At 39.4% G+C, this 72,089-nt stretch overlaps 2 protein-coding genes, 2 non-coding genes and 1 pseudogene across 5 annotated transcripts in view; 4 read left to right on the forward strand and 1 right to left on the reverse strand.

Annotated features, from left to right (window-relative positions):
- Positions 1–3,112, reverse strand: part of LOC147862980 (uncharacterized) — a 3,946-nt gene extending 834 nt beyond the window's left edge. The window contains exons 1-2 of the mRNA XM_087321167.1: positions 1,967–3,112; positions 1–118 (exon numbers count right to left, since the gene is read on the reverse strand). The exon at positions 1–118 is cut by the window's left edge and continues 243 nt beyond it. Of these exons, the coding sequence (XP_087177293.1) occupies positions 1–118; positions 1,967–3,112 (1,264 nt within the window). The remainder of the gene's footprint in view (positions 119–1,966) is intronic.
- A 17,527-nt stretch (positions 3,113–20,639) lies between these two features.
- On the forward strand, positions 20,640–27,027 carry LOC147862981 (signal peptide peptidase-like 5). 2 transcript variants are annotated; one of them, XM_087320866.1, is made up of 14 exons: positions 20,640–20,898; positions 22,030–22,188; positions 22,280–22,391; positions 22,724–22,849; positions 22,994–23,145; positions 23,537–23,719; positions 24,180–24,214; positions 24,326–24,482; positions 24,807–24,860; positions 24,979–25,071; positions 26,013–26,155; positions 26,301–26,371; positions 26,523–26,606; positions 26,778–27,027. In XM_087320866.1, exons 1-14 carry the CDS (start codon positions 20,749–20,751, stop codon positions 26,873–26,875), a joined length of 1,617 nt encoding a protein of 538 aa, XP_087176992.1. In that variant the 5' UTR covers positions 20,640–20,748; the 3' UTR covers positions 26,876–27,027. The 2 variants fall into 2 exon arrangements, with proteins under 2 accessions (XP_087176992.1, XP_087176993.1); XM_087320867.1 differs by having other exon boundaries at positions 20,648–20,898; positions 22,023–22,188.
- A 5,781-nt stretch (positions 27,028–32,808) lies between these two features.
- LOC147862982 (3-ketoacyl-CoA synthase 13 pseudogene) lies at positions 32,809–34,794 on the forward strand (annotated as a pseudogene).
- A 6,722-nt stretch (positions 34,795–41,516) lies between these two features.
- Positions 41,517–41,597, forward strand: TRNAL-AAG (transfer RNA leucine (anticodon AAG)). The gene has a single exon. It is a non-coding gene; the product is annotated as a tRNA-Leu (tRNA).
- Positions 41,598–41,778: 181 nt separating this feature from the next.
- On the forward strand, positions 41,779–41,859 carry TRNAL-AAG (transfer RNA leucine (anticodon AAG)). Its single transcript has one exon. It is a non-coding gene; the product is annotated as a tRNA-Leu (tRNA).
- The last annotated feature ends 30,230 nt before the right edge of the window (positions 41,860–72,089 follow it).

Raw genomic sequence — 72,089 nt, forward strand, 5'->3', positions numbered from 1 at the left:
CACCTTCCCTATCAGTCAAACGAAGAAGCTTTAAAATTGGTTTGCATACCTTCACAATCATCTTTACATTTGCCCAAAAGTTAGCATCCAATACAATTGAAACCATCTCTTCTACTTTCTTTGTTTTGGCACCATTCCAATTGCACCATTTGTCATGGACACACCAAGTGCGGACTAAGACGGAGCATGGATGATGAGGCTACGACGGAGCGATGACGGAATGACACAATAGCATAAATATAGAGATGAAGATTAAGGAGAGAAGATGGGCGAAACGAGAATACTAGATTGATATGTCCATGACTGGTGTTGTTCACCTTGAATTCCTTCAAGATGAACTCAACTATTTATACTAAGTGGCATGCATACCTGTTGCACGCATGTGATACAATAGAGCATGTAGGCAGTAGGTACGCATGCATGTGCCAAGTGTTAATAATACAAGGGAGAAATTATGCACATGATGCTAGCTAAAACCTACAATGAGGAAGTATATACATGATTATATGCTAGATGCTTGGTTAACACATAACACTCAATTATAACATGGCTATGTCAAGAGTTCGAATCTTGACATTCCGTCATCACTCCGTCGTAGCCTCATCATCCATGCTCCGTCTTAGTCCGCACTTGGTGTGTCCTTGACAGTTTGTTCACCTTCCAACTAGAAGCATCACCCGTCTCCGCATCGCCTTTGCTTCTAGAGTTACCATCGTCACCATACCATCATCCGTCGTTTCTATCTCCTAGTTTCTTCTCATAATTTTCATTGGCTTTTAGTTCTCCTCATCATTGTCTCTATTTTTTAGTTTCTTTCCCGTTCGTGTTCGTGTTCTAGTTCCTGGTGAGGGCCGCACAAGGCCGCTCACTCCCATTGGTGTTCGTGTTCCAGTTCCCGGTGAGGGCCGCATGGTCTCTCACGCCCGTTCGTGTTCGAGTTCCTGGTGAGGGCCGCATGGTTGCTCACACCCATTCGTGTTCCAGTCTCCGGTGAGGGCCGCATGGTCGCTCACTCCCGTTCGTGTTCCAGTCTCCGGTGAGGACCACACATGGTCGCTCACTCTAGTTATTTTTCATGTTCCACATCCCGGCGAGGACCGACATGGTCGCTCATGCCCATTGCGGCTCATGTTCCAGTTCTCGGTGAGGACCACACATGGTCGCTCATGCCAGTTATTGTTCATGTTCCAGTTCCCAATGAGGACCACACATGGTCGATTACTCCAACTCTCAGCGAGGACCGTTGGTTCACGCCCGTTGGTGTTCGTGTTCCAACTCTCAGCGAGGACCGTTCCAGTTCCCGGCAAGGACCCCACATGGTTACTCATGCCCCTTGGTGTTCATGCTCCCCGTGAGGACCGCACATGGTCGCTCATGCCCATTGGTGTTAAATACGTCATCTTGTGGAAGGGTTACTCCTTGTCTAGGATTTACAAAATACTTTGGAGGTGATCTAAGATTTTCATCAACAATATCCCCTTAAGTTGGCAAACGATTTGGGAAGGCATCGTTGGAGGGGGGATAATGTCAAGATTCGAACTCTTGACATAGCCATGTTATAATTGAGTGTTATGTGTTAACCAAACATCTAGCATATAATCATGTATATACTTCCTCATTGTAGGTTTTAGCTAGCATCATGTGCATAATTTCTCCCTTGTATTATTAACACTTGGCACATGCATGCGTACCTACTGCCTACATGCTCTATTGTATCACATGCGTGCAACAGGTATGCATGCCACTTAGTATAAATAGTTGAGTTCATCTTGAAGGAATTCAAGGTGAACAACACCAGTCATGGACATATCAATCTAGTATTCTCGTTTCGCCCATCTTCTCTCCTTAATCTTCATCTCTATCTTTATGCTATTGTGTCATTCCGTCATCGCTCCGTCGTAGCCTCATCATCCATGCTCCGTCTTAGTCCGCACTTGGTGTGTCCATGACACCATTGTTCACTAACCACCATTCTTCTCAAACCACCATAAACTTTATCATCCAAAAAATTGGATAACACAATAAAACTATAAGAAAACCTAGTCGTAGAAGGTTTAAGCAAGTCTTTTCCACTAAACTTGTGAAACATAACCAAAGCATATTGTTTTCTAGTTATGAAACCACTAATCTTCATAGCTGATCGCAAAATGGCATCAATCCAAGCAAATTTGGCAATCTCCTCCAACAACAAATCAACACAATGGCAAGTGCATCTAGTGTAAATTATAGATGGCCACTCCTTTTCTATCATATGTCCCGCAACCACACAATTTGCAGCATTATCCATACAAACTTGAACTACATTTGATGGTCCAACTTCAAGAATAGCATCCTTCAAAATTTTAAATATGTATTCACCTGTCTTGACATGACCACTTTTATCTATTGATTTCAAAAACATTGTGCCATGTAGTGAAGAAGCTAAAACATTAATAATTGGTCTATTTCTAGTGTCTGACCAGCCATCATTAACAATAGTGCATCCATATGTCTTCCAACTCTCTTTCAACAATATAAGATCATGCTCAACATTTACAACTTCTCCATTAAGATATTTCTTACGCAATTGATAAGCAGAAGGTGCTTTAAACGAAGGACCCACTTTTGAAACAGCCATAAGCATATCATGGAAAAATGAGTTTTCCACTTTCCAATGTGCAATATCTTCCGCATAAAAAAATCTTGCAATAGCCTTTTCTGCCTGTTTCCTCAATGCCAATTCAAAAGCCATTGGGAGCGAACCACTCGTCTCTATCTTTTGCTTTTTAGTAGCCATTTTATTCATTGAAATGGAACTAGAAATAGAGGCATCTGTAGACGCATCTGCATTAGCATTAACAATAGTATTACTATTTGCATATGTTTGTACATCTGAATTCAAGTGATCATTTCCATGAACCATTGCATTTTTTAATTGACTCCTCACGATATCGCTTGCTTTTGTGCATTTTTCTACACCTTGTCCTCTTATTCCCAATATATGGGCCCTAATTCGATGAGGGCCACCAACAAAGACATGATTACAATATTTGCATTTCATCAAATGCGTTCCTTTTGCATTCTTTACTTGAATTAGAACATGTTCCCACTCCAGACCTTTTTGTCTACCCATTAGTTCCTAAATTAATGTAAAACATAAATATCAAAATCTATTTATTGTAATTTTTGTGCGTATAAATTTTGTACTACATAGCTTAGTATGTGTGTATAGACATTACACGAATTACTTCAAAATGATAGAAATTATAGACAAATTAAAGCAATTACAGACATTATAGAATAATTTCATTATAGAAATTTCAGAAATTTCATTACAGAACTTTAAACCCTATTATTAACCCTAAATATACCTGAAGGCTGAATCTCGTTGGTATGCAGATCGTTCGAGGCTAGGTGGGAGAGGAGAGGAGAGCGTAACGTTACGTTGATGTGCAAAGGAAAAGGGGGGGGAAAGGGGGAAAAAGAGGGAAAAAACAAAAAAAAGGAAAAAAAAACACGTGAATATTTGAATATTATTCGTGTTCGTTTTCCAACGTAGGAAAACGAATGATATGGCAGACGAACACGAATTTTACGTACTATGAGTGAAGGGTATTTTCACTAATGTTAAAAAAGGGGCTAATGTGATTGGATAGAAGGAATGATAGGTGCATGCACTATCATGATTTGGGCAACCAATGAATGGAGACCCTTTTAGAAATGCACATCTATTCAAGGGGCCTAGGAAAAGGTATAAGTATGAGGCTTAGCTACCCTCATAAGCACATTACGTCGGAAGGCTGTTGTCTTAGAGACCGGTGGTGCAGGCTTGGTTTTCATCTTGATGATCATGTTTATCTCTTCCAAGGTATTAGTCATCCTAATATCCAGCTGTATGGGACGTTGGTGGTAGGTTGGTTATGTCTAGATCATAGCTCGGGGGTGGTTGGGTGGAACGGGTTCTTCTATCCAATCTATTTTCCTTCTTTTACTTTACTTTGGTCTATTGATTAGTAATAGTCTCTTAACAGTGGTATCAGAGCATTTAATAACTTCTCTTTTTTTTTTATGTTTTTTGTGTGTGATCGATGGGGATCTAACAAGGCTCGTCATGCTCTTCATAGGATCAAAACAACATTCTTAACCTAGTATTCTTCTTTCTCGATCTCTCTTTTCTTTTCTATGATGCATTCTTCTTGGTCAAATCAAATTTGTATTACGTTTTATTTTCTTTTCTTTCTACTTTCTACCATTCTACGATTTTAATTATTATTGTGCATTGGGCTGAGCATGTTTTCCCTAATCGCACACGCTCACCTCATGGCCCTTTTGCATATGATGTTGAGTATGCCACTCTTCCCTTTATTGAGCCATCACTTGGCCGATTCTATGGGATGGTGTGGCCTTGACGAGGTGTATGTCGCCTACCTATACCACTCTACTCTCTATTGAGCCATCACTTGACCGATTCTATGGGATGTGGTGGTCTTGAGGAGGTGCATGTCGACTACCCTAGGGTTTCTTGCCTTATGGCATGCTTAATGTTCATACACCTAATTGATTATTATTCCACCTATTTTTTAATTACACGAGTTATCTTCTCCCTTTCTTATGATTTTCTTATGATTTTCATCTATCCACCCACACTTCACTATTTTTTTAACCTTAATTTTTATGTTCATCTACACTATTGACATGTGTTTCTCTATTGGGCAACGATTTTGTGTAGTCTAATTTTTTCGTATTAAGTGGGCATCACGCCGCTTTTTAAATCTTTTTTTCAAAGTGTCCTCTAGGTTTAAGTCATTGAGCCTTAGAACTCGATTAAAAACACATGAGTTCCCCTATTGATGTTTTGCTCATAAATTTGAGTACTACATCTTTGCGCACAACACCACCACCATTTGTATCAAGTTGTGGCTTATGTCACAATTGTGCACATTACAATCGCCATATTGGGATGGATATGTGCATACCTCGCACCATCCATTTATTGGTGGTATTTTTTTTTGTAGACAACGCATGGTTTTTGAAGCTTGTTTTCGTCACTTCTTGACTCTTATAGAGGTAGTGACTTCTTTTTCTCTTTTTTTCATAACATTTTCTTGCTACTCGCAAGACTAGAATATTACTTGCGAGTGCACTTGTTTTTTCACGTAATACACTTTCTTGACCATATCAATACATGTTGGGTTGGCATTCTAATATAAGGCTAACTAGGAAACTACATTGATGTTAGAACCCTTGATTATTCAAGATAGAGATCCAAGAAAGACATATTAGCTATGTTTTCCCCCATGGTTTTTTAAACACCATAGTGTTACCATAGTTATCGGATCCCGAATCACATCTCATATGTCTAGAGGGGTAAAGACGTGAGATGCTTTCTTGGTAAAGTTCTTACAATCAAAATTTCAAGCATTCATTTTGCTTGTGTATTTTCTGAACCTCCTTATTTATATTGCATACCCACAGCTTGCATCATGGAACAAGTTTTGAACGTTGTTGGAGCGATCTCTCCAACCGAGTGGACTCTCAACTCCAATCTGAATCTCGCACACAAGCTGAGATCACTATTGAGCACTTGCTCACTACTACCTTGAATCAATTGGTCGAAATGAGGCAAGCCAATATGGCATTGGAAAAGAAATTCCAAGAATTGACTATTGGGTCCAAGAAAGAAGGTGAACCTTCTTTCATAGTAACGCCATTCAAGGGAGATAAGAAAGAAAGAACTTAGGAGGCCATTAGCACTTGGCTTGGTTGTTGGGAATCTCACTTTGAGCTCCACCCCAAGCCCAATGTTGTAAAAAGTGGTTATGTCGGACGTGAGTTAGGTGGTCGAGCTACTGCTTGGTGGTGCGCCCTTAGGACTACAAAGAACTTACCCACAACTTGAGTAAGTTTCGTTGATGTTTATAAGAAATAGTTTTTGCAACCACCTTCTCAAACTGAACAAGTGCAACACTTGCTCACGTTGTCGAGTAAGCCATTTGCCTCTCTCGAGGATTATGTGCATCATGCTCGGACCCAGATCCAAAAATCGGGACGTATGGGTGAGAAATGGTTTGTTGCTTGCTTTTTGAATGGTATTCCCAACGGGGATTATCATTGGATTGTCCGTGACAAGGACTCCACAACTTTCGAGGAAGCCGTCAACATTGTACTTCGGTACCATAGGACTTCCAAGAAAGACCACAATAAACCTGTCATGATATGGCAAAACTCAAACCCATGACCTTATGTTACATGGGTCGAGCTCTTAACCATTAGACTATATATTATAATACGAAGAATATTATTTTCACTTTGGTTTTACTATAGAAAATTGATGTATATTCCAGATTTCTCTAGAACATTCTAGAAACTTCAGGAGTACTCTTGAGAAAACTATAAGAGGCACAAGGCATTATTTCGAACCAAATCGGTTCAACGCCAGTCATAAGCCTCCTAGCTACTATTGTATATTCCCTTAACATAATATATATCTTTTGTTATCCTCATTCTCTCTCTCTCTCTCTCTCTCTCTCTCTCTCTCTCACTCACTCACTCACTCACTCACTCACTCTCTCCTTCTCTTGAGAGTTCTACACCTCCCTTAGTACTAATCCTCATCTTTTAGTACTAATTCCTTCTCTGTTTTAGTATTGTTCCTGACAGCACTTCTCTATCTTAGTACTGCTCCTGACAGTTTGAACTAATTTTGTCTCTCCTTCCTTCTCTTCCTTTATCTTCTTACTTCTCCCTCCCTTCATACAAATCTCTTATTCCTCTTTTCTCTCATACTATGGCCAATGTTAGCGCTCAAGAATATCAATCCATTTTCTCAGAGATGCAATGCTTGAAAGAGAAGTTCCTTGCTTTGGAACAAGAAAATCAACAGTTGTTGGGGGATCTTCAACAAATCTCCTTAGAAAAGCAACAGATGCAACAACAACATGGGGAACTTGTGGTACGCGTGCAACAACTCGAAGCAACCTTAGTAACGATGCAACAACAAGGACCTAGTACGTAAGGGATTCATAAAGAACCCAAGATTGGCCTTCCCATGAAATTCGATGGAATGCGATCGTAGTTTAGAGGATTCCTTAATCAAGTACGATTAGTCATTCAAATGTATCCTTCTCGATATCCCACCGATGCATCACGAGTGGGACTAGTAGGCACTCTACTTAGTGGCACGGCTTTGGCATGGTTCGCCCCCCATGTTAGAAAAAATCTCTCCCTTGTTAAATAATTTCGAAGAGTTTATTACCGAGTTTAAAGCCTGTTTTGGAGATACCGACAATGTTAGAACAGCAATCAACAAAATCCGAAGATTGTGCCAAGGTGAGCGGTCAGCCTCGGCTTATGCTGCGGATTTCCGTCTTCTCGCCACCGATATTCCCTGGGATGACCAGGCACTAATGGAGCAATTTCATTTTGGCCTACGTAATGATGTTAAAGATTTACTCTTAACTTTCCCCGAGGAGCCAAAGTCATTGATAGAAGCAATCAGTCATGCGGTGCGATGCGATAATCGCCTCTTCGAACGACATTCGAAACGTCAGTTCCAAATGCCACGGACAAGATCGGAGCCCACCTACGCTTCAATCGTAGCAAAGCCTTTCCCAAGGGAGTCATTCAATATGTCTCCAACAAATACTCCGACTAATGGAAATCGACACCACACGTCACCGCAGACCACTAAAGGAAGAAGAAAAGCAACGACGCAGGGCAAATCGATTATGTCTTTATTGCGGTGGACCGTGGCATATTGCTAACCGCTAGTACTAATAGTACTAAACCCGATTCTATTCCTCTAGGTGTGTATGATAGTCCTAATAGCCCAAGTCTTTCAAACAAATTTGAAATCCTTAGTCAACTAGAAGAAGAGTTAAACGATTAAGTCCAGCCAAAATAGGAGTCGTTTGGTTGGACAGCCCTAGATCTGTGCAACCCATTAGTGGTTCCATTTCCTCTAAGCTAGTTAGTAATGTGTTCTTAGCTCAAGTAATGGTTAGTACTAAAAGTACTCCTGCAGTACATGTCTTAGCACTCTTAGATTCCAGAGCCAACTCTTGCTTCATGGATAGGAATTTTGCCTAAGCTCATCAGATATCCCTAAAGAAACTCCCATGTCTAGCCTCTATAGTAGTCATTCATGGTCGTCCCATTACTTCCGGAAATATTATAGAAGAGTCAGAACCCGTTAATATTGTCCTAGATAACTTAGCATGTGTAGTATCATTTAATATAATTAGTATCCCAGAACATCCCATTGTTTTGGGATTACCATGGTTCGAATTACATAACCCAGCCATAGATTGGAGAACAAGAGAAATACGGTGTCGACAAACCCGAGGATCTACTCATAAGATTGCAACCATTTCGCTACATCAGTTGCGTGAGGAAGGACGCAAGGAAGAAATGTTTCTCTTCGCAATATCAATAAACCCCTCCAGTATCAATAAAGAGGAGTCCATTGTTCAACTTCCAGAGAAGTATCGTCATTATGCAGATGTGTTCGATAAAGTACGAGCTAATACACTTCCTCACTATCGACCGTATGATTTCCCCATCAATTTACAACCGAGAAAAGAGCCACCATGGGGACCAATCTACAATTTGTCAAATCTACCGAGCTAGAAGTCCTTTGAGCCTATATAGAGGAGAATTTGGCAAATGGTTTCATTCGACATTCGAAATCTTCAGCCAGCGCACCCATTTTCTGAATGTCAAGAAAAAAGATGGATCACTTCATCTCATCGTAGATTACCTAGGTTGAATAAAGTCACCATCAGGAATAGGTATGCACTTCCCCTTATCTCAAGTCTTTTAGAATGGATCAATGGTGCAAGGTTCTTCACAAAGATCGACTTACGAGGAGCGTATAACCTCGTACAGATCTAACCAAGAGATTAATGGAAGACTACGTTTCGCACTAGATATGGGCACTTCGAGTATACGGTCATGCCATTCGGCCTCACTAATGCGCCAACAATCTTCCAACACATGGAAAATGATATATTCTTAGATCTCTTGGATGATTTCTTGATCATCTATTTGGATGATTTACTAGTTTATTTGAAGACCCAAGAAGAGCATGATTCTCATGTACTGTTAGTACTAAAACGACTTCGAGAACATGGTCTTTATGCAAAACTGGAAAAATGTAGTTTTGGGTGCAACTAGGTAGAATTTTTGGGCTATGTCATTTCCTCGGAAGGCATCTCCATGAATCTAGCTAAGGTCAAAACGGTGGTAGGGTGGCAGACTCTGCGTTCATTGCGAGATGTACAATGCTTTTTAGGCTTTGCCAATTTTTACCACAAATTCATACAGGATTACTCAAAGCTTGTTCTGCCTCTCACACAACTTACCAGGAAGGGAAAATCATTTGTTTGGTCTGAAGAAGTGGACATTGCTTTTGAGAGTCTTAAGAAGGCATTTACATCAGCTCCTATTTTAGCTCATGTTGATCCAGAGAAACCATTCATCATTGAAGCAGACGCGTTGGATTTTGCCTTGGGTAGCATTCTGTCTCAACAAGGCGATGATGAGAAGCTACATCATGTGGCTTTCCATTCACGCAAGTTTGACGCTACGGAAATCAACTATGAAATTCATGATAATGAGCTATTAGCAATAGTGGACTCTTTTACGCAATGGAGGCATTTTCTAAAGGGGTCTTCTCATCAAGTCATCATATTCAGTGATCACAAAAGCCTTGTAGTCTTTCAGAATGCTCGTGTGTTAAATCGACGTCAAGCTCGATGGGCCCAATTCCTCACTCGTTTCTACTTCAAAATTACATATCATCTGGGGAAGCAACAAGGGAAGGCAGATGCATTAGCACGGCATTCGTATCTAGCACCGCATCTCGGCGAGCCGGCTTCTGATAACCAAAAGCAAGTAATCTTGGGACTGGCACGACTGCAAGCAACGCAGGTCTTCAATTTTGGCCTTGGATTCCCACATTATCGATACCATACGTGAGGACTTGAAGACAGATGTTTTCGCTGACAAGCCATTCTAGCACAAATTGATCCCTCTCGAGCATCTTGTTCACAGTCGCAACAACCAGGTACAGACTATCGACAATTCGAATGTCATGATGGATTACTATTCTTTAAGAAACTCTTGTATGTTCCTAATGGCACTTGTCGCCTTCAAGTAGTCCAAAACTGTCATGACACATATACAATTGGGCATTTTGGTAGTACTAAAACACTAGATTTAGTACAATGATCCTTCTGGTGGCCCCATATGCGACAATTTGTCGAAGATTTTGTTCGGACTTGTGATACATGTTGCAGACCAAAAATGCCAAGGCATCATCCATATGGTTTATTAGAACCATTACCAATTCCAAGCAAGCCATGGCAATCCATTGCCCTAGATTTCATCACAGATCTTCCGGTCTCTAAGGGATTCGATGTGATCATAACAGTAGTAGATCAATATACGAAGATGGCCCATTTCCTGCCATGTACTAAGGAGATCTCCAGTGAAGAAACTGTTGAAATTGTCATGCGTGAAGTATGTCGGCATCATGGCCTTCCCGATAGTATCATCAGCGACCGTGGACCCCAGTTCATCTCGAAGTTCTAGAAGCACCTCTTTAAAATGCTTAAGGTCACTTGTAACCTCTCCTCCGGCTACCACCCATAAACAGACGGCCAAGCAGAACGAACAAATCAAACGTTGGAGCAGTATCTTCAATGCTTTTTAAGCTATCATCAAGATGACTGAGCAAATATTCTCCACTTCGCCGAATTTGCATATAATAACTCTGTCCACTCATCGACAAAGGTGACACCATTTTATGCTTACACAGGCTGTCACCCCCGAGGGTGTGTATTTGAAATCCCAGAGTTACCTACAAATCCTTGTGTAGAGGATCGTTTGGAGCGGCTACGTAAGATACAAGCGGATTTATCTACTCATCTACAACAAGCTCAACAAACACACAAGGTTTACGCGGATTGTCATCGACTTCCATCCAGTTTTGACATTGGAGATTGGGTGTGCCTACTACGAAGACACATCAAGACTACTCGCCCATGCGAGAAGTTAGATTACCGGCAATTAGGTCCTTTCTCTATTATCGGAAAAATTAATGATGTCGCTTTTTGTCTCGATCTACCTCCACAACTTCGGATACATCCGGTGTTTCATGGTTCTCTCCTCGAACCCTATCAAGACAGCACCATCCCAGGTCGTATTAAACAACCTCCACCCTCGATCGAGCCTGAAGATGGACCTTGAGTACGAGGTTGCCGCCATCCTCGATTCCAAGATTGTTCGCAACAAGCTCTACTATTTAGTCGATTGGCTAGGATATGGTTCCAGCGAGCGTACTTGGGAACCAATAGAGAATGTGACCAATATTTGTGCTCTTCTTGAAGACTTCCATCGTCAATATCCAGACAAACCGGGTCCTCAATCCAAAACGACTCGTGACGCTCGTCGTTTTAAAAGGGGGATAGTGTCATGATATGGCAAGACCTTATGTTACATAGGTCGAGCTCTTGACCATTAGACTATATGTTGTAATACGAAGGATATTATTTTCATTTAGGTTTTACTATAAAAAATTGATGTATATTCCAGATTTCTCTAGAACATTCTAGAAACTTCAGGAGTACTCCTAAGAACACTATAAAACGAGGCACAAGGCATTATTTTGAACCAAATCGATTCAACACTAGTCTTAAGCCTCCTAGCTACTATTGTATATCCCCTTAACATAATATATATCTTTTGTTATCCTCATTCTCTCTCTCTCTCTCTCTCTCTCTCTCTCTCTCTCTCTCTCTCTCTCTCTCACTCAGTCCTTCTCTTGAGAGTTCTACACCTCCCTTAGTACTAATTCCTTCTCTGTTTTAGTATTGTTCCTGACAGTACTTCTCTGTCTTAGTACTGCTCCTGACAAAACCTAAGTTCACCAAAACTCCGAATGTCAAGTTCATTGATAAACGTAAGCAATCCAATGACACTCTTTACTGTGACTACAAGAAACCGAATCTCTTCTGTGCATATTGCAAGAAGCGGGGCCACACAAAGGATATCTATCGTCATCTTGAGAGGAAGTCAATGAACACCCCTCCTCAAGACAAATCGACGAGTCACACAGGTGATTCTTTTGATGTTGTTGAAGTTCATACCAACCACTTAAGCTCATGTGAATGCACTTTTCCTTCACATTTACTTGGACCTAATGATTTACTCCGAGCAGTCGGGTATATCAATGGAACACGAGCACATTTCTTGTTTGATTCTGATAGTTCTCACAATTTTCTTAATGATCACTTTGTGGAGCAAATGGAACTCCACATAAACGCAAGTGATCATATCTATCAAGTTCACATGGCAAATGGAAGCGTTCAATACATCAGTGGCATTGTTTGTCAACTGCCAATTCAAATAGATACCTATTTGGAGAAGCTAGACTTTCATGTTATGAATTCTTTGTCCATTGATTGGGTTAATCACTCAATCACATTTGAACTTAATAATTGTAAACATTTTATTCAATGTTCCAAAATTCCTTCTCGTTCACTTGTGTCTTCTAAATCTTTCAGTGAGTATTCTAGTTCATTAATTTATTCATGTGTAATTGATCTTGCGCTTCAATTTTATTATTTTAATATTGACGCTACACAATTACCACATTATGAACAACGATTACTCGACTCTATTTTAGACGATTTTCAAGACGTGTTTCCTAATGAATTACTGCTTACTTTACCACCAAAACGTAATGTGGACCATCAAATTGAACTCATCCCCGGTGCTGCTCCTATGAGCATTCCACCTTACTGACTTAGTCGATTAAAAGAGGATGAGATCGCTAAACAACTTAAGGAATACTTGAGTATGGGCCACATTAGGTATAGTAAATCACCTTGGGGTGTGCCAGTTCTATTAGTTAAGAAGAAAGAAGGTTCATGGCGAATGTGTATCAATTATCGTCGTTTGAATAAAATGACAATAAAAAATGCATATCCATTACCTCGTGTCAATGATTTGATTGATCGTTTGCATGGGGCCCGATATTTTACGAAAATTGACTTACGAACAGGTTATCATCAGATTCACATTGCCAAGCATGATATTACTAAAACCGCTTTTCGTACGCGCTATGGCCATTATGAGTTTTTAGTCATGCCTTTCAGGTTGACTAATGCTCCAACCACATTCCAACAAGTGATGAATGACGTTTTCCGAAATCAACTTGGTGATTTTGTTGTCATCTTCTTGGATGATATTTTTTTGATATATAGTCGTACCTTGCAAGATTATGTTCAACATGTTCGATTTGTTTTGCAAAAGTTGTGTGACAACTCTTTCTATGCAAAACATTCAAAATGTGATTTTTTACAAAAATCTATTGTGTACCTAGGTCATTCAATTACGGAAAATGGCGTTGAAATTGAACCTTCTCGTATTGAAAAGGTTAAATTTTGGCCCATTCTTCGTAATATTCGTGAACTGCGATCATTCTTAGGGTTTGTTGGATTTTTACGAAAATCAATTTGTAACTATTCCAAATTGACTACACCATTAACTAACATTTTAAAAGGTCATCCACGTAAGTCTATCAAACCGATTGCATGGAATGAACAACTTGAAAAATCATTTGAGACACTCAAAGAGCATGTGTGTCAGGCTCCCACTCTTTTATTACCGGACCCTTCTAAGCCTTTCTCAATCAAAACCGATGCTAGTGATTATGTTATTGGTGCCGTTCTTTATCAAGGCAGTCACCCTATTGTTTTTTAAAGTAAGAAGCTTGATAGTGCTCAATCTCGGTATTCGGTTCAAGAGAAAGCATTGTTTGCAGTAATACATGCACTTAAAACATGGAGGCACTATCTTTATGGAAATAAATTTGTGGTTACAATAGACCATCAATCATTGAAGTATTTTTGTGACCAGCCAAATCTTGTTGGTCGTAAAGGCTGTTGGGTTGACATTATGCAAGATTTTGATTTTTCCATACAGTATTGCAAGGGTTCTATGAACACCGTTGCAGATGCTCTTAGTCGCATTAAAGAAGTTAACATCCTTAGTTTCACGGAAATAAAATTTGATCTTTTAGATCACCTTCGAGGGAAATACCTTGATGATAGTTATTTCTCAAAATACTGGACGAAAGCCGAATCTGGTTTAGATGTCGTTATTAGCACCCTACCCTCGAAGGCAACCTTTCACATTACAAACGGTTTGCTCTACCGTAGTGGAAAGGTCTGTGTTCTAGATTTACCAAACGTAAAACAGAAAATTCTTCATGAATGTCATGATGCGCCACCTACGAGTCATCCTGGAATACAACGCACACTCGTTCTCATCTCGAGTACTTTTTTCTGGCCTAAGATGCGCTCTGACATGCATAAATACGTAACTCAATGCTTACAATGTCAGATTAATAAGTCAGAACGACTTAAAGTTGCTAGTCTTTTACATCCCTTAAATATTCCCAACAACAAATGGAAAGTATCTCGATGGATTTTATTGCTAGTTTGCCTCGTACACAGAGGGGTCATGATGCCATTTGGGTTGTCGTTGACAAACTAACAAAATTGGCTAGATTTATTCCTACCAAAACCACGGTAACCGCTCAACAATTGGCTTATCAATTTGTTGATGAGTTACTTCGTTTTTATGGATTATCGACGGATATTGTTAGTGACCGAGATTCCAAGTTTACTAGTGACTTTTGGACTCAAGTCTTTAGGAAATTAGAAACTACGTTTAGCATGAGTTCCGCAGATCATCCTCAATCTGATGGACAAACTAATTGAGTTAATCAAATTATTGAGGACATGCTTCGAGCTTATGTAGCAAAAACCCCTTCTAAGTGGGAGCAATACCTTCCTATCTTAGAATTTGCCTATAATAGCTCTAAACATACATCCACTAGATATAGTCCTTTTATGTTGATGTATGGTTTTTAGCCATGTGCCCCAGTCGATGTCACGATTCATCGTGATACATTAGATAGTGCACATAATTTTTTGCAAGACATGAACCAAATGTTGCATATTGCCAAAGAAAATGTCAAGACAGCTCAAGATCGTGCTCGATTTTATGTTGACCAGGAGAGACGTCCTCGTGCATTTATTATTGGTCAAAAAAAAAATTTGCATGTCCCTACTGACTCTACGTCATTGTCTACGAGCAAGTGCGCTAAGTTAGCCCCATGATATGGTGGCCCATTTGAAATCCTTAAGCGAGTTGGGTCATCTCCTTATCACCTTGCCTTACCCCGTAACGTTGGTATTCATCCTATTTTTCACGTCAATCATCTAAAACCATTTTTAGGCTCTAGTGATAACACCATCACAATCCAAGATCTTGTAACATTAGAGGATTTTTCTTACAAACCTCATGTTCCTGAACGAATTCTTGATTCTCGTAATAAACGTTTACATTCTAAAGAGATTCGGCTATTCAAGATCAAATGGATGGATAAACCTATTGATGATGCCACATGGGAATGTAAGCATACTCTTAAGACACAATTTCCTCACTTCATATTGCAAGAGTGCAATCTTTTAATGTAGGGGAGTATGTTATGTACACATAACGTTGGTGAGGGTGGGTCACTAATATTTACATTAGTGAAGGGTATGTTCACTAATGTTAAAAAAGGGGCTAATGTGATTGGATAGAAGGAATGATAGGTGCATGCACTATCATGATTTGGGCAACCAATGAATGAAGACCCTTTTAGAAAGGCACATCTATTCAAGGGGCCTAGGAAAAGGTATAAATATGAAGCTTCGCTACCCTCATAAGCACATTATGTCGGAAGGTTGTTGTCTTAGACACCGGTGGTGCAGGCTAGGCTTTCGTCTCAACGATTGTGTTTATATCTTCCAAGGTATTAGTCATCCTAATATCCGGTGGTATGGGACGTCGGTGGTAGGTTGTCTATGTCTAGATCATATCTCGGGGGTGGTTGGGTGGAACGGGTTCTTCTATCCAATCTATTTTCCTTCTTTTACTCTACTTTGGTCGATTGATTAGTAATAGACTCTTAATAGATATAGACTCCGGTCAATGTCCTGGCCTATGAAGGGGGGGCAATGTCATGGCAGTCAAGACTGTAGAAGACTATGGCTTTGTCGACCACAGAGATAGAGTATATGGTTGTTGTAGAGGCTAGTAGGGAGTTGATATGGATGAAGAGTTTTCTCAGTGAACTAGGAATGAAACAAGGAGAAATCTTGCTCCATTGCAATAATTAGAGTGTCATCCATCTAGCCAAGAATGTTGTGTATCACTCTCGTACCAAGAACATACAGAGAAAGTATCACTGGTTGCGAGAGAAAGTGGATCCATACTAATGATAATGGATCCGACATGCTCACGAAGAACCTACCTATGGACAGACTCAGAGTTTGTCGACTGAAGACAAGACTAGTCGATTCTGCACATAGAAGTGAAGGGGGAGTTTATTAGGAATTTGTCCCTTCGATGGGAGAAGTTGGCAGTCGAACAAAGACAAGTTGAACATTGGATGGTCGGTCAAATAGATCAACGAGTCGATAGGGTTGTCAATTGGTTCTTGGAGGAGATAGAGTCGACTATGATAGTCAACTACATTGATGGAGGCTCCAAGTGAAGACAAAGTCGACAAATCGGGTCGACCAGATGGTCGAAGACAAGGCCGACGAGTTGAACCGATTGATTATATAATAATAATAATAGTAATAAGAGCTACATTTGTAAATAGCCCATATTGTGTATGAGTATAAATACACCTAGGTGAAACATTATGTTGATGATGCAAGTTAGAGCTTCTGTAGTTGTGTGCAAAAGTGAGAGCAACGAAGAGTAGGAATATGGACGTAAGAGCGCACGAGAGAGACAGATAGAGAGAGAGGCAGAGTTTAGGAAAACTTGTCGAAACCCTAAAAGGGTATTCTCTGTTTTATAGAGACCTGTAAATCCTTCCTTTGTACCTCTATTCATAGTGAAAACCTGTTGTCCCATGGTTTTTCCCGTTTTAGGGTTTTTCCACGTAAATACTGTGTACTGCGTATTTGTTGTTTCTTTGTATTTTGTTGCCTTCTATTTCCACGTTGTACATTTTCAGTTTATCTTTCTCACATATCTATGGTCCATTCTCCTCAGGCTATTAATTGTAGGTTTAATGGAAGACTAGCGAAGGTGACCCGACTGATAGATAAGGTCATTGATGGATTAGGTAAGTTGAAAGTGAAAGAGGCAGTTTGGTCAGGCTGGTTTGTAGGTGAGGGTGATGCACAACTTATTCGTGGTAGGTGCTCAACTAACGAGGAGCGTTTGTGGGGTAACCTAAGTTCTTTGACAAATGATGACAGGTGGTTGGCAGTGTGGGTGATAATGTTGGAGGGTGGGAGTGCAATTTAACCCTGACCTTAAGACACTTGATCTGGATTGTAAAATATGGCTTTTCGACAACAAGCCCTTATATGATTCAGAGTGGGATCCATTGGAGGTATGGTGGCAAACACCAGGAACAAACAACTTGAAAAAGTTTTTTGAGTACAATACTAAGCTGGGAAGATGAATCATTGGCTCCAAAGTGGTTGGTGTTTTAATGATTTACAATAGTTGGAAGGATAAAGGTATATCAAATGACGATCTAAAGTCATTTTGGAGGAGACTACGGGCATTGGATATGCCAAAAAAAATAAAGGTCTGGTTGTAGCTTCTTAGTCACAAGGTGGTACCTGTAGGGGAGTGGTTGAGTTCCCATGGTGGCGAGGCTACCTGTAAGTTATGTGGACATGCTTTGGAATCAATCTCTCACTATTTCTGGAATTGTACAAAGGCAATTAGCATTTGGAGTAGAAGCCTTCAAATCGTGGCAACCTATGGTGTGAATGGGAATGTCGTGTGGGGTTCCATACAAGGATTGTCTCTAAAAGGGGAAAGCTGGGGGGAACAGTTAAACCACAAGGACATGGATTTATAGTGCAAGGTGGTAGCGTGTTCCAATGTGATGGGGTGAGACCTAGCACAAATTCTGAATTTTTTGAGGAGATTTGGCTTATGGTGGCGTGTTTATCGGTGTGGCACATTTGGATCAGGCGTTATAAGTTTGTTTTTCAGTAGCAAAAGCTCTCATGTGGGGAGGTGATGTTAAATATCTAGTTTGAGCTTGTGGCTAGGTTGCGCGGACGGTATGACTCGATTCAGGGGGAATCAGATGAAGTAGAAAGGGCAAGGTCAAAGTTCTTGCTGAAATGGGGTGGTTCTCCGATGATGGTCAAATCTTCGTCAAGGCCCAAGTGGAATTACTAGGTGGTTGTTTCCGCTAATGGCTCCCAATATTGTACATGGATTGTAATTATTATGTATAACTGAAGCTCAAGTGGGTTAGTATAGTCATGTTACCCGGATAACTTTGTTATAAAAGGGTTAGTTGGGAGAAGTAGAGTTGGGGTGAAATGGGGTTTATTTCAGTTAGGTTGGAGTTAAGGGTCGTGTAAGTTTTTGTTTGATAGTTTTGGAGTTGTTCCTCCGAGTTGTATATGTTGATCCCACTGTTGATTCGGGTAAACTCTGTTGTATTCTATTTGCTAGCTAATGTGAAGTAGTGTTATTTGGAAGAAAGATCTTGATTTCATATTTCATGACTACTTAAAATTTTACCAAAATGTGCATTGAAGGTCTCAACTGAACTCGGAATTTCGAAGTATAAACAACAATATACTCATATCACTTGAATGGGTTCCCAGGAATTTCAAGGTATGAACATATCATATCTATAGAAATGGTGCCTTGTTCGATATTGATTGTGATAAGGAAGATGTATGGTCATCGCGTAGAATATCATGAGTGTGTGTGTGTGTACATGTATACATATGTATGTGGAGATGTATATGTATGCATTCCTATACACATACATACAAATATACATGCATACATACATACATACAGATAGATAGATATATAAAAAGAATGAGGAAGCCTTAAATGCTTTTGTACCTATCAAAATGATTAGGAAACTCCTCGTCACAGTAAGCCCATGCTCGACAAAACTTCATTTTTCCAAGAGCCTATGTTGAAGCCCCTCATTATGACAATGCCCACATATGTATTGTGTATAGTGACCATAATTTATCCTTGTTTGGGTTATCACAAGTGGCATGTTTGGTTCCATATCCATGTTCGACTTACAAGTGTAACCAATAGGCAATTTTAGCAAAAGTTTGATGGAAAGAGAACTTGAAATGTCAATATGGAAGATGTAAACATGAATGGAAAGATGTGGTTCTTCAGGGCATACAAAATATCCCTAAAAAGGGTAACACTTCTTTTAGAACAGATGTCAAGATTTTTATGGAGAATGAGACGAAAGACATGGAATAACGTCAAAATTGGAGAGGGTTAGGTGGCACAATGAGATTAGGTGAGTTTGTTTCTAGCTTCAACAAGAACAACGAATATTAAAGAGAATTGCGAATATATTCTAATCTTTTGGAAAAGAGACACATATACATAAATACGTACATATAAATGGTTTGTTTGGTTGTTTAACCTCCTTATGCGAGGTAGGCCCTACAATCAAAGGGATTGCATATCTTAAACATAAGTTTAAAGGTTAAAGCTAATGCAACACCTAGGCTAAACTTTTTTCCTCGAATTGGTCATATATATTGTTTTGGCTACAAATGGTGGGTCGGGGATTTAGATTTAAAGTGATCAATCTACTAACTAGAATTTGTTGAAATATTTTTACTAAATAGTCTAGGTTTTAAAATTCTTCACATAGGCACACAGTTGCATAAAAACCCATATGGGCAAACGCATACACGAGCTACAAACTTAAAAGTACATACACATGCATGTTTGATAGGATGATGCGAACTAGTTTTTGTATTGTCAATACAGACAATGCATATACATGTGCATTGTCCTGACGATGGGCTTCGGCGTAGGCTCGTGGAAGGTCGATAGGGGAAACAAATGAGGTCACATTGAGGAGGGACCAATAACTATGGCATGAATTTTTGCTTGCATTTGGATTGGTATGAAAGCATTCAAGATTTCCTCATTCTACGTATATTATGTATATGTGTGTGTGTATGTAGTGTATGTATGTATGAGTGCATGTATGTAGTGTATGTATGCGTATAAATACATGTATAGTACGTAAGATTCGTGTTCGTCTAGCATAACATTCGGTTTCCTACGTTGGAAAAACGAATGCGAATGTTATTCAAACATTCTTGTGTTTTCTTTTTTTCCCTTTTTTTTAAGGTTTTTTTTTTCCCCCCCTTTTTTTTAGGTTTCTTTACCTCATAATAAATAGTTAATCCAAAAAGGTATGGTATATTTACCATGCTTCGAGGGTGTTTACCATATACTCGAATGATTGAAACATTCTCGGGTGGGAATGCACGTATGGTACCTATGGTTCGTACTATGAAATTATTGTTATACATATACATGTGTTTTTGAAAGTGTTTTGAAAAACAATAGTAATTGAGTTTCATTTCTTCTTCTTCTTTTTCTTTGCCGTACACGCAGACGCACGGACTGAATGCCTCCTCACTCACTCACTGACTGACTGACAGACTGAAAAGAATGAATGAAGGAATGGGAGGAGGAAAGAAAGACGATGAATGAATGAATGAAAAGAGTGAGAATGGCTGTGATGCAGAGACACAGAGATAGGGAATCAACGAGAGAGAAGCATCCATTGAAATAGAAGAAGGAAAAAAGAAAGAAAGAACGGAAGTAGCTGCTAGCATCGAAAGAAAGAAAGAAAGAAAGAAAGAGACCATGGATTCTTCTTCTCTTCTGTTTCTTCTCACTGTGCCTATTCTTCTTCTTCTTCTTCTTCTTGCACCTCACCCCGTTTCGTCCGGTGACATCGTCCACGATGATAATGTTGCACCCAAGCGCCTCGGCTGTACAAACAAATTTGTCCTCGTACGTTCTATTCCATTGCAATCTCTCTCTCTCTCTCTCTCCAATTTTAAAGTGAAAATTTGATCTATTCCCAGCAAATATGATCTATCTTAATTAGTTAATTAAGTGTATACATTGCTTTTCTAAGATTACGCTCCAGTGCTTGATTTGCTGTTATTTCTAGCCTCTCTTCAAGCATGCGCTTTATATTAATTGAATTTGGGGTTTAGGGTTTACTCGGAACCAAACAATGTTTTAAGTACCTGACATTTATCAAATGCAATATTTTCAATTATATGAATGAGTTCATTCAGTATAACTTTGTTTGGATCCATGCTGATGTCTATATACATGTTCATTGAATTGTATGTTCCTCTTGCACTTCTTAGATTTGCAATGTTCCATGCAACGACCAAACATCTTCCCATCTACAATCAGTATCAAACGGGGCACCATTTTTATAGATATGTTGATACCTTGAAACTGGGAGCCCATTCCATATGTTTGTACCCTCGTTTATACTTCGAAATCGGTAGTCCATTCACTTGAATTATAATGATTGTGCTGGTTTTGAGGTAGTCATTCTACCCCTATCTATTCCTACACATTTGCTAATTTTTAGATAAACTTGAAATATGAAATCAATATGTAGATATTTCCAAAATGTATAAGGTTCTACCCTTTTCCAAGGTTCTTCATTAGTTTTTCACAGGTTATAATGAAAACATGTCATATTTAAGAACACAAAAATGTCTGTTCTCTAATTGTCATTGTGCATAAGCAAGTTATGCAAATAATGGATTTTTTTGGAAGCAACAGAAACTTCACCCTAGTCGGCTATGGCAAATGAAGCCACTGTTAATAGGTGGTGATAACTATCTCAAAGCTGTGGATCCATCCTTTCATCTTTGAGTTTTCTTGTCGTGAGATATCCTGATATGACCTACCAGAATATTTAGTTCTAGCGCCTATGTGTAGTGATGACCATGTTTAGTTGTAGTACCTCATTAAAATCTTCATAGAAAGCGCAAATCAGGGAAATTTGTACATACATCCTGCCCTACCGATGCTCTAATGCATTCTGTTCAAATCTATCTAGATACTCACTTCTCTTGAAGGAGATTGCATCATGTACTTATGTTAAGCTCACAGGTGAAAGTTTCAAGCTGGATAAATGGAAAAGAAGAAAGCGAAGTTGTCGGAATAAGTGCTCGTTTTGGTAAACCAATGGAATCTCGTGCTCGTGAGGCACAAATATACACTCTTGAAGCTGCCAGTCCTACACCATGTTGCAATTTGACCTCTAACCAGGTGAAAAATCATCTTCATAATTCTCAAAACAATGATGGCATTAGAAACTGTATCTTCTTCAGATCTTAAGCTCATTTTGGATTGCTCCTAGTTCAATGGACATGCAGCTCTAACATGGAGAGGAGATTGTACATTCACTAAGAAAGCAAGAGTTGCACAGGAGGCTGGGGCAAGTGCTTTAATCATAGTGAATACAAAAGAAGGTATATCATTTTTGCGGCCATCATGCCCAATAGGCCCAACTAAAAACATTTATCTAAGTTCCTTATACTAACATGCGTGGAGACTTTGGTTTTTGGCTTTGTGGCTCAAAACATCAAACATCAATGAATTCACACATGCTATAGCTTTGTGCCAAGTAAAAGGGCCCTGTTTTAAATTTGAGATAAGTTATTGTATCCCAAGATGAATACAAGCAGCTGCCTAATCAATGGTTTTGCTGTTTTGATATATTTATATATATATCAATTATAACTCTTAAGCTTATGCTATCTATCTCATGGTCTTACCAAGTTATTCAATGTTTGTCTTACAGAGCTGTACAAGATGGTTTGTGATATGAACGAACCAGGCACATTCTTAGACATACAAATTCCTGTAGTTTTATTACCAAAATCTGCTGGTGAAGCTCTAGAACGTGCGTTAAATCGAAACCAAAAGGGTATGTACCACTGATGGAGGAATGCTGTGTGAATTTAATTTCTTATTTGTACCTTTGGTCTATTTTATTTAATTTTTTATTTCTTCCTTTGCCACCAATACTGACTAGTATCTTTTATTTGCTATTTGCTTCTAATTTTTGCAGTGCAAGTTCAACTCTATTCTCCTGATAGGCCAGCTGTGGATGCAGCTGAGTTTGTTCTCTGGATTATGGCAATGGGAACAATTACTTGTGCTTCCATATGGTCAGCATGGGTTTACCATGATGGTATGCCGGATCACTACAAGATAACAAAGGTAAGTTGATTTCTCTAATGAAGTGAAAGTTATGACCAAGCCTGGGGCTCATTTTCTACAATTTGATGTTATACATGATATGAATGTTGATAGCATCAATGATGACCGATACTTATATGGAAAATTCTATATCTTTTACAACTTGAACCTGTCCTTACTGGTTGGTTGTTGGATAATATCTCACTATATATACATGCTGGTCGGTATCACATATAATAATAGAAGCAAAGATGCAATCTGGGCATACCTTAGAAAAAGAGCTCACCTTTTTAATGATGATTTAATATACCATTATTAGATTTGCTTATGTACTGTAGTTCAGCCAATGTAGCTTTTTCTATTTCCAGTCATTTCCTAAGATTGGATGACTGAAGGATCTATATATGTGCAGGACTTTGAAGATGATTATGAAGATGAAGATGAAAAGGAGGAATCTAATATCCTCAATATCAGTGTGGCATCCGCAGTCCTATTTGTGCTGTTTGCATCAGGATTTTTGTTTATAGTATACAAGTTCATGTCTGGATGGTTTGTGCTGTTGCTAGTGATTTTATTTTGCATCGGTGGTGCTGAGGTATGTTCTCATTTTATGAATGGTGTGCGAGGAGGCCCTACGGGGTTTCTTCAAGTCAACATTTATAACTAACGACAATTCATATCTCTTATTTGCAAGCGTACCATAATGTATTAACCTTAAGGGAGAAAGATTAGTAATAAGCTACAAGTTTCTACAGGAGCTCATGAAATATTAATTAAAATATGGGCGAAAAAACCCCTTCCCCACTTGTAAGCCTTTTCAATCTAGGTTTTGATTAGAAAATGGTAATCTCTTATTTGCAAGCGTACCATAATGTATTAACCAACCTTAAGGGAGAAAGATTAGTAATAAGCTACAAGTTTCTACAGGAGCGCATGAAATATTAATTAAAATATGTGCGAAAAAACCCCTTCCCCTCTTGTAAGCCTTTTCAATCTAGGTTTTGATTATAAAATGGCAATGCTAATAAAGTAGCATCATGTGTAATGACATGCAGGGATTGCAAACGTGTTCTATGGCGTTACTTTCAAGGTTATTTTCAAAGTTATTTCTCATGTTCCTCATGTCTTCTGTTTTTTAATGTTTGAGTGTGTTACTGTGTGTACATATATGTGATATCTGTTAGCTTCACAACCTTTTCAGATGGTTCACTCGAATGAATGGTCTTTATATAACCATACCCTTCTTTGGCACGACTTCTGTGCTGGCTCTCATTGTATCTCCTTTATGTGTAACATTTGCGACAGTTTGGGCAGTGTATCGTCATACCTCATTTGCATGGGTTGCCCAAGACATTCTGGTTAGTATATCCCCCCTCTCCCCGAATATCACGCTACTCACATGTACATATGCACAAAACATGTTATCATGAAAAAACGTTGAAATGGATAAGCCAAACATCATGGTAGGACTGAGTTCTAACTATCATATAACATGAAAACTAATTATATATGTAAAAGCATTCTGCTGCTGTTCTTTTGTAATTTCTATTTTTCAAACTTTTTTATGCTATAATAACACATGAGTTGCAACTAGAATAACTTGTGTAACAATAATTTCTTTACCATAATAACTTTGCATGAAATATAAGCAACATTTGTTTTTTGTTTTGTTTCCACATCAGGGTATTGCTTTGATCATGACAGTGCTTCAGATTGTTCGGCTACCAAACATAAAGGCAGTGCATTATCCTAACCATTGAAACATTGTTTGTGACATTTTGTAACTTGTCGAAGAAGACAACATGTATTTCTAGCATAATAAGCTCGTTTATTTGCTGTCTTTTTACATTTCAGGTTTCTACAGTGCTGCTTTCGTGTGCTTTTCTATATGACATCTTCTGGGTGTTTATGTCACCAACACTCTTCAATGAAAGTGTGATGATCGTTGTAAGTACACATCTCCAAGTGAATCTTTTGGTTCTCTTTCATTTTTCTGTTAAATTCCAACTTCCAAATATCTGGGCCATAGAAAGCATCATATGCTTTCTTCGCTTAGAAAACCAAGTTTAGACATCGATATCATCTAGAAATGATTATATAATTGCTTAAGTATGACATGTACAATTAAGGATATTTGAGGAAACAAAGAAAAACTCAGGGGTCAGGGTTCTCAGGGGTCAGGGTTTTTCCCACAACTTCAATTCTATTTGGCTTTGTTTGTTTTTTGTGTCTTTCTTCTTTAAACTCCCATCTATGGAGCAAACACAATTAAAAACCAACTTTGTTTATCATATGTACACATTTTACCTATATGTCTCTATTCCTGTGCAGTCTGTTGTTTTAAGAGTCCTAAGTTCGAGAAAGTTTTTATGAAGGCTGATTTTAATGAATAAAACAGTATATAAGTAATACTTCTTTTTACTAAGAACAGATGAACAGACTGTACATTTTAACCAGGATTTTCAGAATTATTTTTCGAAAAGCCTTTCATAACGATTCACAACTAGTTCAATTTCCTCTTGTCAGTTTTTCTTTGAATGTTGTCTACCAAATTCAGTGCTCATCAGTATGCAGGCAAACAAGAGTGGCATAGTGCCTTGCACATAATGTCTTGTTTCACCCACTGTTAGACATCCTAATTTGATATGGAAGTGTTCAGTAAACATAAATCATTTTCTACATATTCAGTCCTCTCTCTCTCTCTCTCTCTCTCTCTCTCTCTCTCTATATATATATATATATATATATATATATATATATATATATATATATATATAGCATCTGAACTCCTCTATTTGAATACTACCTTCCATGTCCAATGCACACTACTTGGCTGCACAATTTCTATTTATTTGGTAAAACACTAACAAATATTTGGGATCGGATAGGTTGCTCGTGGTGATAGAAGTGGGGAAGATGGCATTCCCATGCTTCTTAAGATACCACGAATATTTGATCCATGGGGAGGCTCTAGCATCATTGGTTTTGGAGACATCCTTCTCCCTGGCTTGTTAATCTCCTTTGTAAAACGGTAACGAAACTATATGGATGCAAGCATGAGGGCATGAGTAGTCCTACTAATGGCTCTTACTATTCTTCTCCTTCTTCAAGTTTTTCACATTAACAATCTTTGCAATGAAAGTCATTTGTTTATCCTGTGACCTTTTGTGTCCTAGGTTTGATGCAGCGACGAAGAAAAGCCTTCGGAATGGCTATTTTCTTTGGCTTTTGATAGGCTATGGCTTTGGTAAGCCTATTTGATTTCACATTATGCCATGCAATCTTTCTTTTTGCAATACATTTTATTGCATTATGAAACACGCACGCCACCAACATTATTGAGAGACATGTGTTTTATTTCATCGTCCATAATGGTTTTCCGACTTTGACTTTTGTAGGACTCTTTGTAACATACGTTGCACTTAACCTTATGGATGGCCAAGGGCAACCTGCATTAATGTACATTGTTCCCTTTACTCTAGGTAAAGTTTTAAGCTTCATGGGTTTATTATTTGATTGATTATTTATTGCAACCAAGGATATGTAGGAGTGGAACTCTCAATACATAACATATACGACAAGAGTCAAACCTCTAGGACAATTTGGCTCATATGGTGGAAATGCTTATTAATGTTTTTTACTTTTGCATGTAGGGTCACTATATTTCCTTGGTTGGAGACGAGGAGAGTTGGCAATTCTATGGAAAGGTGTCCCTCCACGAAAATGCCCACATATTGTACAAATGACATAACTATGTTGTTTCATTATATGACTTTCACTTGTTTGAGGCTAAGGTCACCCACGTGTATATATTCACATAAATTGAAACGTGATGGCGTCTTTTTGCGAGGAAAACATTGCAAAAATGTCAAAGTGTTTGTAATAATGTATTACCAATGAAACTTTTAGTTTCACACTGGAGTTACCTTTTAACCATATATAGCAATCAATTTTTCAGTTACTTATTGAGTTAGCGTAGAGGATATTGAGATTACATGGTAACGTTTTGAATGCATCCATCCATTCACTACAAAGGATGAGATGGTTTATGTTGTTTACTTTTAAAGGAACTCTTAAAGTTTAATGAATGAGTTAACAAACTATGAAGCCATTGAAATGGCAACAACACTTGATCCTAATATAGTGATACTAGAATTCTTGTCTTCCAATGGGCAACTTGAGCTTTATAATCAAACTAGAATTGAAAGCACACATGCACGTAGACACATTTATTATTGCATTGAAATTGTTCTATTTTAAAAGACAACTTGAGCCCATCAAACAAACTAGATCTATAATGCATGCAAATACACAGATATATCGATAACTTTGGATTTATGCCCTTGGAACAAATTGTGTACCTTATGAGCAACAAATATACAAGTGCATCCTCTACACAAAGGTAATAGCCAATTTGATTTTCACAACAGTAATGTTTAAAACCTTACTATGGTCCTTTTGCAAAATAGACATGGTTGCAATAATGAAAAGATTACTATAGTCCTTTCACAAAAATACAGAGTTGCAATAATCAAGGGACTAGAACAGATTGTACGCACTACCAAGAGGCTCTTACAAAATAGGACAATAGCTCTCAACTTTCTTGGATTAGTGGGGACTCATCAATTACCCATAAAAGATTCATGATTGATTACACATGTTCCAACGAGTGGGCGAACCTAAGTTGGAGGCTTGCCTCCATACCATTATAGAATTGTTTAAGGAAACAAAGATTTGACGTGGGGTGTTTATTCATGTGCAATCATCGTAAATCCTATGCATGCACAGCCACGCTAAAAAGAGTTCTTCGAAACCTTGAGGTCAAATTCGATATCTCACATGACCCATTAAGTGTAGGGTTGATTTCACAATAATATTTTGGTGATGTAACTTTGGAGGGAGTATTCTAATACGAGGAGGTGCCTTGATCTCTGGAGAAGAATAGATGTGTTGAAACTCGGATTCTCCATATTGCAAAAGTAGAAAGAAGACCAAATTGGTGTTATTAGTGTCTAGTTTGTTTCTTGCCCAAAAGGCTAAGAAAAGAAATCCAACAATAAAAACAAAATCTAATATCACCAGAAGACATTACAAAGTTCATTACGTGTGATGGTTTGTTTGAAATCCAATAGTAATCACAAAATCTAATATCAGCACAAGACATTACAAAATTCATCATTTATGAGGATTTGCTTGATAAAGAAGACTACTCCATGAGTTAACCAATGTTTCTTACATGTGTGCTTGTTGAACCAATTTAATGTTATCGGCAAGGCTGTATACAATTTCTTGCTTGAAGAAGGATTGACAAGTGATAAATCCATCTTGATTTCTTTCAGTGGAGCATTAAGATATTTGGGGGGATAAATCCATTTGATTATCCATGACAAGCCAAACACCCCAAAATAAACTTATCAATGATGTTCAAATCATCTTTCATTGAGTGGTATTAACAATGGTGCGAATAATGAGGATTATGCACACCTTCTTGCAGTTATATTTCAAAAAGGCAAATTGACCGAGAAGTTCTCTTTTATCAAGAGAAAGCAAAAAACAAAATGTAATAATGCTTAGTGTCATTATGTGGGAGAGATGAAGAGAGAATCGATTGATATGGTAGAGAAAGGGAGGTAAATGTACACATTGTTAAATGATTGAAGCTATTGACATCAATATACAAACACTCCTATTTTTCTCTATGGGAAATAACTACGCCGCTTAGTGGCATTGCCCTCGGGTTCCATGAAAGAACTATCATTGAGCGAATAATGATTTACAACGACAACCAATAACTTATCAAATTTGATTCTCATATCATGATGATCACGATTCATGATCGTACACCTAGGTATTATGCATGCCATCAAACCACATAATATGAATCATAGATCTCCCAAGAATAACCACAAAGAGGCACTAACACTTGCATGCACAACATATTCATCGATAAGTTTCGGATAATAATTACAAAGAGACATTATTATCTTTTGGACATACACTATATTCATCATTCATGGAAAATGAAGAATGCAAAACGCACCGAATTTTTTTTAGGACATTTAAACAATTAGATGCGAACATCCCAAAGAACATTTACACCCTTCAAAATGGATCATGTTTGCATGTAATATATGGTGAATAAACATGTGTATTTTTTTTGTATACATGAATTATATAAGGATGGTACTCTCACTTGTAGCTAATCGAGAAAAAACTTATAGTAAAAGTATCACATTATAGTGAAACATAAGGCAAGGGCATAATCATAAGGAGTATACTCGAGGCTATAAAGCAAATGGATGAACATATGTAGTAGGATTACAAAAAAAATTTCCATGTTCTTTAGTGCATAACACGAATGTTGTGAATTATTCATGAATATAATTCACATTACATAGTCCTATCTTTAACACATGTCATGGCTCCTAAAATCGATGGCGTTGCCTTTGAAAAACTAGTCCTCCATAGCTTCTCAATCACTCTTTTGAGAATGCGTTATGCCCCTATGAGAAAGATGGCACAAACTTTCGCATCATCATCTAACAACAATGACAAGGAATGATCCTTTGGCTTGAAATCATAAATTCGTGAACCTCTCGATATATGTGCTCCATGTTGGATTTTAGGGGAGCAATTGGATTATCGAGATAAACTCTCCCTCACGCTTCAATATCTAATCAAGTGGCAACGTTGATCATTATATTGTCCTCATCATCCCACATGCTCAAAAGCAAAACATTAAAGTTGCCCATTGTAAGAAACATATGGGGCACTCAAACGAATTTGGCATTGAGCACTATCACATGGATGGAGTTTTGCACATTTTCCAATGTGATGAAGGGTCGTTAGTTAGGGAATCTAAATTCAATCACACCATGAGTAGAAGGCATGGATGAGCTATGAGGTGATTGAGAGAGGTTACGAAAAAATCGTCCCACAAACTTCCATGATCAACTCAAATACACCATATTACCAGACAAGACATTTGTTGCTGCATTTTTACCAACTTCAAATTTAAATGATGTGGGGTTTTATTTTGCCACAAAATATTGTTGGAACTTCATGCTCTCAAGTCTCCACCCAAACACCATTTATTATGATCCAAGTTGACGACCATGGTTGAATCCTCGTTGCACCCAAGGCCACCAATATTTGGGAAATTTAATAGGAATCTAGTGGAATTTATACTATTGGATTCTGTTCCCTATGTATTTATTTCAAACCGACAAGTTAAAAATTTTAAACAATGGTTTATGCATCCACGCGTAATGAGCTCAGTGTCGAAGAAGACCGCGAAGACATCTTGATCTGAAGTAGAAGAGGAGGACAAGAAGAAGAAGCGAAAGTCCCATGGTCAGCACCGCCGATTTATTTTTGGGCCATGAAGCTTACACTCATTCATTGTTAGTCTTGCCCCCCAGGCCTTTTAAATGATGATATACCTTAATCCGAAATCCCCAAAAGGCGAAAGTGAGTTTACCCCAACTTACTCAATTTTTATTCCAAACTTGCAGTGCTCACTTTGGAACTCCACAACAACTCTTATTTGCTTCGAAAAAGTGTTTGACAAGTAGAATTCCATGGTGAGAGGTTACTTCAACTTGCTCGATTTTATTCCGAACTTGCTTTGCTCACTTTGGAACTCCATAGCAACTCTTAGTTGCCCAAACAAATGTTGCTTAGCTTATAAGGTTATCTAGAGGAGTGTAGTAGTGCTTTGCATTCAAGCCAAACAATCTACACATTGGCATCCAATTAATTAGTGCATGTTGTGAGATTTGAACCCTAATGCACAAGTTAGTAAAATACTTGGCTTACCACCAAGGTATAACCTTTATGAAAGAGTCTAATAACCCTTCACCATTATCAATAGAGATACAAGTTAGTTCATAATTTGTCATCCTCATTGCATACCAACTGGTAATACAATATTTGGATAGAATGCTATTAGTTAGCTGTCTCCAACATTAGCCAAATGGCATTGACATCTTCATAGAGGGTGTCATACTTCCCTCCACAGATTGACACATACGTGTTATTTGTGATATTCACAATATTCAAGAATAAGGAATGGCCCCAAGAATATTATAAAACCATTCATTTTGCAAAATAAATTTACATAATAAATATTAATTAATTCACTAAAAAAAGAGCAATCACTCATTAATAGAAATATGAAAGGACTTAAAGAACCTCTTTTGCTCTCTATTTTGTTTTGCTTAGTTTTGCATTCTCAAAAGCCTCTCGACATCATCTTTTTTGTTCATCATACCTAATGTTACTTCAATAAGGCATAATCCTTTTTCCATTATTCTTCTAATGAGACAATCACTTGGATGTATGTATCTATAACCTATTTCTCAACATGCGCATGAGTCAATCTATTTCTCTTTTATTGTATGTATCAATGAGAGAATGTGCTCCAATTTCGTTCACAAGAAGATGCACATGAACCTCGAGAAAACACACAAATGTCAAGTCTTTTTAAGTTTGGAGGTCATGCTCCAAATGTTTCCCACCACTTAATTGCATTATGTATTCTAGTTGGATCGTTTGCTATAGGAACTTGAAATGTACTTTTTTCTTGAGTTCTATAAGCATGGAATTATCCAATAAAACACCACATAGATGTACATCAACATTAGTGTTGCAACAACCATCTCCATCTCTTGTGTCACACTTGATCCACTGGGAATGGTCGAAATTAGGAATTTCAGTTGAAACTCTAATTTGCAAGCCGAGAACAAGATGTCGGGGGAGGTGAAGAAGTAGGCATCACGTATAGGATACATACATGGAGAGGCTTCTTTTGTTCGCTTGCTAGGTAAGTTTTAAAAAAATAAAACGAATACTTTTCCATCTATTCGTCATATTCATATGCATTCGTGGGGGAGGCCCTACGAATGCAAAATATGTCAATCTATGCTTCCCTCCAATATGCATGTATGCTAGGCACCCAAACACCCTTCCGTCTAGTATGCTTGTATGTGAGGTATCTGCTCTAGGAAGCTTGTTTACGAAAGAAGGCGGCCGTTTCATGCGCACGACGCAATGGATCCCTTAGACATTTGCTACATTCAGAAACACAAACAAAAGTGTGGGCTTGCCAACGATGTGTCGGAAGCAAAACAAAAAAGAGCGCAAAAGAGGTTCTTTAAGGGGTAATAGAGTGAGTACATAGTTAATGTGTGAGAGAGAGGGGTTATGTATCTATCTATCTGGCATGCAGAACAGAGAGGGGGGGCGGGGGGACCAGACCATTATGTATACTGTTTAATGCAAACCTGAGTTTGAGAGTGGACATACATACATACATACATGCATATATGTATGAGAGAGAGAGAGAGAGAGAGTGTGTGTGTATAGAAAGGTAGTAAAGTATGTAACAAATCAGCCAGCCATATCATGTATATATATACATTATACATATTATACATATATATATGTGTGTGTGTGTGTGTGTGTGTGTGTGTGTGTGTACATATGTATTATGTATGAATATAATGCATATATATATATAGCTAGCTAGCCTCCACAAACACCATAACTCTGCATCTACATATTTGTATACAGGGTCAGCTAGTTACAGTTAGTTTTGACAAGAAGAACACACCCATTGTTTGTTATATAGTTAAGTGTTTACTGTCTAAACAACTGATACACTTCCATACTTTGTAGTAGTAGTTGGCTGCTTACTATTACAATTTAGTACTACCTACTTACTACTTACTCCTTACTAGTAGTAAGTAGTAAGTAGTAAGTAGTAGCATGGGTAAAGCCATCACCAACAATCACTCATACCTCCATAGCTTCCATGGTAGCTTGCCCATTTTCTTCTTCCTCCCTATCCTTTCTATTATTTTCGCCGCCATTGCTTATCTCCATCATCATGATGAAGGTAGTAAGAAGGCTTCTTCCACTTCACCCCATGATCCCCTCCACTTCTTCCATCATCTCCTCCACTTCTTCTGGCTTCTCAAGCGCTACCACATTGCGGCGGCCTGCTGGCTCTTCGCTGCAGCATGCGTTGTCCACCGATTCGTGTGTTGCCGCCTCCGGCTATGGTGGAGGCCGGTGTACGTTCTGGACTTTGTGTGCTACAAGCCCCAGGACGAGCTGAAATGCAACTACGAGGTGTCGGAGTTCATGACCAGGAGCAATGCACACAGATTCTCGCTGCCCAGCATGGATTTCCAGCGGAAGATCTTCGAGAGGTCGGGCCTGGGCGACGAGACCTACCTTCCAGCGGGCCTAGTGTTCAAGGACCCAAACCCTAGGCCCAACTGGAACGCAAAGAACCATAACCCTAACTCTAACCCTAACCCTAGCCCTAGCCCTAGCCCTAGCCCAACCCTAACCCAAAGATCAGACGTTAGGTGTAATGGTGTGATGCCTTCTTTTGAAGATGCGAGGGCGGAGGCGGAGGAGGTGCTGTTCGGCTCCGTGGGGGAGCTCCTCTTCAAGTGCAATGTGAAGCCACAGGACATATCCATAGTGGTCACAAACTGCAGCCTGCATTGCCCAAGCCCATCGTATGCGTCCATGATAGTCTCCAAATTCAAGCTGAAGGAGGATGTGAAGACCTTCCATTTGGGGGGCATGGGGTGCAGCGCATCCCTCATCGCGTGCAAGCTCGCGGCCGATTTGCTACGGGCCGGAGCCCGGGCCAGGGCCAGAGCCAGGGCCACTACTACTAGTAGTCTCCTCCTCGGCCCCGGCCCGAGCCCCGGCTACGCCCTAGTCGTAAGCACCGAGAACATAACCCTCAACTACTACTTCGGCAACGAGAAGCCGATGCTTGTCACCAATTGCCTCTTCCGCGTCGGCTGCGCCGCAATTCTCCTCACCGACACCCCGTCCGACCGATCCCGCAGCAAGTACCAGCTCCTCCATTGCGTCCGCACCCACAAGGCCTCCGACAACAATGCCTATGCCTGCGCCTACCAGACCGACGACTCGGCCGGCATCCCCGGCGTCTCCCTCAACAAGAACCTCATGGGCGTCGCGGCCGATGCGCTCCGCACCAATATCCGCTCCCTCGCCCCCCTCATCCTCCCCGTCCGCGAGCAATTCCACTTCTTGTCCGCCCTCGTCGCCCGCGAGCTCCTCCACATGAAGGTGAAGCCTTACCAGCCCGACTTCAAGCCCGCGATCCGTCACTTCTGCCTCCACGCCGGCGGACGCGCGGTCATCGACGAGATCCAGAAGAACCTCTACCTCGACGACTACTTGCTCGAGCCGTCCCGCGCTACCCTCCACCGCTGGGGCAACACCTCCGCCAGCTGCGTGTGGTATGTCTTGGCCTACATGGAGTGCAAAGAGCGGGTCAAGTCCGGCGACAAGGTGTGGATGCTCGGCTTGGGCTCCGGTTTCAAGTGTAATAGCGTCATTTTGAAAGCCGTCTCCGACATCCCGGCTTCGACGCTCAATGCTTGGGCCGATTGCATTCATCGATACCCCGCCGCATATAAAGTGCCTAAGAAACCATTCTGAAAATCACACACACTCTAACATTCTTTACAATGCTGCAATGAACACATGAACCCTCCCTCGTTCTCGTTCGTTCTTATATAATTCACGATTGTTGTGCAAATTTTTTTGATATGGATTGTTCCCCATTCCTCCCCCCGCCCAAAAAAGGCAAATATTATTCGATCTATGGTTTTTGAAAGTTTTGTTTTGACAAGCAACAACAACTTCGATCAAGTTTCTATTATTTCCGATAGATAGCCTAGGCCCTAGTTCGAATTTGAAAAAAAAGTTAATATGTATGTAAGTAAAGAAGCCTTATTAATACTATGTTCTCTCTCCCCGAGAAATCTTTCACTTCACTCCCTATCCATATTTTTTTATTCAGTCTTTTCGTTAATCTAGCTTTTGCTACTTGAGTGATCCCCTAATTTACTCTTGAATGTGTTGAATTTAATAAAAGACTTTTAAAGCAGCTACTGTTCCGATAAACCAAGTTCGAACCGATACCATGGAATTCATCGATACCTCCATCGTTTTGTTCATCATTCGTACGTACATGCTGACGGAGTACCCGTATCTGTTGCATTTCCTTGTTTCGCAGTCTTGAGGTCTCTCATCTCTACATATTTGGTAATTTTATGCTCAATCCCAAGTTCTACAGTGTTGTATGTACAATGCAAGTGACATCTTGTTTTCGCTTGCTTCCTTTTCTAGTTTAGGTCACTCACAAGTTTCTACAAAGTTGTGTAGGCACAAGGATTCATGGGAGAGGTTTTGTTTTTGCCTTCATGTCAAGTGTCTTATCACTTGTATAGTCTTTGTAGTTTCCTTTATATTCTTTGTCACTTTGACTCTTTTCTTCCATGTGCATGCACCCTTGTTTCCCCATGGCTGTTTCCATCCGTCCATTCGTTCCATTTGTAAGAGTATCCATCTTTTTGTAGATCTTTAATATCATGTATTCTTGATTTGATGGACTGCTTTATTATGGCGACTAACATGAAAAGACAAGATACACATGTCCACACACATAGTATACAACATTCCCATGCCGATCAATTATACACGTTTTCGACATATCCCAACATTTTCATGACTGATGGTGCATTGCCTTAACATTTTAATGGCCAACAAATAATGATTATGGTTTGAATTTTGCTTGGCAATGTAGAAAGTTTTCGATAAGATGTGCAATTTGTATGTTCCAATGATGTTACAAGTAAATTGTATTTAATCTAGTACAAATGCAATGTTTTGAGTAAATCGTATTGGTATGTTACTAGAAGAGAGGGTCCTTGTAAAGTGTAGCATGCCATTAATTAATGACAAATGCAATCAATGTAACATTTGAGACAAGCAAACCAGCCTAGTTAATATCTAGCAATATGTTGTGCATTCTCAATAGCTCTCTACCCCAAATGTAAACCAAGAGATGCGAGTAATTGATTTAAAAATTAATAAATACAAGCGGAATTGAAATTGCCTCATGTCAAATCATCTGTAGTAAAACGACGCAAAGATCAAAGAGAATAATGCTTTAATGAATGTCCCGTGACAACAACATTGTTACAACTTACAACTAACAAACACCAAAAGTAGTGGATTTGTGACTAAGTTTAGTGTGCAACCACATTCTCAATGCTCACACATGTATCACCCTTGTACAACTAAGGTTACCAACATTTTATGTTTTGCCATTGAGGCATGATGTTTTAAAAATAAGTTCCCCATTGTAAGAACTTCAGTAGTTGGCACCCATCATTTATAGAATACCGCGAGTAATGCATGTGGCATTGACATGGATTCTCATTATAGTATGTATCTTCATGTAACTAGAAGGAAGATACCCACAACTCATTAGTTCAATAAGCAACCAAGTCTCCTTGAATAATCGAACTATTATTAAACAACTATTTGAATTAATTAACATAATTGGGTTACTTCATTTAGTAGCTAAATAAAGTCTTAAGACTATAACCTTTTAAAGTGATTTATCAGAGTTTATGTTTTCCATTTTCCTTTAGTCAAAGTGGTTTGAAGTTGTACCAACGAGTTAATTTGATGACAATGATAGTTGATTTATATTTGCCAAAGCAAAAATGTGGTGAAGAGTTGACACTTTGCAACGTTAAAATTCAACATGTATCGACATGATGTAATTTGCCAATTCTTCATCTATATCCTTTGTATTTTATGCAACATAACACACGCATAGTCGTACACATGCATGTTGGAAATTTAGCTAGGTGTTCCTAGGTTGGCTTTACTCTTATGGAAGTGGCTAGCATCAAAACTCCAAAACCGGAGAGAACTCAAAGTCAACATTCATTTCAAGTTTGATCTCTCGTCCCACAGATTGTATGTGGTGTTTTGTGGATATTACACACACAACCCTTGATGTAGTTTCTTCGTGCGAACATACAAAAGACGTGGATGCTCCTACTTCTAAATAAGCTCTCATGAAGGTAGTGACATTGACATGAAGCATATGCTTGAAACTCATATCAACTTCCAAATTTCACAGAAAGCAAGCAAAAATGTTAAAAAGATGAGCAATAGAAAATACTCTTCAATCTCTACTACACTAGGTATTTATCTTACTTTACTAGATGCCAACGTGGAATGTAGGGGTTGATCACATGACATTTTGGAATGTACCATCAAATATAAAAGCATTACACATATCCAAACTGTGATGCAAGTCCATTGCCGTATTGTCAAATAACGTCGTCACAAAACTTGCTAGATCTTAGAAATGTAACTTCAAAACTGACAAGCAATCAAACATTGTATAAAATGGTAAGTACTATGTCCACTGGAACAATGCAAAAGAAGCAATTGCATTTTTCTAGTCCACATCGCCTTAGAGATATTCCCAAAGGCCAACTCTCAATCAATACAAGTGCAATTTCGAATTGCAACCACGTTTTAACTTTGCCATTATCCATAATTAGAGTTATGGACCTTCCATTCATGTTCAACCTTTTTTAAGAGAGTCAATTAAGAAATGATATAAAAAATTAGTAGTCACTTGTAAAAATGATTTTTGACCCCGTAAAAGCCAAAAGCTACTGATTGTGTGGGGAAAAAGGTAAGGGTTCAAATCTTGCATGTGCTTACATGAGAATTATCCACCTCCTTTTGTATCTCGATGAGGAGGCGTAGATGAACATTTACTATGGGAAGTGGGCCTATTTTCTCACTACAAAAGGGAGAGGGAGGGCTTATTTTGAGGTTGATCTTTTTTTAAAGGTTTGAGCATTACTCCGAGGACTTAAGAGCTTCTTCTTCCTCCTTTTCTTGGAATTTATGTTTGGCCATATTTTTTGTACTGCTTGGGTTCTTCTTCTTCAAGTTTATTTATCGGCCCCATAGATTGACAAATTCGCATTCGTGGGACCTCCACGAATGCATACGAATGTGAATATGAATACTCTAAGAGGAGAAGTTCTAGTATGAAAGTTGTCAAAGCGACATCGACAAAAGGCACATGATCGTCAATCGTGAGCTCGGGCCGCCAAACTCAGAGACCTCCTTTGCCATTATCTATTTCCTTGTATTCCATTTTTGTTCAGACTTTATGTAAAAAAGGGAATTAATCATTGTAATAAAATTATGTGATTTTGTTTTTAATCCCTTCCTTATTGTAATTAGCTTAGACACAGTCAAGGGAATTCCACAAGAGGAAATTTATGAAAGGAATCCTGCAACACCCTTTCGAGTTCATGAGTGTTTGTTAATCCCACAAAGGTAATCCATGAGCACTCATTCATTACAGGACCACTGTTCACTCTACGATGGCCAATCCACGAAGCGAATTCATGTGGGCCTTTCTAAGATACCGATTCCACAAAGAAAATTCCATAAAGCCATTCTATGAAAGGTTTCAGAAATTGCATCACAAGTACCTCTCTAATGACATTAAATATTCCTTGGTTCAGTTCCCTGACAATGCTACTTGAATAGCACATGTACGCATGTTTATGTAACATCCTTTCATCAAACTCCCAAATTCTTTGATATCGAGCCTCAACTACATCTCCAAGAACATCAACCCCCAAATAAAATAAACAATTTAATTGAGAGTGCAATCCCTCTTTTAAGAGCCACCATAATAATCGAGAAGACATGAGTAACTTTTTTTGATAAGAATTACAATGCTCTTTACTAAGTAATGGTTTCCCAATAAATAAGGTGTGTGTGTGTGTGTTTGCGTAAATAATGTCTTTCATGACGGAAGGAAAACACCACCATAGCTAGTTTACAACCAACTATAGAACTGGAGGGATTTAAATTCTATGACCTCAATCCACCATACACACTGAGTCAGATATCGAATATGATGACATGTCACCTTTTACAATTGGCTTTCTTCATGGTTGAGATCCTGTGACTTCTCTAACACTTCCAATTGTCCACATAAGAAGCCCTTTTAATTTTGCAACATATTTTCTCACCCCAACTTGTGAATAAAATGTGAAAGCATTGTGTATATTCCAATTGAACCATAAGCCCCAATATGCAAGAACTTGAAAAATAATTTGGACATGAGACATCACTCCAATGTTCTCTATGTGCAGAAAATTAATTGACTAATAATAGTTTTATTCAATTCAATTTAACCATATGCCCCAATACCTCAAGAACTTGAAAATAATTTGGAAATGAGGTATCACTCCAATGTTCTCCATATATGCAAAAACCCAATTGAACAATAATAGTTTTATTCCAATCAAAGACATCCACACTAAATTGATACACTCCAAATCATTCTGACCATTGAGCATGAAACAAATTGAAGCCTATAATGGTTCTAATTCCACTAAACGAAAGAAACACATTCTATTAGTAATGTTTCTTTTATTTAATGCATCCCTCCAACGGTAATGCTCTAACCATAACACTCCAAATGAATATTCTAGGTCATAGTATCAATCAAGAACATCACCTTGCCATGATCACATGAAATGACCAGGTAATGGGCTTACAAAAACCTCATTACCGTTATAGCCCTTTCTTCCATCCACTTATGTTTGTCAATCAACTTATGATAAGCATCATTTATTGATATCATAGTCAATCTCCTATCTCCAACAAATGTCCAATCAAGTTCTTGAGATGCACCATCTAAATCATGAATTGGGTCATGCGATGATAATAATCCTTGCAACTGATCTCGAATAAACTTATAACCCTTTGGAATACAAAATGTTGATCTAGTTGTTTGGAAGGCCATTAATCCCCCCCCTCCCTCTCTCGCTCTCTCACGCACACAGACATAAATAACGGCTTTCATTATGAAATAAAAAACACACCATTATGACTAACTTACAACAACATATAGAACCCTTCCAAGAATTTAAATACTACTACCACGACCACGAACTCAATCCCATTGTACACACCAATTCAAATGTCGAATACAACGATATGTGAAAAACCCCAACTAAAGGAAGATAGTCTTACTCCAGTTAAAGACATCCATGCTAAATTGATACACCTCCAAACCATTCTAGCCATCAGACGTAAAAGAATTTGATGCCTTCTATGTTCCAATTCCACAAAACAAAAGAATTTAATACATTCCTCTAACAATATTTCTTTTGTTTAATGCATCCCCCAATGATAACGCTCTAACCACAACTCTCCAAATGAATATCTTACCTTGCAACATCAAAGGAGAACATCAACATGCCTTGATCACATGAAACCACTTGGTAGTTGTCATGATATGGCATGGTATGGCTCCAAAAGGATCTAAACCCATGACCTTGTGTTACAATGGTTGAACCTTTACCATTACACCATACATTGTAACACGAAAGATATTATATAGGAAATTCCTATATATTCCAGATTACTCTGAAACATTCTAGAAACTTTAGGAGTACTGTTGACAGTACAGAGGCACATGACATTATTAAGAACCAATTCCGTTCAACGCTAGTCTTAAGCCTCCTAGCTATTTTTGTATCTTTCTTAATATAATATAATATACTTCATGATGTCATCATTCTCTCTTTCTCTCTCTCCCAGCAAACACAGAACGACTAAGTGGATTGTCATTGGCTATTGCGATGGCACATCAAGACTTTTTGACTGTGTGACAAACTGGATTATCGACGGTTATGCCTTTTTCGAATTAACGAAAAAATTAATGATGTCACTTTTGGCCTTGACCAATCTCCGCAACTCCGGATACATCTGGTATTTCATAGTTCTCTTCTAGAACTCTATCAGGATAGCACTACCCCAGATCGTATTACACCACCTCCACCCTTGATCAAACTCGAAGATGGACCTGAGTACAAGGTTGCTGCCATCCTTGATTCCATGATTGTTTGCAACAAGCTCTATAATTATTTAGTTGATTGGCTAGGATAGAGTCCAAGCGAGCGTACTTGGGAACCAATGACGAATTTGGTGAATGCTTAGGCTCTTCTTGAATACTTCCATTGTCAATATCCAGACAAACCAGGTCCTCAATCAAAGACGATTCGTAACACTCATCATTTCGATGGGCTGATGTCCTAAGCGGAAGTGGATGAGGCAGCCGAGTTGGTCTAAGGGGTAGATTAACGTCTAATCTGGAAATCCCACTCTCATCATCGATGTAAAATGAACTTGTAATGTTTAGGCAACAAGTTGGTATCCTAAACGGAAGTGGATGAGGTGGCCGAGTTGGTCAAAGGTCCTAGATTAAGGGCGTGGGTTCAAATCCCACTTGCCTCATCGATGTAAAATGAACCTGTAATTTATAGGCGACAAGTACATGAAAGTGGATGAGGTGGCCAAGTTGGTTTCAGGCGCTAGATTAAGGTTCTAGTCGAAAAGGGCATGGGTTCAAATCCTACTCCCATCATCGATGCAAAATGAGTATGTAACATTTTGCCAACAAACCAATCTCTTAAATCAAAGTGGATGAGGTGGCCGAGTTGGTCTAAGGCGCTAGATTAAGGTTCTAGTTCGAAAGGGCGTGGGTTCAAATCCCACTCTCATCATCAATGCAAAATGAGCATGTAACGTTTTGGCAATGAGCTGATGTCCTAAACGGAAGTGGATGAGGTGGCCGATTTGGTCTAAGGCGCTAGATTTAGGTTCTAGTCAGAAAAAGTGTGGGTTCAAATCCCGCCCTCATCGTCGATATAAAATGAACATGTAACGTTTTGGTAACGAGCGAACGATGAGGTGGCCGAGTTGGTCTAAGGCGCTAGATTAAGGTTCTAGTCTGAAAGGGCATGGGTTCAAATCCCACTCTCATCATCGATGTAAAATCCGAGTTGGTGTAAGGCGCTAGATTAAGGTTCTAGTTCGAAAGGGTGTGGGTTCAAATCCACCCTCATCATCGATGTAAAATCTGAGTTGGTCTAAGGTGCTAGATTAAGGTTCTAGTCCGAAAGGGTGTGGGTTTGATGTCCTAAGCGGAAGTGGATGACTTCTAGTTTGGAAATCCCACTCTCATCATCGATGTAAAATGAACTTGTAATGTTTAGGCAACAAGTTGGTATCCTAAACGGAAGTGGATGAGGTGGTCCAGTTGGTCTAAGGCCCTAGTTTAGGGGCGTGGGTTCAAATCCCACCCCCATCATCGATGTAAAATGAATGTGTAACGTTTTGGCCACGAGCTGATGTCCTAAGCAGAAGTGGATGAGACGACTGAGTTGGTCTAAGGGGTAGATTAACTTCTAGTTCGGAAATCCCACTCTCATCATCGATGTAAAATGAACTTGTAATGTTTTGGCAACAAGTTGGTATTCTAAATGGAAGTGGATGAGGTGGCCGAGTTGGTCTAAGGCCTTAGATTAAGGGCTTGGGTTCAAATCCCACTCGCCTCATCGATGTAAAATGAACCTGTCAATTTTAGGCAAATGAACCTGTCAATTTTAGACGACGAGCGGATCTCCTAAACGTAAGTGGATAAGGTGGCCAAGTTGGGCTCAACCACTAGATTAAGGTCCTAGTCCGAAAGGGCGTGGGTTCAAATCCTACTCTCATAATGGATGTAAAATGAGCATATAACATTTTGGCGACAAGCTGATCTTGTAAACAAATGTGGATGTGGCCGAGTTGGTCTAATGCGCTAGATTAAGGTTCTAGACCGAAACGACATGGGTTCCAATCCCACTCTCATCATCGATGTAAAATGAGCACATAATGTTTAGGCGACGAGCTGATTAGGCAACACGGAAGTGGATGAGGCGGCCAAGTTGGTCTCAAGGGGTAGATTAACTTCTTGTTCGGAAGGGTGTGGGTCCGAATCCTACTCTCATCATCGATGTAAAATGAACCTGTAATGGAGGTGGCTGAGTTGGTCTAAGATCCTAGATTAAGGGCGTGGGTTCAAATCCCACTCTTCCGATCGATGCAAATTGAACCTGTAATTTTTAGGTGGCGAGCTGATCTCTTAAACGGAAGTGGATGAGCTGGCAGAGTTGGTATAAGGCGCTAGATTAATGTTCTAGTCCAAAAGGACGTGGTTTCAAATCCCACTCTAATCATCGATGTAAAATGAGGGCGTGGGTTAAAATCCCACTCTCATTATCGATGTAAAATGAGCAATGTAACGTTTAGGCGAGGAGCTGATGTCCTAAACAAAAGTGAATGAGGTGGCCGAGTTGGTCTAAGACGCTAGATTAAGCTTCTCCTCCAAAAGGGCGTGGGTTAGGGCGACAAGTTGATATCCAGAACGGAAGTGGATGAGGTGGCCGAGTTTGTCTAAGGCGCTTGATTAAGGGTGTGAGGTGAAATCCCCCTCTCCTTATCGATGCAAAATGAACATGTAACATTAAGACAACGAGTTGATATCCTAAACGGAAATGGATGAGGTGGCCGAGTTGGGCTAAGGTGCTAGATTAAGGGCGTGGGTTCAAGTCCCACTATCCTCATCGATGTAAAATGAACATGTAACATTAAGACAATGAGATGGAAGTGGATGAGGTGGCTGAGTTGGGCTAAGGCATTAGATTAAGGTTCTCGTTCGAAAGGGCATGGGTTCAAGTCCCACTATCCTCATCGATGTAAAATGAACATGTAACATCAAGACAACGAGCTGATATTCTAAAGGGAAGTGGATGAGGTGGCCGAGTTGGTCCAAGGCTAAACCTAAATTAAGGTTCTAGTCCGAAAGGGTGTGGCTTCAAATCCAACTCCGATCATCAATGTAAAATGAACCTGTAACCTTTAGGCGACGAGCTGATATGCTAAACGGAAGTGCATGAGGTGGCCGATTTGTTCTAAGGTAGAACTAGATTAAGGTTCTAGTCCGAAAGGGCAAGGGTTCAAATCCCACTCTAGGCGACGAGCTAATGTCCTAAACGGAAGTGGATGAGGTGGCCAAGTTGGTTTCAGGGGCTAGATTAAGGTTCTCTTCTAGAACTCTATTAGGATAGCACTACCCCAGATCATATTACACCACCACCACCCCCCATCAAACTTGAAGATGGATATGAGTACGAGGTTGCTGCCACCCCCGATTCCATGATTGTTCACAACAATCTCTATTATTTAGTTGATTGGCTAGGATATAGTCCAAGCGAGCGTACTTGGGAACCATTGACGCATTTGGTGAATGCTCAGGCTCTTCTTGAAGACTTCCATCGTCAATATCTAGACAAACCAGGTCCTCAATCAAAGACGGCTCGTAACACTCATCATTTAAAGGGGGGGATAATGTCATGATATGGCTCCAAAAGGATTTGAACCCATGACCTTGTGTTAAACCATTAAACCTTTACCATTAAACCATATATTGTAATACAAAATATATTTTATTATTTCAGCTAGTTTAGATATGAGAAGTGTTATGGATCATGCGTATCCATGCCCATACGGATAGACTGTTCATACCACTATAGGAAATTCATGTATATTCCAGATTACTCTGGAACATTCTAGAAACTTTAGGAGTACTCCTGATTTGACGCAGCGTCTCACCACAACCGAGGTTGACACATCCAAAATCATGGAGGTCACACTGTCCCTCAATTGACCCACTGCACGGTGGTATTCTCGCCTCGATCATAGGGAACTTGTGACATTTCAAGACGTTCGCACTCAATTCCTCAACTTTTTCATCGTGAGATACCTAAGCAGGAATTGCTCCGCCAGTTCTACGATATTGCACAAGAACCGCATGAGACAGTTTCATAGTTCACGTCCAGGATCTTTATCGGCAGCTCGTCCAAGATGTGTCCACGAATCATCTCAAAGACACCTTCCTATCCGGACTACGGGAGCCTCTGCGCACGACCCTAGCCTTAACCGACTTCTCCCAGCAAACAATCGAGCAGGTGGTCACCCGCGTCCTTACTATCGATATAACTCAACATCATACCTCGTTTTCAATGGGATCACTCCAGAACGCCTTGCCGACCCATGAAGAAACCCAATTCTGATTGGCTCTCCAATGTACGACATGCTCCAATTCTGGCCACTCGGTCGTGGATTGCCCTCATCATCCACAGTACCTGATTTACCATTCTCAATTGTCTTAAGCCTCCTAGTTGTTCTTGTATCTTTCTTCATATAATATAATATACTTCATGTTGTCATCATTCTCTCTCTCTCTCTCTCTCTCTCTTCCTCTCTCTTGTGATTCTCACACACTCATTTTGTGAAAGTTAGCATACGGAAGCGATAGACAGAACCGGCTCACCCGGATAGCAACAAAGAATAAGATGAAGGTTTAATGGAGAAGCTTAATACACAAAGAGTATATGCGGGAGTGACAGAGAGAGAAAAACATAAACATAAATTCAAAATAATAAAAACACTCTGTACATAAAATGTGCTAGAACAACACTATTTATACAAGTCCATAAAAGGACTGATAAAAGTACCGCGTACTTAAATATTCCTATGTGCGACTTACACCAACTACGAGACAATACTTACCTAGTAGTCTAGGCTACTACTAGGCTTCTGGTTCCCGCTCGAATCCGGCTCTCCGATTCGTCTCCTCGATCCGACGGTTGTTTCCGAATACCATCTAGATACCGATCTGGCTCATCCTTCCAGATGTCGATCTGGGTCAGGCTTATTCAGCCGATCCAGATCTGGTTGAGCTTGCTCGCTCAACACATTCCCTTGTTATTACTAATCCTCATTCTTCTCCTCTATCTTTAGTACTAATTCTCCTTGACTCTAGTACTATCCTTGACAATAGTGAGCTTATGAAAACTTCATATCTTTATAACCCTTTCATCCATCCTCTTATGTTTGTAAATCAACTTATGATAAGCATCATTTGTTGATATTATAATCAATCTCCAATTTCCAATAAATTTCCAATCAAGCTCTTGAAATCCTTGAATTAACTTCAATTGTCATTCCTCCAAGATGAATTTTTGTCTTCTCTATAAAGTATGCCACCATTTCCATCCAAGGTTGTACACCCTCAAACATAAATTGAATGGAAGTAAATTGACGCGCTACCATACGCTCATATAAATTAATATAATTGATGCCCCACCAAGACGCATTAGGCTACAAACATGATCCCATGCCAACCATGACATGACATGTTTCCCATTTCTTTTCCATAACAACATACGCATCGAGTGTGTTATCATTGCAAGTGCTTTATTCCACCAAGGTCGCAAAGGATGATGATAAGATACCATAGAGACCATAATCGATTGAACCACCTTCAGCCATACATGAAAAAGCCAAAATTGAGACCTCCCATACATAAATTTATCCTCCACTATTTTGGATACCCACTCAATAAGTTTCACATGATTAAGTTCCACCCCAATTGGATATCCAAGGTGACGACAATTATACCATGATGTACTAGCCTTCTTGACCACCCCAACCTTAACACATTTAGTTCTCTACATGAACTGAGGACATATTTAAACATAATAATTCTAAACCCTAAAGCATTTGAAAACAATTCCCACACATCTCATCTTACTCATATTTTCGCAAGTAGGTGCCAAGAACATGATATGGTCATCTCTAAGAGCCTGAGCAATATATGGCTTCCTTGATGGCAACCTTAGTCCAAGCAATTCCTCCTCCATAACCATATTATGTAATTAAACAAGAATAAGATGTGTCACAATACTGATTCAATAATAAAGGATAGATCGAGCATCCTTGTCTAATTGATCTTCAAGTAGAAATAGGTTGTGTTATTCCTCCATTGAACATCATATGTGAAACAGAACTCTCCCCTAAAACACGTCCGCGTTCACAAGTGGAAGGATCATGCATAAATGGAAGGATAAGGAAAATTTTGGTTGATGTTAGGGCTTTTTCAATGATTTTACAAAAGACATTGATACTAGTATCATACATGTTCAAACATACTATGAAAAAGGTTAAAAATCCACTATTTTCGTGATTTAGAAGTAAATAAAAAAGAGGAATTTCAAAAAGTTACATTCTCAATTTATATCACAAACTTTACAACCAATGTTATTTTATAAGAACGATTTTTTAGAAATCATAAGAATTCAAAACACATGCTTTTATATTACTCGATTTGTTACAAGCGGAATGTAGTTACACTTAATAGCCAAAAATACATTCATGATCACTCCTTTACGGAGAATCACTACTATAACTAATATACAATGATTATTCCTCCTCGTCATCCTCGGATTTACCAATCAATGCATTATCTTCTTCATAAACCAAATGGTTTGACTCTAGATTATATGTAGTAGATCTCGTTTGCCTTTGACTCGAGCCACCTTGTAGACTTGGTAATTTTTCTTTTATTATATCTATTGTTGACTTCCTTAATCCTCCGGCTTTTGTAAGCGTGAAGTCGTACATGATGATATCCACATCAGAGATATCAAGGGTTGAGGTGTTGCGAATGTTTCGCTTCCTCTTCCTACCTCCTCTTGTTGTTGGGCATTCAATCATCACCAATGTATACTTACCTGTAAAAGCATTTGCACTTCTAGTGTTGTACCAATGAACGTTTATAGACTTGATTGTGTTTTCTATTTCATGCATTAACACTTCTAGAATTTTACCAACCCAAAATTGGTGGCCATGTGAGTTCTCATCAATCGGCGTTGCAATCAACATCCCCGCCGTGAGCTCTTGCAAATTGCCTTGCCATCTAGCTTCGGCTGCTTTGGTCATCCTTGGTCCCACATAAATGTCTCTTTGTTGTGGATGGACCAAACTGTCATTAATTGCATTTGCTGGTTGCTCCTGAGTTTTATTTACACAATCATGTTGCAGCGACCACGTGAATGACGTTTCCAAATTCCAATTATCACCAAATACACAATTGTCTATAATTCCTTTCTGATCACTATAAAATACATCCCACCATGACGTGTCTTGTTGTGTGGCATATTTCTTGGCGGCCTCAATATGCTTTCTTTTTTCTTCTAAGGCTTGGAGCCATAACCGTTTTTGTTCCGATACCAAGTCACTATGCAACTGTCCTTTCTTCTCAATTGGCATTTGCTTAGCTCCATGGACAATTGTACTCAGCATACAAAGTAATAACTGGCAACCACCTTCAGGTTCCCATGTTGTAGAAGATGAATATTGTTTAGCATACAAAAGCGTAGAACCACTTATTTCATTTTTCTTTCTCATAAAAATGTGATTGAAGCTTATATTGTTTAACTGGGTGAGCACTTTAACATTCCCAACACCCCCATATGATATATAATATCTCTTAAAGTCATATACCTCCAAGTGTTTAACACTTTTGGGCGTGGTGTATATGCATCACAAATGACATCAAATAGTTTAGGTAATGTGAAAGCATCATGCCGAGACAACTGTCTGGAGAATGTGCTAAACATCTGATCTATATGATCATGTGTGTGGACAACCAAAAGAAAATTGACTTTCACTTTTCTAAACAATCCTTGGTTGACCAACATACTTAGATAGCCAAACACAGTTGAATGTTTGTTCTCTCTAGCAGTATTGTCCAATTGAATGTATAGAACAGGGGGGAAAGGTTGGCCCCAAGCCATCAAAACTCGGTGAATCATTGTAACTGTTGGGTTAGGGTCATTGTGAACATTGGGGTATGTAATGAAGACGTGAGGTCCAACTGACCTATTATAAGCCAAGCATCCCACCAAGTGCATTTGAACAAGGCACTCATCATTGACGTCTTTGGGGAGCCTCCGCATATGCGGCAATCACGTCTTCTTCTGGTTCATGCCATCTATCATTAAGCACATGTATTGTTTGGCCCTCTTCAAACACTTATCTCTATAATGCATCGCCTTCTTTCATTCTAACGATTGTGCCTCACGATGCTCTTGTAGTAACTTCTTACTCATATCCTTTTCCATTGATGTCTTTGCACCTTTAGCCAAACTTTTAAGATTTGCACAAATGGAGCAATACCCCATGCGTACTTTACGTGGAATGATAACATTTGAAAACCGAGCTCTCCATAATCTTGTGAATTGGCTATATGTGACAGACTTATTACGTGAGCCCACCATATCAGATCGATAGACATCATAAACTTCCCGACGTGTGTAATTATCAGAGAGGTGCATCCTACCTGAAGTGGGCATTACTTTACAATTTAACTGAAAGTAACTTTTCATCCAACCAATAGCATGTCTTCCAATTGCACCTTTCATACTTGGAACCTCTTTACAATTGAGCATCTGATCCCCGCTAAGTAGACGTTGTTGTACTCTATGTAGCCACATGTTACTAACACATAACACAATTTTGAATGCAACTCTACATATCTGTTGCGCATGGAAGATATAATACTCGAATTATACTTTGATCCCCGTACAATTGTCAGACACTAGTTGCATATGTGACCCGAGGGAAGTGTATTACTCATCACCAGTCATCGAAAAATAATATCGCCTTAATTCTCGCAACTTTGATTTTCCAATCATAGACATACAACCACGGGCACAACATATTTTTTTGACATCAAATCCAATCTGTTTATTTGATGTCACCAAGTTAAATCTAGCCAGATGAATTCTTCGTGGGATTCTTCTAATATGAATAGGGCTTCCAGATTTCTCTTCCTGCATAGAAGTTGGTGTAACCTTGTTACTATCCAATTCTTTGTTGTGACCATCGCCCATGATATTCGATGTTTCATTGGCACTACCTTCATTCTTCGTATCTTTATTAATATCGTATTCTTCAATAGAGAACTCTTCACATGTGTCATTATTCACATTCGTTGTAGGTGAAGATGAGCTCAGACAATACTCTTCGATAGAATATGGTGAGTCTGTCGACAAACAATACTCTTCGGTAGAAAACGAAGAGTCTGATGACAAACAATATTCTTCAATCGAGAATGATGAATCTTCACTCATGGCGTAAGGTCCACATAGAGCTCCTTAAGTTATGTGCTTAGGCTAACATAAAAAAGTGATAAGCTCCTCTCTAAATATATACTCCTCACTAAACATAAACTCCTCTCTAAACAGAAGCTCCCTCAATATAATGTCTATATTCTTTAATATTATATTAATACAATACATAAAGATATTATTTTTAATATTATAATTGTATTCAACATATTAATAATTACTTAAACTAGTCTATATAAAGTTAAATCAAGTATAATATAATTACAATCATTACCAAGCCATATATATGTTGGATTAAAGTTAAAATCATTGGTTAATTAATGGCACCCATATTTAATATAGAACTTCTCAGTCATTGTTTCATTCATGCCCACCATTTTAAATATAAGACTTTTCAATAATTGGTTCATTTATGCCCACATCTTTAATACAAAGCAATTAAGAGTCATAAAAATGTTGCTTTGAGTAATCAATCATTAGTTCATTCATGAACCTCTATCATTGTTTCCTTCATGACCTTCAAAGTCATTGTATGTTATTTTGACTATAAAATAATCATCAATATGTTAGTTTGACTTTGTAATCATTGATGCAATCATAAGTAACTTTGGTTAAAGTGATTGTGGTTATTAACTAACTAACCTCAACCTTGCCAACCCTGGTTAAAGTGACTGTGGTTACTTTAACAACTGTGGTCAATCCCTATAAATAGGAAGACCTCGTCATATTTCAATCACACGAAGCATAAGAGCGCATAGACCAAACAGAGCTAACAGAGCACACAAAGCATGAAGCACGAAAGCGAGATCTCCGCCTAAACATTGACAAGATCAACCATGTCTTCAAAGAAAATCGAGCGCCAGGACTCTAGGTAAGCCTCAAACACTGTGAACATTTTTGTAAATATGTTTTAGCACTCAGGAACTCGATATGCCGTATCGAGTTCTTGTATAAACATGAACATAATATAGGAACTTGATACGCCGTATTGAGTTCTTGTATTATGTTCATGTTTATATAGGAAGTCGATACGACGTATCGAGTTCTTGTACACAGTTTGTGTTTTCCTGTATATAGTATTTGTTTTAAACAGGAACTCGATACGCCGTATCGAGTTCCTGTATTATGTACATCTTTTATAGAGGAACTCGATACGGCGTATCGAGCTCTTGTATTATGTTTGTGTTTTATACAGGGACTCGATACGGCGTATCGAGTTCCTGTTTAAAGTTTACGTTTTTTACAGGAACTCGATACGCTGTATCGAATTCCTGTGTGAAGTATGTGTTTGATACATGAACTCGATACCCTGCATCGAGTTCATGTATAGACACAAACTATATACAGGAACACGATACGACGTATCGAGTTCTTGTATAAAACACACAATTTAAAGAGGAATATTGTGTCGTTAGGGCAACAATTTAGTATTGTGTGAAAAGATAACAAACTTTCTGTCAAAATCAGACTTTCTTTATGGAGATTTGCCATATTTTGTAACAAATAGGGGCCTTAATTATAGAGGTTTTATGACCTAGTATAGCTTAAAATAGTAGAAAATAACCCACAAATTACCTTTACAATACCAAATTCAAGTCTATCATATGCAAATTCTCTAGAATATGGATATGGAATCAATATAAGCCATAGCTACCCTTCAAGATAATATATATCCTTGTATACTTATTAAGATATATATTTTCTAAGTTGAATAGCCCTTACTAGAATGGATTTCTGAATAAAGGACTACCATGTTCACTCAATGCATGATTGATATTTATAGTTTACCACAAATCACCTGCTAGTTTTTGTCTTCCTCTAATTATGTGTATTTTAATATACAACCTTAATCTATGTGACCACCTAACATATGTTTTCGCATGTCCTTTCTTAAATAGGTCGTTTGAGAACTTGTCAGACCGACCTTTGAAGAAGATAAAGCTCTACATACAGGGCTCTCCAATTGAAAGCCAGAGCCTAATAGCTCTCGAGAACATTAAGAGAGGAAAAAATCTTCTCTTCAACGAGGAGACAAAATCTCAACTACCCAATGAGGTCAGCCAAAAGAAACTATTAGCAGCTACCGGTGGTGAAGACCTTCCTAACCGTGATGTAACGAACAAGGAATGGTGTATGCAATACGTTGACTCCAAGAAAAAAGTCGTGTTGTATACAACAAAGAAGAAGGGCGAGGGGCAGCTTGAAAATGAAACCCCATTTATGTATGGCCGTATTCTACGATTTGACTACGAAGATTCAGATTCGGCCAACATACTTGTAATGATAGAGTGCTCTAAGGGGGTACGTAAAGTGTTCCTTTCTGAAGATCTTCTAGTAAAGGAATCTTGTGGGCCATAAGCTTTCAAAAAAGATTTAGAAAGCTCACAAAACCTTATTGTTACCTTGAGGCCTTATATACAAGGCCATGTAACTCTAAGGGAGCCATTGCCCTCCCCAGTAAAGGCCCCGAAAAGGGCATCTAAAGTACAATCAAGACCACCAAAAAAGAAGACCACTAAAATGTTGGACTCCGACTCATCAAGCTCAAATGAAGATGAGGACACTAAGGGGACACCAGGAGCTGAACTGGCATCGGGTGTGTTGTCATCCGAGCAGAATAAGATACGGAGAGAGTTAATGCAACGTAAACTGGTTAGGAAAGGGAAAGTGTTTAATTTTCCTATAACACACAACCATCGGCCCCCTATTGATGAAAAACAGGACAAAGACCACTTGAGATTAGAGAGCCACACCGAATGCATGTTCAAAATCTCAAGAAAAAAATGAAAATTAATCCACATGCTATCGTTGTGCCTTTTATTGTTATGGTGGATCCTGAAGAATGTGAAATCATTGAAGATTTTGATATAAGAAAGAATGATCAATATAATTACTTTGTCATTGGTGGATCGCATTCGACGGAGGCACGTCGGCAACTTGTGAGAGAACATCCAACGACTTTCTTCTTCAAGTATACTAAGTGCAAAATTTACATGGGTCTCACAACTAAAGAGGCAAAGCTGTTGGCATGGGACTGCAATAACGATAATGACTATAGGCAGAAAATGTAATCGATTGAGCGTATAAGGTTCTTCCACCACGAGTATTTGGACGTCAAACAAAAGTTTGGTGTGAAGCTACATCCAGGCCTACAACGCCAATGCTTGCATGAAGTCAGCATTGTGGTAGATGATAATGTTAAGTTTGATGGTCTTCGAAACTATGAGTCTTGGTTTCAATTGGCCTTTAGAGATGGAGAAGTATGGGACCTACAAGATCAAATCTTCTCAATGTGGGAGAATAAGGAGGTCAAGGGTCAACGACAAAAGAAACGTAAGGTAGACCCTCAACTAGAATTAAAGTCACAAGCGGCCAAGAAAATTGATTTGACAATTGAAGAAGCGGTTGACGACATGAAGTTGTCTCTGTGGAGAGCGATGCAGGTGTTAAGGACGAGCAACTTCTTGTGTCTGTTTTGTCAAGGGTTGTGGCCAAAGATTTAAGCCTTGAAGAAATGGTCACTGAGTTCAATAAGTAAGTCTTTCAAATAGTGATATTGAAGTCAATATGGTGCAATTGAAAGTTCTAATCTCGTTTTCTAATTTCACAGTCATAAGGTGTACATGAAGATCCAAGAAGTTATGATGAAACAACTTGGATGTATAACTTGGGAACAAGTGACTGAGGATTATCCTCTAATGTCTTCATATAAGGCGTTATCGGAGTATTTTATTGCATTCAAGGATTGGGTTAGTATTGGTGGTTTTTCATTAAGCTTTCATCATATGTAGAGCTTGTATAATAAAACTTGATGTCTTATTGCTTCTATTAGAAACCGTGTCGTGGCAAGAAACAAGGAGAAGTTAAGGATATACACGATTTCCCAACATCCTTCCTTGCACATCTCGAGAGAGCCAGAAAAGAAAAGGATCGTCGCTTAGTCAAGGCGTACGAAATGGAGGAAGATGGCTCCTTCAAAAAATTTAGCCACAAAAAAGATATTACGAGATATCTTTACTACAATGTGGTTTGCGGCGATGTCGTTGACATGATCCAAAAAGTGCCAAAGAAGGAATATACGCTAATGATTGCGGATATTCCTTATGGATTTCGAATGGTTGGGTCATCATACGACGATGAACCGTTTAGGTTTAAACAGTTGGAAAGATGGTCAAGGATTTTGTTGAGCTAACGACTGCATCCTTGTGGAGAATAGTTGTCTTTCATAGTATGGACCAAAGGTACTCGGTAGCTCAAGCTTTGAGATCTCATTGCCATGGCATCAAGAACCTTGCATAGTAAGGATTATTTATAGGTCTCATTCACTATATTGCCTTTCTTAAGATTGTTCAATCTATTCTTAACTCGATGTAATATTTGTTATAGGATAAAAACCAATGTAAATAGAGGGCCAACCTTTCGGTTCGTTAGTGCCATTGAATACATCACGGTTGGCTACTTCGATGAAATTAAGAAACAAAGAATCAAGGAGCATTCTAATGAAGTGGGAGGTTCAAATCTGCTGGTATATCTAGCAGTGACACGGAAATTGCGACATGTCACCACGACAGAACGGGGACTTGTCAACCCATACCAAAAACCTCAACGACTTATGATGCGCTTGATTGAGATGTTTTCTGTCGAAGGAGACTGGATATTAGATCTCTTTTCTGGCACAGGTATTCCTCGAACTAGGGTAACGATCTTGAGATAACCAATACTGAACCTTTTTTGTTTGAGAACTAATTCTTCTTATTACTTTCTTCACAAGAACGACGTCTGCACGTGCATTGAAGCTCTTTAGAAACACAGTTGCATTGGAGAAGGACGAGGAGCAGGTTATATTTATAAACATGAAGATTAAGGCTTTGTGGGAGTGCCTAGACCAGGACGAGGAGGTCCGTGCAAAGAACCTCGCTGATATAGAAAGGTTTCAACCTGCTTCGCGAGAGCCTATTCCGCCGTTAGCCGGGGAACCGGGGGAGCTAATAGAGCTTGATGATGAGCTTATAGAAGATATTTTGTTGGCTCGGCTAACAGGGGAAGCCAATGCACGTATAGCCGAAGAGATTTCTATACAGGATGATGAAGAAAATGATGTTGATGATTTCATTGCTATGTAATAGACTCTTTTAAAAACACGAAATGTATTGTTTGGATTTCACATTATTAATACAAATTTTGGGTTTTACTTGGTGGATTCTATTCTTTATTATCTTCTATATGTTTCAATTTTATTTTTATATACTTGGTTAGTAGACTTATGACATTGGTTTCACCGCGTGCATTGCTGACTACCAAATTTATGGAGAAACATGAATTAGTTTAAATTGAGGTTGATTTTGGTCAAAGTTTACCTTAACATAACATGGTCGTAGAATTGTTGCCATGATTCTCCATGTTGTTATTATGGATCTTTGTCTTCTATTGTTAAAACTATTATGTATTATGTAGAATTGTTGCCATGATTCTCCATGTTGTTATTATGGATCTTTGTCTTCTATTGTTTCTCTTCCATTGCTGCTTAGATTGTGTAGTGTGTTGATAATGGTTCCACTAGCGTTATCGTTCGGAGTTTGATCCCGTGTGAATCACCTAAGCAATAGATTACATCAATTTTAAATACAAGTATGAAAGCCTTAATAGGTTTGTTATTTCCACCACATTATCCTAAAGTTCACTGTCTTACATTGTCCACAATTATATACATATGGTTTGATCCCATACGAACAAACTGAGAAATAGATTAGATCAACTTTAAATACAAGTATTAAATACTTTAATAAGTTAGTTATTCCAATCACATTATCCTAAAGTGCACTATCCGACATTGTCCACAATTATATACATACAAGTATGGGTCAAAGTATAAATTATAACTCATTTTATTAGTATGGTTACAAGTACACCTCATATTTTTGTAACACTTACCAAATTAATATAAGTCTTTAACTTAGTGTTTCCCATGTCGCACATTAGTGACATATTGAGCCATTGTTGAACTTTATTATGCCTACATTAACTTATCAACACGTCCAAACTTGCATGATTTCTAATGATCTCCACTCGTAGACCTATCATGTATTTTTATATTTGCAAATTCTAATCAAGTTGTGGAGCATGCGATACTAGTGCATCCAATTTTTGTAGAGAGGGTATATTTGGATAGTTTCAAGAAGATACTACTAAGTGGAATGCGCAATCCTTCCACTTGTGAACGCGAACGTGTTCTAATGTGTACATCAACTTAGACAAACAATCACCAAAACTGTATGAGACATCAACTGATTTATAAATGACCAATTCACATTATGATAGGCCTTCTCAATATCCAATTGTAACAACGCTAATTCTTGTTTAGACTCATTTGCATAGTCAATTTTAATGAACCCATATTATGTAATGAGCATAATGTTATCTAAAATAATATGTTTGGCTAAGAACCTATATTGAGCATAGTGAATAATAGAAGGTAAAACCTTATGCAACTTATTCTCTTTCTTTTTTCGTAAATCTATGTTTGTTATTAAAACAATATGATAATGTAACAACCCTTGCTATCTTCGGACCTACTTCGTTAGGAATGATACAATAAGGGAAACCCTCTCAAGCGTTGTAATACTAGATGACATAACTCTACCTCATCTTGGGACAACGTCCCCATTCAACATAGTTACGAAAATTGCTAAATCAATTTCCCTTTCATCCTATGGAATTGTTGTGTTACCCCATGAAATCCATCAAACAAGAACCCATTTCTCATGGTCCAATTAAACATCCCCCAATACCTAAGGTAGTCAAACACAACCTTATATGATGGTGCGGGTATAGCTTTAACCTCATCAATAAAAACCCACTTAAAAGGTGGCAAAATACTTCATGTTATTAATACCCAAATTTGTGATATAACTACCCCAAATGGTTTTAATAACCAGACATGTCATGAACCTATGCTTGGCATAAATGAACATGTGGGTCAAATAAAGGCAATGTGAATGGATGGATTGGATAGTCAATTTATTCTCTCTCTTTCTCTCTCTCTCTCTCTCTCTCTCTCTCTCTCTCTCTCTCTCTCTCTGGTAAAAGCACACAATTATATCAATTGTATGTAAAATCGACTTAGTTACAACACTTCTTAGTCTCCTCTACCTATCATATGCCTATGTAGGGAGAGGGACGTTTTGTAATGCTACTAAAAAACCTGAATATACATTTGAGGAAATGATCCCCACATGCTCTAACATCCAAAAATTCCACATGAGAATACCTTTAAGCTTCTTTACATAGGCTTTCACCCCATGTCTATTATCAAACATGAAAGCATTACGCATATTCCAATTGTGTTGTAGACCCCAATAACGTAAAAATTGGAACAATATCTCCATCTCATCATTTGATCCATTTTGAACATATTGAGAAAAAACCCATTGTTGAGGACACAAACGACAATGGGTTAAAACTTGCCAAATGTCCAATAAGTACTTCCAAATGGTACACGCTATAGGACATTTAATGAACCTATGTGTACTATCCTCCAATGGAACAGTGCAAAAGAAACAAGTGCCAGACCCTAGTCCTCGTATCTTTAAGGTCGAACCTAATGGGAGCCCACCAATCATGACACTCCATATGAATAGCTTTGCACGAAATGGTAGATTGGAATGCCAACCACGTTGTAATATTTTCCACCACCTTGCATCTGACTTATATACATTCCACAACTTCGTTGCTTTAGAAGATAACCAAGATAATGATGTCATCGCATGATGATACAATATATTTGTAGTGACCTGTAACAAGCGTGTACCATCTTGTAACCACTATCATGATATGGCAAAACTCCAACCCATGACCTTAGGTTACATAGGTCGAGCTCTTGACCATTATACCATCTATTGTAATATGTATGATATTATTTTCATTTAAGTTTTATTATAGAAAATTGATGTATATTCCAGATTTCTCTAGAACATTCTAGAAACTTCAAGAGTACTCCTGAGAATATTATAAAAGTAGGCACAAGGTATTATTTCGAACCAAATCGGTTCAATGCCAGTCTTAAGCCTCTTAGCTACTATTGTATACTCTCTTCACATAATATATATCTTTTATCATCATTCACCCTTTCTCTCTCTCTATCTTTATCTCTCACTCACTCTTTCCTTCTCTCGAGAGTTCTACACCTCTCTTAGTACTAATCGTCATCTTTTAGTACTAATTCCTTCTTTGTCTTAGTACTAATCCTGACAACCGCCAATATACCCAAGGTGCAAAATTGGTTTTCAATGGCAAAGATCCTTGCAACAATGGTATATCTTGTAATTTCTCCCAAATAAATCCATAATTTGGGGGAATACATAACCATCTCTTGGCATCTTCAAAATCCGACAACCTTTGAGATTCATTATCAACCACATCTTCCAAATGTACAATCCCCAATCTAAATAAACGATTGAATTGAGATCTCAACTTCTCTTTTCCATGCCAAAACAACACTCAAGAAGAAACAAGCAATTCGTTTTGTAATAAATTACAATATTCTCGATCACTTGATGGTGCCCATTCAAAAAGAGATAATGCATCTTGCCACGATCTTACCAAATGTTGTCCACATACAGAATGTCGAATCTTTAGAGGAATATTTCCATTCAATAGTGACCACCATGATGCTTGAATCTTTGTTTTCCCATGCACCAATCCTTCATGATCAATAAAATATTGCATCATAGATATCCATGGTTGATCTTGTTGACATATATCTCGTAAGAATGTAAATCTACGAGCCATCAAATGCCTTTCCAAATCCAATATTGTTGCACCACCTAACCTTTTAGGAGTAGCCGAATGGTCCCATGAAATCCATGTAACTCCCATCATTTCTCCCTTCCGCCACAACATGAACCGAATAGGTTGTAACATGCTTTGTAATGCCTTCTTAGTCCAAGGAAGTAAAGGCAAAAAATATAATAACATGGGTATCAAGATACATTGCACCACTTTGAGTCGTACATGAAAGGGCCATAATTGAGACTTCTAATACATAAATTTGTCCCTCAATTTACTACCAATCCAATCAATCAATTGAACATTTGTAACATCAATGCCCAATGGATAACCCAAATGTCGATAAATTGAACCTCGTGTAATCACTGACCCTCGCCATCCCAAACATTCTAAATCACTCTCCGTACAAGAAATAAGGCGAGACTTCCTCCAATTTATATATAACCCTGAAGCCAAAGCAAATTGATCCCAAACTTGCATACTCCTTTTAAAATTATCTTTTGAGGTTTGTAAAAACATAAAAGAATCATCTGCCAATGCTTGTGCCACCAATTGTCCACCAGAAGGAAGATGCAAACCCACAATATCACCACTGGCCGCAAGATTTGACAACATGACTAACAAAGGATGTGTAACAATAGAAAATAACAATGGGCTTAGTGGACATCCTTGCCACACGGATCTAGTTAGAAACACTTTCGGAGTGACTCCGCCATTAAGCATCACACGAGAGGTTGCATTTTGCCCTAGCAAAATGATAAGTCGTCACATACGAGGACCAAACCCCATATTATACATCACACCTGAGAGGAAAGACCAATTAACATGATCATATGCTTTGTCGAAATCTAATTGCACCATAACCATTTCTTGATGTGTATGTCGAGCATAATCGATCGCCATTTGAACATTCAAAACATTATGCAATATATTTCTACCTGTAATAAAACCATATTGAGATGGATGAATAAGTTGAGGTAAGAACTTCTTAAGTCTGTTGGATAATATCTTTGCAAACACTTTGTACAACCCTCCCATCAAGGAAATAGGCCTCCATTGATGAAATGACTTCGGAGATGGTACCTTTGGTATCAATTTGATTAAGCCCACCTTCCAGCTCTCAAGCATGAAACCAGAATCCCAACATTGTTGAAACATTTGTGTGAAATGGACTCTTAAGCATGCTAGCATACTTCTTAATAACTTCATTTGTAACACCGTCCCAACCAAGGCATTTACCATTTGGAAGCTGTAACAATACCTTTTCCACATTGTTGAAACATTTGTGTGAATGGACTCTTAAGCATGCTAGCATACTTCTTAAGAACTTCATTTGTAACACCGTCCCAGCCAGGGCATTTACCATTTGGAAGGTGTAACAATACCTTGTAAAAGATTGCTTGCGGAAGCGTTAGAAAGAACAATACACAAAGAGAGAGAGAGAGAGAGTACGCGGGAGAGAGAGAGAGAGAGAGAGAGAGAGCAAGACACACTATTTTCCAAAATTATATGAATACTCTGTGCTCTGTATCTACAACGCGTTCATCAGCGCTATTTATACAAGTCCACATGGGATTGTTAGAAGTACGGTGTACTTCAATGCTCACACGAGCATCTGACACTAACTACGAGACTATAACTGCCTAGTAGTCTAACCTATACTAGGCTTCCGGTTACGGATTGGATCCGGCATACCGGCTCCCCAGCTCACCGGTCCTTACTGCTTACCGGCTCGGTTGCTCATTGGCATACTGATTCATCTCGCTTACCGGCTCAGGCTTATTCAGCCAATCCGGCTCCGGTTGAGCTTGCCACTCAACACTCCCCCTCAAGCTCAACCTGAGGTCGGGTCGTAGTGTCAACCTCTGTGGCAGCCGGTTCTTCCAACCGACTTCTCTTGGCGTCGCTTCGCCTTGCTCGCGCTCCTTGTCCGGTCCGGTCCCGTTGCCGCGACCCCTTTGGTTTTGCGCGCTTCGACCTTCGGCATGTCTGCTCAATAGGCCCATCTCAGCTCCTTCACTGCTATGACTCCGGCGCTTGCCGATCCGTCGGTTCCACCGCGATAGCATCGACTTCCGTTGTGTCCGTGTCTCCTTGGCCTCTCGTTGATCCGACTCATCCGGATCCGTCTGTTGATCCGAATCGGCTGTCTCCGACTCGTTCCAGCTCTTGTCTGAATCGGTATCCTCCGATTCGATTTTCGGCTTCAGGCCTCTCACCACATCGGACCACGTTTGGGTCTTGGCCTTCTCCGTGCTTCCCTTGGCTTCTTCAGCCAGTTCACCGAAGTCGAATTCTTCATTCGACTCCGCATCATGGCCATTACGATCGTGATGACCTCCGCATAGCATGCACTTCTCTTCCTGAGTGTACACTTCTTCTTCACAGCCGCTCACTCCAACCTGTTCGGATGTGCTGACTTCCTTCGTCGACTCGGCTTCATTTTTCTTCTTGTCTCCAACTCTACCAGTTCTTCTCTTACCTACGGGTTCAACAGTTTTTTTTTCTTTGCCCGTTTCGGTAGTGTCTTTGCCCTTGCGTCTCCCCCTCAAGTGCGGCACGTCGAGATGCTGAACACCAAGCATTTCGGTAAAGTGTGTTGGGAGACAGGTCCCTCCGAATGGGAAGGGAGAAGAACAGTGCCGACGAACAAACTCGGCCAAGGCCGATAGGTATGAGGAGTACCCGGCTACGGAGAGCCGGATGATACAGACCCGGTGAAGACCGGATGAGGAGTACCCGGCTACGGAGAGCCGGATGATACAGACCCGGTGAAGACCGGATGAGGAGTACCCGGCTACGGAGAGCCGGATGGTGCAGGCCCGGTGAGAACCGGATGAGGAGTACCCGGCTACGGAGAGCCGGATGGTGCAGGCCCGGTGAGAACCGGATGAGGAGTACCCGGCTACGGAGAGCCGGATGGTGCAGGCCCGGTGAGAACCAGATGAGGAGTACCCAGCTACGGAGAGCCGGATGACGCAGACCCGGTGAGAATCGGAGGAAGAGACATATTTGTAAATATGTTTTTGAGAGCCCATCGAGGCTACATTTGTAAATAGCCAAAAAGTCCTATTAGTATAAATATGACTTAGGGCAAACTTTTTTTGTGGTTGTCATTGTTGTCATTTTCTTGTTGGTGCAAGAAGAAGAGAGAGTGCGTAACTGTACAGAGAGAGAGAGAGAGAGAACGAGGTCGTTGCCTCTGTTGTAACCGCCGCCTGTGGCGAAGATCGTGAGCACGAGGTCGTTGCCTCCGTGAACTCACTGTTTGTACATTCTTACATAGTGACAGTTTGCAGCCTGTGGGCTGCTGTGGTTTTTTCCCCTAGTTTGGGGTTTTCCACGTAAACCTCCTGTGTATTGTGTGTATCCTCTCTCACTTCGTGTCGTGCATTTGTTTCCCGTTTTCTGCGTATGAAAAGAAGCTTGGTTGTGGCCGAGCGTCAGACATAAGGAGCGTTGAGTTCCCGTCAAAGTGTTGCAACTTGTCCGACCCGAGCATCTTGGTGAAGATGTTGGCAACTTGCCGATCCGTGTGAACATACCGTAGTTCAACTTCACCGCTCAGGACCCGCTCACGCACGAAGTGATAATGCACTTCTATGTGCTTTGTGCGAGCATGGAACACAGGGTTCTTGGCGAGCTGCATGCTGCTGAGGTTATCGTAGTAGATCAGGATCAGGGTCGGTACCTCGATCCGCAGGTCTTGCAGTAGTCGCCGAAGCCAAATGGCTTCGCAGGTGGCAATGGTCGCGCCCCGGTATTCAGCCTCAGTGTTGGATAGAGCCACATGAGCATAGCCGACTAGGATGCATTTTTCCGATTTTGCATCTAGCTTTCTCCGCTTCTCATCCGGCACATGTACATAGGCTATGCTGCCGAATATCCAGAGCTGACACCTTGTCCCCGATCCGGTTTTGGATGTAAACGGTTGTTTGGAGCGCCTCCGCCCAGTAGAACAATGAGGTAGATCCACGTATGCCACGTGTAGTCGTCGATGAAGGAGACGAAATATCGACTCCCACCAATGCTAACATTTTGTGTCGGTCCCCACACATCTGAATGGATAAGATCGAGCTTGTTACAGCTTCGATTTCTTTCGGTGGGGAATGGAAGCCGGTGTTGCTTCCCAAGTTGGCAGGCTTTACAAATCTGGGCTCTTCGGCCGCTAAACTTCGGCAAACCGAAAACGACTTGTTCCATTTGCAGGTCTTGAAGCCTCCGATAGTTGACGTGGCCGATCTGCTTGTGCCACAGGTTGATATCCGACTCGACCTTCTGTCCTTTGGCGAATAGTGCGGTGCCGACATCATTGGTGTTGAGGATAAACATCCTCCCATCTTTGCGCCCTTGCGCAATAACTTCGCCCTCATCCTCAATGAAGCACCCGAGGTGCGTAAACCGCACTTGCATCCCCTGGTCAACGATCTGTCCGACCGACACCAGGTTCTTCGTGATCGTCGGAACATGTATTACATTCATCAGCTTCCCCCTCTGTCCGACGTGGCTCGAAGGGACTTCTCCGACGTGCACGATCGCGTGGGGAGTGTCGTCTCCGGTTTCGACAACTCCCAGTTGATCCGACTTCTCCAAAAAGGAGAACCACTCCCCATGGCTCGTCATGTGGTTCGTTGTGCCGGAGTCAACGTACCACACTTCCTCCGATTTGGAAGTGGTCTTCTTCATTGAGTTTGCCTTGTGCTTCATCACCAAGGTTGGCCCCTTACCGTTCTTAGATCCTCCCGATCTGTTTGCGTAGTGCGAGCTTTGTCGGCCTTCCTTACCGGTCTTGCCGGATCCGGATTTGTCCGAATCGGCACGCTTTCTCCAACACTCGCTTTCCCTATGGCCCTTTTTGCCATAGTACCAGCATTCCGTAGCGGATTTGTCTTGCCGGCCTCCGGCACCAGCTTGACTCCCTCTGCTTGTGGAAGTCCCGGAACTGCTGTCGGCACGCTCACTGTGCCTTCGTTCCTGCTCTTGTCGGCCGCCTCCATTGCGTGCCGACCTGCCTCGTCCACCACGCCCGCGGGACCGATCCGCTCCCGTGTACAACATCCGGTTGTCTGGGGATGCACTGGTAGATGCACCGGCGTGGTTCTCCTCTACAAGGAGCATCGACTGTAAGTCGAAAAATAAGGGCGTATTCTCCCTTGTACAAACCGCAGTCCGGAAAGCTCCGAACTTGGATGCTAGGCCTCCAAGACAGACCTGCACCATCTCGTCTTCCTCTACGGTGACGTTAATAGAGGCAAGCGAGTCACAAATCCCTTTGATCTGGGCTATGTAATCTGCCACCGACATGTTCTTCTGTCGAACATTGCTCAATTCCTGTCTGAGTTGCAGCTTCCGGGCAGTGGTGCTTGCGGCGAAAACCTTTTTGAAGTTTCCCCAAGCATCCTTCGGTGTATTGGCATCACGGATATGGTTGAGCAGCTGGTCACCGACACTAGACGCGAAGCAGTACATCATCCTGCTTGCCGCCTGTTCCCACACTGGGAAGTCCTTGTGTGTCGTCTCCGGTGCTGAGTCGTTCACTCCGTCGACATAACTCCAGTAGCCATGCCCAAGCAGGTACTGGTGCATCTTGTATGACCAAGATGCGTAGTTGGTTCTATCGAGCTTCTCCACCGAGAGCGATGTAGCCATACCTCTGTCCATTTCTCCTTTTGTGTCTGCTTTTCGATCTGTTAGGGTTTCCTTCACAAGCATAGATGTCTGCAGCAGAGGTTCTCAACCCACGCGCTCTGATACCATGTAAAAGATTGCTTGCAGAAGCGTTAGAAAGAACAATACACAAAGAGAGACAGAGAGAGAGTACGCGGGAGAGACAGAGAGAGAGAGAGAGAGAGAGAGCAAGACACACTATTTTCCAAAATTATATGAATACTCTGTGCTCTGTATCTACAACACGCTCATCAGCGCTATTTATACAAGTCCACACGGGACTGTTAGAAGTACGGTGTACTTCAAGGCTCACACGAGCATTTGACACTAACTACGAGACTATAACTGCCTAGTAGTCTAACCTATACTAGGCTTCCGGTTACGGATTGGATCCGGCATACCGGCTCCCCAACTCACCGGTCCTTACTGCTTACCGGCTCGGTTGCTCACCGGCATACCGATTCATCTCGCTTACCGGCTCAGGCTTATTCCGCCAATCCGGCTCCGGTTGAGCTTGTTGCTCAACATACCTTTTCCAACTTAGCTTCTTCAAAATGAGCATCCAATTCTTCACAAATATTTGTATTCACACACTCCCAATTACATTATATAACTCTTGTCGTGCTTTCAAGACATCCTCATTAATAATCAACTCTGGCCCAATCAAATTCTTAAAATGAGTAATACATAACTCAATAACCCTGACTGTGTCTACAACAATGTCATCCCCTATCTTAATTTGTACCACATTTGAACGAGCATATGGTGGTCTTAATCCTTGAAAAAACATATGAGATTGTGATTCATTATCTATAAATCCCTCCTTTAATTGACTTAGCCTTGTCTGTTGATAACTTTGACAAGACAAATTCTTCACAATGTCCTGCACTTGAACTTGAACATCCAAAAGCTCTTCATCATGTGGATTATTCATCAATAGTACATTGCACTGCGTAAGAATATATGAAAACTTATCAATCAATTTCTTACGTCTTTTAGCATTAGTCATAACATACATACGATGAATATCATTGATGTTTTGTAGTGTTGTATCCTATGCATGCCAATCCTTTTGAAATAACTTGTTCTGAAAACATGCCAAAAATTTGTTGCATATAGGCATCAAATAAAGAATGTAATAATAAAGAAGAATTAAACCTCAAAGGAACTCGTTGAAGCAATGTTTTGAACATATCTACCCCATGTTTATTATTAAACTCAAAACGTATGGGAAAATGATCTGATGTCACAACCTCTTGCATAATTGACATATTAAGCATCTCTAGCAAAAAGGATTCATCATGCATATCATACATTCTATCTAACCTACTCCATGTTTCCTTGTATTGCATAGACTGAAATATAAACCCAACCTCATCTTGATGCAACCATTTCCATACATCCAACTTCAAAACTTCTTATGCCAATTTGTCCCAAACTACTTGCTCAGGAATTAGAATTAGAATTAGAATTTTTATCGTCCATAAAGAGGCCAATTTTGACCTATGGGACCAGAGTATACATGTGTTCTTGATATATGTCTCCTTCCTAAGAAGGGGTATTCATACGTTGACGCACAAAGTCTCTATGTGTTAGTAAATCATACACATATGAGCTCAATCTTCTAGGTGGTGTCTTAAGTATGGCACTTAAGTTATCACTCCCTCTTAGTATGTCAGCATATCTTGAATGAATTGCACAATATGTCAAGCATGTGAAGAGCAAGTGACATTCATCCTCTATCATGCCTTCATTGCATACTTTACATGTCTTCAAATTCGTTACATTTTGATACCATGATGCAACTTCAATACCTAACTTGTGAGATCAAGTGCGAAGTAGTGTAAGGGCTCTACGAGCATTAGTACTCATATTGGTAATGAGATAAGATTGGATACGATCAATAGGCATTCTTGCTTTATATTGAGACCAACATTCAGGGTTGACATTTGCAATGTTACAGTATTCTAGCTTTGTCCTCTTAGCATCCTCCCACTTCATCCTTAATGATTCCACCAACCTTTCCTCAATCATTCCATACTGCATAGCATTGCCCGAAAGCTCTAAAAGACCATCCACACCCCATCTTCTAAACCATTTCCTTATGTCAACAACCCAACCAGATGAGAGAATCTTACTTTTATGATTCTTTTGTAGCTTACATCCAACATTCCAAACAAGATGTGGTAATCGATGATTCGGCATATTCTTGACTTTTGTAATGTATTTATATACTCTTTGGAGTGCCAATAGTTCTATGGGTCGAACTCCCGTTTCCAAGAGCATAACCTGGTAAGAGGTAGTGCATTTGACTCCTAATTGCCTCCTTAAAAACATCTTTTGAATTTTCTCAATCTCGTTCCATGCATTAAGAGAGATGGTGCCACCCCATACTTCTACTCCATAAAGCAATACTTGAGTTACCATAGCATTAAACAACATTAGTTTTACTTCCCATCCACAAGTATCACTTTGGTTGCATTGGTTCTCCAAAAGGTAATATGATTTCCAACCGGCTTGGAGTCTAGAATCAAAGCATGCACTCCATTTATTTGTGGCGGGTACATCAATACCAAGATATTTAAAGCTTTGAACAAATTGTATATGTTCACCTTTATATGTGAGCATAGGGTAATGATGAGGTTGGATGGTTTGCACTACCATCATTTTTGTTTTCTCCACATTCACTGCTAGTCCACTACTATGGCAAACTTCTTCTAATACCCCAAGTAAATGTTGCATACTATCAACATCATATGAGAAGAGTACCCACATCATCTGCATATAGAAGCAATAAGATAACATGTTGCATCAAATTGGGGCCATTCAATCCTTCTTCTCTTGCAACCTTATTCACCACTTCTTCTAATTTATCAATACATAAGCCAAACAGTGTGGGTGATAGTGGACATCCTTGCTTGACCCCCATGTTACTTAAGAAGTGCTTTGAGAATCCACTATCCATTTTTAGTTGGCATTTAACTTGTTCATATAGGCATGCAACCGCAACTCGGTATGCTAATGGCATGTCAATGTCTACCATTCTATTCCAAAGCTCACTTCGTGGTACGGTATCAAAAGCTTTCTTGAAATCAACAAAACAACAATAAAGTGTTTTTCCTTGTAGTCAACTCTCTTCCATGATTACTCTTAATGTGACAAAATGATCCACGGTGGAGTGTTTTGGTCTAAATCTGGCTTGCCCAAGTGCTCTTTTGCTTGTACTCTCAGCCCATGTGCTTATCTTTTGCTTCATAAAAGTGCTATATAATTTAGCAATAGTTGAGCTCACCATTATTGTATGATAATTTGATACTTGATTCCTATCTCCGGCTTTAAATATTGGTTTAATCCAATTCATAAGTCAATCATTTGGAAATCCTTGCATCATAGCTTGCTCTAAAATTGTCATTATCCAATGATGAGTGTGTGGCATTGTCCATTTTAAAAGCTCACTTGAGACGTAGGTTGAATCTGTTGCTTTCCCACTTGCCATCTTCTTTATTCCCTTATTGACATCATCAATATCGATACATGTAGTGCATGGAGTTTCAATTTTCTCAACCATAGGAGCCACACCTTCATGCATATATAACCTTTGTACATAGTCTAGCATCTCTTCATTTGTAAAGTGACCTTTCACATCTTCTTTCTTACCCTTGAGTTGTCCCCATGCTAATTTTGGTTTGAGCTTAAACAAGTTTTTCTTTTTCATCTCTTGCATTTGGAAAGATCTTCTTTTCTTTCTCCTCACTACTTTCTTGTATATGTGCCATGCAACAATTTTTTCATTCCCCCCTTCTATGAACTTAAACCATTTGAGATACATCTTACATTCATCGTCGAACCAAGAATTACATGGAAAATTGCACACCTTATGGCCACCCACATGTCTCTTAAAACATTGATATCCAACCTTAAGGATTATATTCTTCAAATGTTGCCAATTTTCTTTAACATCGTTGCTTAGAGAAAAATTTAACAAATGGTTCTCCACTTTGCATACATCTTAGCTTTTTCGTAGCAAGGTCGGATGATACATCTCTTTTCGTCTTTCACTCCACAACATCTAGTGGAATGTGGAATTGCAAGCTCTAAGTACAATGGTTTGTGGTTTGTGGTCTGAGTCCGGAGATAGAGAACCAACTTTAAACACATTCACCAATGATAGATCACATGCCAACATTAATGCATAATCAACCACACTTCCTCCACCCGAGGATGGTAAACATGTGAGCACATTTGTCAATGGGAATGCCTTTATACCATTTAGGATAATCAAGTTTGTGCAATTTAGCATATGTATCAAAAGTTTTCCATAATCTGACATGACACAATCCTCTAAGTCACGAACTAGACAATGTTCTACTACATTTTCTTCAAATGTCTCCACATTTTGGAAATTTCCAACTCTTGCATTGAAGTCTCCCATAATTAAAACTTTACCAAGTTTCTCAAATGAAAGTATATCATGGCATAATTCTGTAAAAGGATAATCACAATCTAACCCAAACCTACTATAGTAGTTTGAGTCTTTGTGAGGAATGTAACATGCAACTATATACAACTTCTCTTTCCCTAAATTAATCTCTATCCATATGTATCTCTTATAGTCATCATATTTGCATACTTTGATAGAATTATCTAAGCTCTCATGGTAGATACATGTTATCCTGGCACGCCCAATATTCCCTTTGGAGTGAGGCCATATCAATTTTATGAGGTAATCGTCTATTTTAGGTATACGTTTTGCCTCATGCTCCTATGTTTCAGCCAAAAATATAATATCCATACCTTGCGCTACATCATGGAGTCCTAAACCCTTATTCCATGGATATCGTCTATAATTCCAAAACATTACTTTCAATCGTGAAACACTTATGGTCCCATAGGTCATTGCTTGCTATGCATTTTGATTTGCTTTCCGAGATGCATATGCTTGCCTTCTACGTTCTTGCTCTTGTGGAGTTTTATCCTCCGTTACAAAAAAACTTGTCCCTTTTAAGTACACCTTACTACTATCTAGAATCATTGCCCTTCTACGTTCATCGAGGATTGTACAAACAATAGCTCGAGATGTCTTTCCCTCTAGTTGCTTTTTGCCAACCCTATGTGCAGCATATACAATAACATCTCGCATAGCAAAGTGATCTTCAAAGAATTTAGTAATATTTAATCCAAGAGAATGCATTCTCTATTTCATTCTCTTGCATACCTCTAATGACAATATTATTCTTTCTTCATTCGATTTCATATTGCTCCTTTGCATCTAACACATCCATGGTATTAGAATGTCTTTGTGAATTTTTGGTGTTTCTTTCAAGAGAACATCTTTCCACCTTGTCATGATCACATCTTCGTTCCCTTCAATTGTAGATTTTATTTCGGCATTTGCCTTCACTAAAATCTCTTTTTCTGCTTCAAAACTCAACATTTTTCTTTCTATTTCAGGCATCCTATTATCTTGCATTTGAATAGTCATGTTCTTCATTGCATGTAGTTCTTCACGAAAAGCTTTAATCTCTAACTTTTACATTTCTAATGTATGTTGAAGAGTTAATTCCCTCTCCTTGCAAGCATACATTTCGCTTTGCATATGCATCATTGTCTCTTGCAATGAGATATACATAGTTGCGATCTTTTCCATTGACAAAGTATGCAATTGATTGTTTGGGCTTTCAATCACATCATCATTGGCTTTTACTCCTCTTGGCATATTTACTATTAATAAAATGATAGAAGAAGTAGAATGTACCTTTCAATTGATTTAGGGTTTCAAAATGTACCTTGAGTTTGAGGAACCACGGGGCAAAGAGGGTTGCGGACGAAAATGCTCATAACTCCTTACTACGGTAGTGGAATTCAGCAAATAAACATTTATTAGAAATATCTCTGAAAGAGCTTTCCAGCGAGCTATAGAACGCAGATAATGATGGCGGGAGAGAAACAGACACACAGAAAGAAAGAAAACGATGAAGAGAGAGAGAGAGAGAGAGAGAGAGAGATTAACGTCTTTTAAGAGGCCGAAATGGCCAAAATGTCTTTTAAGAGAGAGAGAAGGGGAGATGAGAGGGTAAAAGGAGAATCCATCAATGAGAATCGTGAAGTAGATTGTGAAGCATCAACACACATATTAAAATCGCCCATTAATAAACCAACACATCCCACTAATAATTGCGGATACATTGAAGACCATAACTCATTGCGTTGATTAGCATTATTGGGTGCATATATTCCTACCAACCATATCAAATCCTCAAAATACTTGACTTCCATCACCAAAAAACGTCTGTATGGATCATTATAGAATATATGTGGACAAAACGAATCACGAATAATCATGGCAACCCCTGAGTAATGATGTGATAACTGTCCTGCATAATACGTGGAATATTCACGCAAATGTAACACAAATCCTGATAAATTATGACACTTATGTTCAACTACACATAAAACATCCCAATCTTTATCAAATAACGTTTTCCATAATAATGATGCCACTCTCCATCTTCAACATTTGGGCCATCATTATTACATACTCCATTCTCCTTCCCAACACCTCTAACATGACCATGAACTTTAGGATCTCGCTCTAACCCATGAGATGTTCCCTCATCCATGACCATATCAACCATTGAGACAATATCCTTCTCAAGGCCTTCCTTATTTTTCCCTTTGACATTATTTTCTAGGGATAGTTCACCCTGATATTGGCATTCAACCATATAATGCCCCAATTTACCACATTTAAAACAATGTCCTGCAAAGTTTCCTATTGAAGCTTAAAACAAAATCGACCAAATCGAGATGTATCGATACTCAACCATCCTGGAAGTTTACAACTTTTATCCCATAACATGCAAAATCTACATTTGTTCAACGAATTAACATGAGGAGCAACCAAAACTTTACCAATTTGGAACATCAATCCTAGTAGTAAATCCCAAAAGAACGAGTTACTACAATCAACGGTGTCGTAGTGTAAATCGCACACTATGAGAAAATTGCATTTTTGGTCCCTCCGGATGGGACGAAGCAAGCCGGGTGAAGAAGGCCGGTGAGAGTCGGTAAGAACCGGATGAAGAGTACCCGGTGAGAAGCAAACAAAGCAGACCGGCAAGAGCCGGATGAAGAAGGGGATGAGAGTCAGTGAGAAACGGATGAAGAGGATTGGTAAGGAGGACCCAATAAGGAGAACCAGTGAGAACTAGATGAAGGAGGAACTGGCAAAGAGGACCCGGTAAGAACCGGATCAAGCAGAACCGGATAAAGAATGCCGGTGAGAGTCTCTCACCGGATGAAGAGACAAATTTGTAAATAGAAGAAAAGGTTGTTACATACATAGGGCGGGATTCAAACTACACAATCTTTAGCATCTTCCTCCACACAATCTTTAGCATCTTCCTCATTTTTTTCCATAAAATTGGAAAGCAAAGCCTTAACAAAATCACAACAAAGTCAATATCATAATCATCTCCAATAACATATTTCCCACCAAGAATAGCAGCATATGATGTTTTCTCATGTTATATAGAATCAATACAATTTTGCCTCTTGTAATTTTCATAACCATCATCACTACCACATCCATCAACAATCATCAACTCACTTCCTGTTGTGTCAACCATTCTAATAGAGATTGAGAGAACTAACTTGAGACGATGACACTTTTGCTTGTACCTTCTTGTAACGATAATGGAACGTAACATCCAAATAATCCTTAGACTCTGAATGAGCTTCGGAACG

The sequence above is a fragment of the Azolla caroliniana genome, unplaced genomic scaffold (assembly GCF_043228905.1).
Source record: "Azolla caroliniana isolate FFs.n. ecotype wild unplaced genomic scaffold, voAzoCaro1.0.p SCAF_6, whole genome shotgun sequence".
Classification (NCBI taxonomy): domain Eukaryota; kingdom Viridiplantae; phylum Streptophyta; class Polypodiopsida; order Salviniales; family Salviniaceae; genus Azolla; species Azolla caroliniana.

Bases quoted from the DNA above. Each gene is read 5' to 3' on its own strand.
- LOC147862981 (XM_087320866.1), top strand. From the start codon at position 20,749: ATGGATTCTTCTTCTCTTCTGTTTCTTCTCACTGTGCCTATTCTTCTT. The intron at 24,215-24,325 runs GTTATTTTCAAA...CAACCTTTTCAG, and splicing joins TCTATGGCGTTACTTTCAAG to ATGGTTCACTCGAATGAATG. The intron at 24,483-24,806 runs GTTAGTATATCC...TTTCCACATCAG, and splicing joins GGGTTGCCCAAGACATTCTG to GGTATTGCTTTGATCATGAC.